The following is a 66175-nucleotide window of genomic DNA, read 5'->3' on the forward strand; positions in this document are numbered from 1 at the left end:
GGGGCGGGACTAAAATTATGCAAATGGAGTAATTTTAGCCCTGCCCTCTTCCTGCAGACCCGCAAATCATGGAGTTTGTGTAGATAAGGGGTAGGGCTTTGAAATTGTGCCGTCAGCCTTGTCCCCACCCCCCGATGTCCAGCATTGGCAGTGGTGGGATTCAAATAAATTAACAACCGGCTCTATGTCCTAATGACCATTTAAGCATACCAAAAGATATACCAAGGTAGTTTAATAATTTGCGCATTAAATACTCAAATAAGAACAAGAAAAGAGGCACACAAAACTATATTATGCCCTTTTTGGCAGCCACACCTCCTTCTTCATACTGCACCATTTTGATGCCCCCTCCCCCACCACTGCATGCTAATAATGGCTCCTCTGGCCAGCCCACAGCCAGCCCAGCAGCCAGAGTCCAGACTCCAGCCATGCCAGCTCCTGTTATCCTGCCACTCTCTCTCCCCAACAGCAGCATTGTGCAGCTACCTGGCACTGGCAGCCTGAGTGACTCAGAGTCTGACCAGTACATACCATGTCTGTCCGCTCCACAGCCTCCGCCTCAGATGCTGATGTCACGACCGCCGCAGGGCCGATAAGCATACCTCCCAAATGTCCCGCTAAACGCAGGAACGTCGTTTTTGGGGATGTTCCCGCATCCCTCCCGTGGCCGGCAGTGTCCCGCTGCAGGGGGGGGGTCAGTTGGGAGTCCCCCCCAATCTGACAGCATCTATTCAGCGGCGCAGTGGCCGAAAACGGGGACACGGCCTTCATTTGCATATGCAACGCGTGTATCCCTATTCTTCAATTGAAAAAGTTGTGAGATATGCGATAAGAAGTGCAGTGCCCGTGCGTCTGTCCCTGTGCCGTGTCCCCGCTGTGGCACTCCCGATTGATGACTACCCCAGTGACAGTCCCCAGGCTTCTGCGCTATCCAGCGGCAGCAGGAAGGGGAACAAGCAACGTCCGCGTGATGGCTGATGGTGACTCCTCTCTGCACTGCACAGAACACGTGTGCAGGGGGAGCCAATCCTTGCCAACAACAAGGGAGGCAGGGCAGGCCTGCCCAGCCCAAAAGAACAGAACACTGGTTGTATTCTAATCATTGTCCAGGGCAGCGTCCTCCCCTGTCCATGAATGGGATGAGTGTGTGGAACTGTCAGCAGTTATTGGTGGAATTCAGGCCAGCCTTTACCCGGCCAAACAGTTCTGCAGAAGAACCGATAGTACATTAGGTATCGGTTCTGTAGAACTGACGCAACCGGCTGAATCCCACCACTGATCATTGGGTCTCCTCTCTGGCCTTCTGTCGGGTACAGGCAAAAGTCACTAAGTATGTCATAGATCCATTTAAGCCAGGAACTTATGTTCCTCTGCAATCCTCATGTCACCATATTTTACTATTTACCACTTCTTAAAGGAGGTCCCTTATCTCTGGGATAGACCCCATCTCTTATTACATATACATATGTGCACAGCCAATCAAAGTACAGGTGGAGCCGCTCTCATTAGATCGTCTCCCGGCCCGCCATGCGTCATGTGCCGTCCATGCCGTCCACCATTCTTGGTAATGGGACGTGCAAGCGTGTGAGATGCATGCGCATCCCCGTCTGTTCCTGGCCGGATTGACAGAGAAAGGCTCTATCTGTAACACTTGAATTACTCCTTTGGGGCGCCATCTTGTGGCCGCTGATGCACACAGCATTAGAATTCCCTCCATCCTACTACAGATGGAGCGCCTCTCGTTCAGCGCCAGCTCTCGCCAGATCCCCTCCGCTGGCGAGAACTGGTGGAGAGGCACTCCATCTGACGGGGATGTGCGAGCGTCTCACACGGACTTGCGTCCCCGTCACTCGGTGCCGGGGAGCGGAGGGGGGTGCACGGATGCATGGGGGAGCCGCGGGGAAGCGACGTGAGGTGGTGATCGGCTCAGACGGAACAGGGCGCACAAGCTTCTTGTGAACCCTCTTCCGTCTGATGGTGGGTCCTGACGATTGGCATTAGAATCGCCAGGACCTGCACTAATGAGAGGCGATCCATCTGTATGTATATATACACTGTATATATATATATATATATATATATATATATATATATATATCTGATTCGCTACTACTGTGTCCAATCTGTAATTTTGATGTTCCCTGTTTTTGCATGTACAAATGTGTACGCAATTGAATGAGTTTGCGATGGCCGTGGTATGCATGCACCTGTGCATGCACCTCTTAAACATGCGGTCGCATTCTAGAAAATGCAACTGCAGCCTAAGGGCTGGTGGGGTGCTGCACCAACGCAGTGTTGAGAGGGTACGGTCCGGACAATAGACATGGGTGATCAGCGCCTGCCTTTGCAGGTAGGCTATACAGGGGGGGGGGCTACCCTAAAGATACAAGCACTTTGATGTACAGCAAAACGTTCACATCTATGCAATGCGATTGCAACATTTTGAAATCGAATTGCGTTAAGGGACCTGGCATGCGGGGTGGGGGGGGGATGCCTGAGGCTCTATTTCTTACATATAAATGGGATGAATGCAACTGCACTATTTGGGGAGTCCCTAATACAAAAAATACAGTGCACCACCATTTGTTTTGGGTGACGTGACAAAGAAGCAAAGACCTAGGCGTATCTATCATGGCTGCAGGGTGTACGGTGCACACTGGCCCCAAAGTTATGGATGACAGAACTATGCTGATTATATCTTTCATTCATTCCTTTAAATAAAAGCCTCAGAGATACCAAACACGCTGTAGATAAGCCATTGTTGAAATGTTATCTGGTGCTCGGATACTCGGGGTGGGGTATCCAATTAGATGCAATAAAAATGGCCTGATATCTCAATTTATGACTGATGATCATTATCGCGGTATCCAGTTAGTGGCCATTTTTATTGGCTGACAAAGGAGCCATGATCGCACGCTAGCACACGGGATCCCGGATAGGCTCACCAGGGCAATGGTGGTCCATCTCTTTGCAGATTATTATCTCTTATATATTTGGCTACATCTGTCACTCAAAGTGTGTCTGAAGCTGTAACGCTGGGTGGAGCCTCTGACTCACATGACTGACTCACATGACTGACTCACATGACTGACTCACATAACTGACTCACATGACAGAGAACCAGCCCAGTGAGCCCACAGTGCCAGAAACCCTCTGCCTCTCCATGTTACACAGCAAAGACACAGCTACTCACCAGACACACCAGGTGAGCGCCCCACACCTCCATACCTCCCAACATGACCCTCTCCAGGAGGGACAGAATGCTCTGTTTGTGGACTTCCATCTTAATATATGATTGTCATCACCTGTTTTAAACAGGGTAATTGATAAGAAAGGTGTTTAAGCACAGGTGATGGTAATCCATAAATTAAGAAGAAAGTCCAGAAACAGAGCAATGTGTCCCTCCTGGAGAGGGTCATGGTGGGAGGTATGCACCTCCCCCCCCCCCATTCACGGCAACCCCACGATTAAATGGCACATGAAAAACACTGACATGGCTATGGTCGACAATGAAAAAGGTTGACATGAGTTTTTGAAGATTTATTTTTCACTTTTTCAATGTTTTCATATTCATTCTCATGTGTCGACATGGACACCAATGAAGTGCCACACTTATGTCAACATTTACATGTGTTGACCTTTCTATGTTGATTTTTTCTTGTGGCGATTCGCGGCACCCCCCGGCGACCCCCCTCCCGCGATTCGCAGCACACCCCCCCGCAATTCACGGCGACTCCCGCGATTTGCGGCCCCACCCCGTGACACCCCGCGACCCCCCCTCCCACGATTTGCGCCGGCCCCCCCTCCCGCGGTTCGCGGTACCCCCCACCCCCCGCGACCCCCCCTACCGCGATTCCCCCCCCTGACTCCCCCTCCTATCATTGCGGCAAACCCCCCGCCCCCGCGACTCACCCTCCCACGATTCACTGCAACCCCCCGCGTCCCCCCCTCCCACGATTCGCGGCACCCACACCCCCCACGACCCCTCCTCCCGTGATTCGCGGACACCCCTCACCTCCTCCCTCCCCCCCACCCCCGCTCGCGATTCACGGCAACCCCAGGATTAAATGGCACATGCAAAACACTGACACGGCTATGGTCGACAATGAAAAAGGTTGACATGAGTTTTTGAAGATTTATTTTTCTTTTTTGAATGTTTTCATATTCATTCTCATGTGTTGACATGGACACCAATGAAGTGACACACTTATGTCAACATTTACATGTGTTGACCTTTCTGTGTTGATTTTTTCTTGTAGCAATTTTTTTCCAGTGACAACTATGTGCACGTCAACCTACACATCATCAACCAATTCTTTGTATAATATATAACACCTGTTCTGTTTTACTGTAGGTGTTTTAAGTCAGACCTTTTACTGCTACTATTACTGTTTATGTAAATGCATTCTGAATGACAGCAACATCCTACCATCCTTCTACAAGAATATATAACCAACTAGGTGATTCATCGCGCCCCGTGCCCCCCTCTCCCGCAATTCACGGACCCCCCGCGCTCCCCCCCTCTCCCGCAATTCACGGACCCCCCGCGCTCCCCCCCTCCCACGATTCACGCCCCCTCCCACGATTCACGTCACCCCCCGCACACCCCCCCTCCCGCAATTCGCAACCCCCCCCTCCCGCAATTCATGCCCCCTCCCACGCTTTGCAGACCTCCGCCCTCTCCCGCGATTCGCGGACACCTGCGCCCCCTCCCTCCCTTGATTCACGGCACCCCCCGCGCCCCTCCCACAATTCACGGCACCCCTAAGCCCCTCTTTAGTCCCCCGTATACTCACACACCCCTATCACTACCCAGCTTCCTGCTCTCCTGAACCGTAACTTCCACCACTGGGGAGTCGCTGACGCTGTTTTGCCCACATGCCCCTATCATGCCTCATAGCCCAGCCTCCTGCTCTCATGGACACTAACTCCCACCCAGTAGGAGGAGACACTGACTCAGGGCCACCATCCTGTACTCCTGTACTGCCACACTGGACCCTCACCCACTGGCAGAAGCTGCACAGTATCTCCCACCCTCCTCTTTAGTCCCCCTTATGCCCACACACCCCTATCACTACCCAGCCTCCTGTTTTCCTGTGTTGTGACCTCCGCCAGTGGGGAGCCGCTGACTCAAAAACACCCTACTATACTATTGCACACACACACACACACACACACACCTAAACAACATGCACACACAGCCCCCCCCCCACACCCACAAATGTCACTGTACCCTCCACACTATCAATGTACATCTTACTCTGTAACCGCTTTTTAATTAAACAAAACAATACACCCCCCCTTCCACATCATATGCTCTCTATTTAACACATTTCACCTATAACTCAAGTTGCAATACAGGGCATCTGTCATACAATTCTAACCATCTTTCTCATATACAAATGTTCACAAATTAAGGGGGCGCAGCCCCTTACGACGGTGTGAAGAGCGCCCGTAGGGCGCGATGAATCACCTAGTCCCCTATAAAAGCCAGCACAGGGTGAAGGCACGTGCCACCTTGGGGCTAATTGCATAGCCCCCCGTGAAGCTGTTAGAAGTGATTAATTAATGCTGCTAATTGGATACCCCCCAGCATGTATTCATTATGGGAGAAATTTACTAAAGGGAGTATTATAGAAGATGGGAAGTTGCCCATAGCAACCAATCAGATTTTTCTTATTATTTATTTTGCACCTTCTAGAAGATAATAGATAGAATAGAACAGAGCCACACCCCATCTTCAATAGAACTCCCATCTTAGTAAATTTACCCCCATGACTCCTGACTTCAGTACAATCTGTGCAACAATACTAGGGGCGGAATGTAATGCCAACCAAGTTTGGTGGCAGTGCGGGATGCCGAACCAAGCTCGGGCGTTTTTTTAAATGGATGATCACTTACAAGGCAAAAACCATGCCTTGCAAGTGATTGGCCATTTAAAAATAAGTCAGATTTTGGCCAGCATCCTGCACAGCCGCAGACAAACTAACTATATTATCTAAGATATTATCTACCATAACCGCCAGACCGGGGGACCGAATGCTCAGCGGGGGACCCTTTGCCAGCGTACAGTACATTGACTTGGTCAGAACACAGGTATTGAACAGGGTCTCGTGCACTACAGGTAGTCGGGACGCCAGTTCCCTGTAACACGATTCCCTGTATTTGTCCCACTCTGAGGGGTGTCCTCTGCCTAATCTGCACCCACCCACCAACTCGGACCGCAGCCCGTCCCCCCCCCCCCCCCCCGACCATTATCCCCTCTCATACCCAGTACCATTTGTTTTATAAGAGCACTGTCAATTTGGATATGTGATGTATTATCAATAAATCATTAACTCCACACATCTATCTACATCGCCTCTCACTTACAAGGAACCATACAACCCATACTAGGAGCGCTGTGCCGCAATACTTTTATCTGTTGCGTCTAGCATTGGGACTGATATTTTAGCAGCACCTTTTCTAGAATACCTGAGCGCAATACTTACTTGTTTCATTATATTATCTAGCAGGACATACGGACATATGTGTGATGTCATTATAAACGGTACCCGTCTGCTGGGTGGTCAGGGTTTAGATTGACCACCTTTACAGCAGTATTCAATCTTGCCCTATTCGACGCTCCCGGATCGCCGAAAAAAACCTCAGACAGCTTTGCCCTGTTCACCGCTTGGTCATCGCCATTATTCGCCGTTGCTGTCTTATGGGAAATTTATGGACGTGGCCATTTGTTTATGCATTAAAAAAATGGAGACCGCTGCTCACTGTTATTTTTTTGGGCTTGCCTCTCTGTTTTGCTCTCGGCATCTTTTTTAAGTGAACAAATATATTTTCTTTTTTTTTTTTTTTGGTGTCTGTAAGTCTATTTTTTGATTATTTGAAGGATCTAGATTATTTTTTTTTTTTGAAGAGCCACAATAATATATTTTTATTTTTTTGTGGTCATTTTATTCCAACCGTGATGCATTTTTTCTCACTGTATATTCTACCCATGATTCACCGCAGTTAGTACCCATGATTCACCTCTTCTTCCTCACTCCTTCATTTGAACACTGCGTACAAATGGAGCAAATAAATCCTCGGACGCCGCATTAGTCAATGCTCGCCGTCAGGATCGGCGAGCAGCTGACACGTTTAATAGGGTGAACAATAGGCATGGCCAGGGGTAGAAAAAACAGCGAACAAAAAATGGAGAACACTGTGCTGTGCCGTGCTCGCCGGAGCATTAAATACACCTATAATTCGACCTGGCTTAGTTTTCAGGATTTTTTGGTGCCGGTCCACTTGGATCATTCTTTACTATCCAAGTGGACATAGAGTTAGAATAGAATAGTGTGCCCAAGCGTACTGAGGCACCCAGGACCCCTGCACCAAAAAATCCATCCACCGTATGTCCATTGACCAGTCGCCGTTGTCTAACTAGCATTACTGCCGGTCGTCTAAGGGTGGTCGACCAAACCATGGTGGAGCTTAACCTGTTGACCCGCTATACCACAGCGATTATAAAGGTGTCATGTTCTCTTTAAGTTGTTTGAGTCATTTCAGAATTCACTTACCCCCGGACCGAATACTTGTAGGATCTATCGCCATCCCGGCAATTGTGTTATTGTCTGCGTTCACATATTTCTCCAACGCGTTTGCAATTTTCTTGTTAGATGGAGGAGTACTTGTAAAAAGCGGCAGTCCGTAGAACTCTACTGATCCTACAGACACAGCTCTGTCAAAATAAAATGAAAGTTAGTTTATTTTCCGAGCATGTTTTTTAAACGGCTTTTGCATCCATTTTCTTTTAAGGCCAACAGTGAAATGAGGAGAATGGAATTACTGTAAATCTTTTTCTGATGATACAATGGGGAACGCTGACTAACAACAGTCGTGTCAGAAGAATGACCAAATCTTTCCTCAGCCGTATGGACCATCTCAATTCCAGGGTGTTGAAATGTGCTGATGATCAGACCCCATGTTGATAATCCTTCAGGGAAGCTTCATTCCCTGTGGCAAGATGGCTGCTGGTGCTGTTACTGAGTGTAATGGTGTACTGCACAGGTCTTCAACCTGTGGCCCTCCAGATGTTGTAGAACTACATTTCCCAGCATGCCCTGACAGCTTTGGCATGCTCTTATAGGAAAAAATGTGGCAATGCATGTTGGGACATGTAGTTTCACAACATCTGGAGGGACATAGGTTGAAGACCCATGGTGTAATAGATAGCATTACTGCCTCACAACACTGTCATAGGTTCGATTCCCATCATGGCTCTAACTGTGCGGAGTTTAAATATTCACCCAATGTTTGAGTGGGTTTCCTCTGGGTAACTCCAGTTTCCTCACGCAATCCAAATATATACTGGTAGGTTAATTGGCTCCCAACAAATTAACCCTAGAATGTCTGTGTGTGTGTGTACATGTGGTAGGGTATATAGATTGTAGGCTCCGCTGGGGCAGGGACTGGGTGAATGTTAAAATATTCTCTGTAAAGCGCTGAGGAATATGTGTGCGCTATGTAAGAAACTGTTAATAAATAAATGTGAGGTCATCTTGGGACTGTGTAAGGGGAAGGCAGTAGTCTTCCACTTAGTTGAATAATATATTTTATTTTATTGAACCAGGTCGCTCACTGGGGATAGCTCTTTTTTATTATTGTAATATGGCAGCAAAGCTGACAACTGTGAATAAACAAGTTCAGTATAGGCTTGTGTTACTAGCTTCCTAGATCCAGCTGTTTACTTGCTTAGTCCCACTCAATTGTGCCGCTGTTCTTTCTCCTTGACCATGCATGTGTTTAAAACCAAGGGGGTGATTCAATTCAATGTGATGTGCCACACATCAATGCCATGATGCCTGACTGCGCACATACCAGCCATATACGGTAGGATATACATCGCAAATTGTGATGTAGCCTGGTGCCATGAGCCATTCCGGAATGTAACTAAGGCTTACAGTGGACAATTGTGTGGCCCAGAATGGGCACTGTTATCATGCAGTGAAGGGACCTCCACTATCAAAGACGACTTTCCGAGGCCTGGAGACTTTATCATCTCTGAAATACCTAATACTATGTTGGTTTTTAAAATTTAAGGGCATATGTATTTAGCCTGGAGAAAAGATAAATTGGAGATAAAGTGAAAGGAGATAAAGCACCAGCCAATGAATGCCCAACTGTCATTTTCAAGCACAGTTCATTGGCTGGTGCTTTATCTCCCAGGGCTGCCATCAGAAATTGTGAGTCCCGGGACTGTCAAAATAGGTAGCCCACTCCTCTATTTATTTACCAGGTGGACGGGCGGCCGCACCGACTAATCGCCAGTGCTCCTCAATCAGGATGATGGTACGGCGGCTCCTCGCGGTCTGCGTGACAATATTATGACATGTTGCGATCTTGCGGGGGGGGGGGGGGCTTTCTCTGGGAGCTCTTGGCTCCTGCTGTCCACTGCACTGTTTGTGTGAATGGCAGCTGCCAGTAGGGCCAGCGCTGAATCCGCAATGATTTGGTGATGGTAGGACGTGGGAGGGGCTGTGTGTGTGCGGCAGGCTGTGGATGGTGGTGGTGGTGGCTCCCAGAGACCACTTGGAGCGGCAGAGTGGTACTTGAAGGGGGTTGCTGGCGGCTGTGTGGGCTGCATGGATAGATCGTCCCGGGCCCTACCCTCTGTCAGAGCGGCTGGGACAGTTGTCCCCATAGCACCCCCTCCCTTTCAGCACCTGAGGGGTACTATTTTCCAGTACTTAACCTCCAAACTAACAAAGCATTGGGCGCAGTACCTGTGCTTCGAACGGAGATAGAACACAGTACCAGAGCTATAATTATCTAGATTAAACTTTGCACACAAAGGGGATGTAGGTGTCCGATTTTGGCTGGTACCCCACCTACCCTTCAACAAAGTACACACAGTGCCATTAAAGAGGCTATTAAGAGGCACAACTCAGTGAGTTGCCAATAACCGTTTTCAGGCCTTACTTTAACAATCAGACAAGGGTCCAACTCAATACTCTACAAGTGCACCAATGTATCCATGGCGGCCATAACGTATTGACTTTATTGTGCACCTAATAGCGTTCTGAACTACAGTATACAATTTTAAATTTGGTTAACATCTCCATAGAGTGTCTTAGTTTTGTGTGCACCTTCCAAATCATTTGAAGGTCGTCGTCCATTGAATAATTTGTCCCCTGCACCCAAGGCTGCGAATGGATGTTTATGGAACTCTCTGAGCGAGGGGGAGGGCAGGCGGCCGTGCGAGCGGCGGGCGTTGTTACATCCACACGCAAAGCTGCGAATTTCACAGCATTGCACGTGGACCAGAATAAGGTCCGTACTGTATTCAGAAGAATGTTTTTCCATTTCAATCAAGTCACATAAGAAATGCATGTTCCTCTATCAAAACAACAGCTTAAATACATTGAATGAAGTATATCTGATGTATGCCTGGTGGTTATAATATGGAGTTCAGAAACTAACCTGAAGTAGTCAAGATGTACCCCCGCAAAGTTTGGAAGATCCGATAATGCAAATGCAAGCTGCCAGGATAATAAAAATAATAATTATATACAGAACACAATATAATAAGTATATACAGAACAAAAAAATAATAATTATATACAGAACAAAAATAATAATAATTATATACAGAACAAAATATAAATTTAATAGGATGAGAGATCCAAATCTCTTACGTTCTGATTTTCTCATCCTATTAAATTTCACCCTATAATTCAATACAGAATTTCAGCATGGAACAACTCGCTAACAAGGGTATCCGAACAATATGTCGACAGTGCCTAGATAGCCTGTCAATTGGTCGAGACCAAAAGGTCGACATGCAGGCGGTCCTCACTGACGAAATGTTGACATGAGTTTTTCATAATTTTTTTCAATTTTTTTTGACTTGCACATACTTTACCATCGACGTGGCCTCTGAGTGGGCTGAGCGCAGCGGTATCAGAGCAAGGTACCTGGCCGGAGCATGGTCAGCAATGCGAGGGTATGCAATGCACAATTTGGGGTCCACGAGCTCTTGTGTCAACACTGAAACTAAAAATCCTGAAAAACTCATGTCAAGCTTTCGTGTGTCGTCCATTTCCAGGCATTGTGTCCAGGCATTTTCAGTGAAGGCGTGTGACATTCGCACCGACCCTGAACAGCCTGTTTCTATTGCAGCCGCCGAGTAAGTCCCAGTGATGCCGAGACCTGGGAGCATGAAGCAGGGAGCTGGGCGGGTGATCAGTCAGGGTGGGAGGACATATTTTTTATATATTTTATAGGTACTTGTTTAGTTTCATGGCGGCAGTTACGTAGTGCTGTATTGAGAATACCAATACAGCACTATGCTGCCTACGTAAACTACGTAAGTGCTTCTGGAGCCCTGAAACTACACAATGGTTAATATCCCCCCTATCCACGTCATACCCCCAGTATCCACATCATACCCCCAGTATCCACGTCATACCCCCAGTATCCACGTCGGCGTGGAGTTGATTTTATAAAGTGTGGCGAGCCCGGAGCGTGGTGAGCACATCGAGGGGACACAGATACGCGTGCGCTCGCCACACTTCGGGCTCGGTGGCTCGCTGCGCTCGCCACACTTTATAAAATTAACTCCACGCCGACATGGATACTGGAGGTATGATGTGGATAGTGGGGATATGACGTGGATAATGGGGGAAATGTATGTGTGTCTTGTACTTTATACTTACCCTCCTCTGGCCCCTTCCACCGCGTCCATCAAGTCCACCGATGGGCAGCGTTCAGTCCCCCTCCTCCGGCAGTCACCCCCCGGCGCCATCGTTCAGTCCCCCTCCTCCAGCACTGGCAGCGGACAATGTACGCAATTAGTGTAGTGCCACTGGGGGAGCAAGGAAACCATGTGACGCTCCCCCAGCAGCAATACTCTGAATTACGTACATTGCTGGCGCCGGGGAGTGACTGCCGGAGGAGGGAGACTAAAAGCTGCCGCCGGGGAGTGACCATCGCCCGTGGGGATCGCCAACCGGAGGACGGTAAGTATATAACAAAGCACTCACCACCCTACTCCCGCTGCCACTCACCACCCTGCTCTGAGTGTAGTTTTACGGCAGTGGCGGCTACGCTGACAACGTAGCTTAGGCTTAGGAAAATGTGAAACTAAACAAGTACCATTTTATATCAATCATCCAGTTAATTAATATTTGATACTTATTATATATAAGCTAGTAAATCAACTTAGTGCGCCCGATTTTTTCTTTATTTTTCTGTATAGGGTGGGAGGGCAGGCTGATGAGACGGTAGAAGCCAGGCAGTCTAATTCCAAAATCCCAGCATTGAAAACTCCAATCCTGGGATTGAAATCCTGGCGTTTTAGGGGCCACATCCCGGGATCCCGCCGATTCCAATCCTGGGATTGGCCACCCTAGATCCGATGTGCGGTCGCGTTCAAAAGCGGGTAGATTATTTTGAATATATCATTGTGCAGACAGTTTGTTCAAAGAGTACTGCTTACCTCTCTTTCAAGATTTGATCTGATGTTACCTCTAATGTCAGTGATGCTTCGATCTGTTATTGTGCCCTGAATTAACGAACCATATAGTAGTCCTTTTGCTGGAATTATTATAGCTGGTGGCGTTTGGGATGCTGTCGTAAATCTGGCTGCACTTGTTGTTGTTGCGGGTCGAGCTGTTGTAGTGGATATGCAAGGACCAGAAGTTGTGTTTTGTCTAGCTGTTGTTCCCTGTCTTGTTGTGCTAGGTCTAGCTGTTGTCCCCGGTCTTGTTGTGCTAAGTCTAGCTGTTGTCGCAGGTCTTGTTGTGCTAGGTCTAGCTGTTGTTGCCGGTCTTGTTGTGCTAAGTCTAGCTGTTGTCCCGGGTCTAGCTGTTGTAGCAGGTCTTGTTGTGCTAGGTCTAGCTGTTGTCACCGGTTTTGTTGTGCTAGGTCTAGCTGTTGTCACCGGTCTTGTTGTGCTAGGTCTAGCTGTTGTCCCCGGTCTTGTTGTGCTAGGTCTAGCTGTTGTCACTGGTCTTGTTGAGCTAGGTCTAGCTGTTGTCCCCGGTCTTGGTGTGCTAGGTCTTGCTGTTGTCCCCGGTCTTGGTGTGCTAGGTCTAGCTGTTGTCCCCGGTCTTGTTGTGCTAGGTCTAGCTGTGGTCACCGGTCTTTTTGTGCTAGGTCTAGCTGTTGTCCCCGGTCTTGTTGTGCTAGGCCTAGCTGTTGTCCCCGGTCTTGTTGTGCTAGGCCTAGCTGTAGGCTTGAGTGTTGTACCATTTACAGTTCTTGGGTTCATAGATAGAGCTGTGTTTGGAGACATAATATCATGTTAATTAACACTCTTACATTATTTAATTTATAACATATCTAAAAACATTATGTCCATAAGAAAAGTGACCAGTGTTGCCGAGAGGCAGAGGGTTGGCACAATTTACCCAGGCGTGGTAATTTGTACTTTTTCCTAGTGATACCGATGTGAAACACTGACCATGTAATGGGCAACTGGGAGGTTCTTCTGGTTCAAAGGATGCAATTGCAGGTAATCACACTAGGGTCGACATATGATAGGATGAGATATTTTGACTTTTTGCAATTTTTTGTAAAAAAATGGCAAAATTTACCAAGTTCCGCTCTGCTCTCAGAGCGGTGAGGAGTGGCAGGCAGCGCGGCAGTGTGACTGCGACTGAGCGTGCAGAGGGGAAGAAGGAGCCACAATCCCCTCTCCGCTCCGCTCCTGATTGCTTCCTGATGGTATCCAGGAAGAGGCTGTTGTTCTTGGCAGTGGGGATCTTGTGAAGCCCCATACACTGGAACAGCTTTCCCATCACTGCAGTACAGGACCAAGGTATGATAATGAAATAGTAATACTTGTCTCCAGCTGCCTGTCACCCTCACGCACTGCCCCTCACCCTCATCCATGGCCCATCACCCTCATCCACTGCCCGTCACCTTCACCCACTGCCCAATACCCTCATGCTGCTCTACCCCACTGACCGTCGCCCTCACCTTCTCACCCACCATACTCATGACTGTAAGCCTCACACTACTGTCACCCACTGCCCATCACCCTCACACTACTGTCACCCACTGCCCATCACCCTCATGCTGCTGTCACCCACTGCTTGTCACCCTCACGCTGCTGTCACCCACTGCCCATCATCCTCACACTACTGTCACCCACTGCCCATCACCCTCATGCTGCTGTCACCCACTGCCCATCACCCTCATGCTGCTGTCACCCACTGCCCATCACCCTCATGCTGCTGTCACCCACTGACCGTCACCCTCACGGTCTCACCCACCACCCTCATGCCCATCACCTTCATGCTGCTGTTACCCACTGCTCGTCACCTTCATGCTGCTGTCACCCACTGCTCGTCACCCTCACCCATCACCCTAATGCTGCTGTACCCCATGGACCGTCACCCTCAAGGTCTCACCCACCACCCTCACACTACTGTCAACCACTGTCCATCACCCTCACGCTGCTTTCACCCTTTGCCTGTCACCCTCACCCATCACCCTCATGCTGCTGTCAATCAGTGCACATCACCCTCATGCTGATGTCACCCACTGCTTGTCACCCTCACCCATCACCCTCATGTTGCTGTCACCCACTGCTTGTCACCCTCACCCATCACCCTCATGTTGCTGTCACCCACTGCTTGTCACCCCTACATGTCATCCTCACTCATTGCCCATTACTCTCATACTGCTGTCATCCACTACCAGTCACCCTCACCCACTGCCCATCCCCCTCATGCTGCTGTCACCACCTCTATAGATATATATCAGGTAGGGGCCCCACTGCACTGCTTTGCCTGGGGGCCCATACTGCTGTTAAGATGGCTCTGGTTTTTCCCATTATAAAGTATACTACTCACTTTACCAAAAATCACAAAACAAATAGTCCAAGTTCAGTTTGGTGAGTTTGACAGAACCATGCACAGATCAGTGAGATCTGTGCATGGTTCTGTCCCAAAAAATGTGTTAAAGAAAAAAAAACTGTGTGGGGTCCGCCCTCCTGAGCATAACCAGCCCCAGGCTCATTGAACTGGTCCTGGTTTTAAAAAATACAGGTGACAACATATGTAAGTGTCCCCATGTTTGAGAAACCGTCACCAGGTCTTTGACCTGTTCTGTATTTTGGAACCAGCACCGGGCTCAACAGCCAGCAGTGTCATGCTACAGCCGTGGGACACTTTTTAATACAAGGTCAGCCCTCATCCAGGGAACTGCCTGCGATATCACAGGGATGCCTGTCTCTGCTATTAAACATACTGCTCCCTCTGCAGCCATGGGCGGATACAGGGAGGGCACCGGAGCACACACCACTGTGAGAGGCCACACCGCCTTTCCCAGAGCGTGCCTTTGGCGCGTGTACAACTATATCCTTCACTTTTGTCGCCAAGGTGGGTATGTGTAATTTAAATGCCAGGGCCTATTTTTAATCCCATTCCTGCCCTCACTCTGTTCTCCTCTCTCTCGCCGCTCTCTTAGCATGTACAGTGGCACCACTTACATCTCCCCTTCCCATCCCCTATCATATCATGATGCCCCCAGTCATTTTGTCCTGGATCCGCCCCTGTCGGCAACTGTCATCGCAGAGTGAGCAGCCCAGAGGCAAGAAGCACAGCACTGGAGCAGGTATGTATGTGCGATTTCATGGTGTAAAATGTGTGTTAATAAACTTCTATTATTCTGGGTGTCTTTGTTGTTATTTTCACATTCTTTTTACAGTTAAACTATGAGAGCCAGCAGGCATAGTAATGCCCCGCATGCTGAGTCTTGCAGTTCACCTGTATTAAGCAATGTATTTGAATCTATTTTTCCACTCATGAACCCGGCCTGCACTGGTCTGGGACACCGGAGACAGCGCCAGGCTTCAGCCATGGTGGTAAGGGTATGGCCGTAGGACCATGTTTAAATAGTGTCTTCCGGCTGTGGCATGACCCCACTGGCTGTTGGAACCCTAAGCTGGTTCCAAAAATACAGGGGACCCCCATATATTTGGAACCAGGATGGTCCAAGAACCTGGTGATGGTTTCTTAAATACTGGGGCCCCCAACACATTTTTTCCCCTGTCGTTTGTAAACCAGGACCGGTTCATTGAACCTGGGGGGGGGGGGGGGGCAACGCCAATTTTTAAAAAAAAAAACGAAATACAGCCCACTTCCATGTCTAACAAATCGCACATGTGCATTCATTTTCACATTTTTATGACTAAAATTACAGTCGTATTTTTCCCAAGACGGTCGTATTTTTCCCAAGATACGAATCGTAAATAGGCCAGATTTACCAATCGGCTGTATTTACTGATTTGTATTTGGCCGATGGCGTAGGCAGGCGTATTCCACCGGATTCATGTTCGGATTTAGCGGCCATATACGGTTAGATAATATGCTTGGTTGAATTTCAGCAAGGGGTACGTTGTTGGTAAGGACTGAGGAAATTCTGGAATGTTCCACTCTCTTTACATTTGGTCATTAAACACCCTCCCACCCTATTCTGGTGGTTTTTAGTTGACTCTTCTGTTGTCAGCTCTTGGTAGTGTCCGGTTTCAGAGCGATTCGCTGTAGTTTGTATTATAGTTACTTATTTTCCCTGGGGTACGGCTCCTTTGGAGAAAGTGGTAAGGCATGAGAACAGTTATCATCTTGGGGCATCACTGGTCCGGTTGGGGCCCTCACGCCACTTTATTTTGAGCAGTAGCCCCAAGTTGTGCTGAGATGGACACGTGGCCCTCTTTGGATTTATGTTAAGTCCCCGTAAGGGTGGGGTCATGAGCTCTACCCTTGTGAGTTGAGTCTTGGTCAAGGATAGCGGCAGCAGGTGATTTTTTCATTTTAACTTTTATTTTTCCAAAATGTGTGTATTTTTATAATGAACCGTTATTCTCCCCGCCACCATAGTTTAGAGGAGGGAAATTTTAATCAGAGTTATTTCAAATAGGCCTTCCTCCTTAAATATAAAGCTGACATCTTTCACGCCAATTCAGTTGTCCCAGTTGTTATTTTAGGTTGGCATGATTGATGTGTGGTTGCTTCTGGCTGTGTGAGGCGTAATGCTGCTTGTGCCTTATTGTGCCTTACGATACCTTCTGAAATGCAGCTTTTAATCTTCTGGTATGGGCAAGGTTTAGCTTCTGACGATCTGTGCTGTCTAACCTACGCGTTTCACCCAACTCGCTGACTTCATCAGGGTAATATGACTTTGGAATTCACTACAAAACCTTGTTATCCTGATGTCTAGATATTTTTAATGTGCGTCTGTTCCCTCCAAATGTTCTGACTCTGATAGGACATAATATTGCATTAATTACACATTGTTCTCTAGTTCAATCCAATCATTTCAATATCTGTATTGTTTTAAGATTTGGTGAATCATCCTGATGTGTAAATCAATGGCAATGTTCACCATCCCTTATAATTGGACTATTGACATTGTGTCGCTTCTACTCACCTCTAGATGTGGTTTGGCCATTTGTAATCACAATGAGCCCTGAGTCGAAATACAAGAAAAAATAAATTATAATTATTGTCATTCATTTATTACCAGCTTATATATAACACTGCACATTAGTACCGGAATGAAGAATATTTCCATAAAATGTATATAACTTTTATGGCAAGCCAATAATGTAACTGCAGAATTCAAATACTGTCATAATAGGACTGAAGGATACCTGCCAACTGTGATTTTCAAGGGACCGTCCCAGGTTTTTGCCGGGGCCGGCAGTGTCCTGCAGTGTGTGTGTGTGTGTGTGTTTGTGTGTGTGTGGTGTGTGTGTGTGTGTGTGTGTGTGTGTGTGTGTGGGGGGTGTTGGCAGTTTGAAATTCCCCCCACCTCAACAGAGCAGCGGGGAATAGATGCTGTGAGCATTTTTCACTTTCTTGAACTCTTGCCACCAAGCCGCCATTTTTACTTTCCTAACACATCAATACTTTACTTTTATTTTTATACTAACACTCTGATACCTTACTGCTTTCTCACTTTTCTTTTAACACTAACACCTTATCTTTTTTATTTGTGTGGTGCCCTGGGGTGGTGTCAGGGGTGGATTGGGATGGAAAACCAGCCCTGGAAATTGATGGATGCAGTCCCATAAGGGGCGGGGTCAGTTGAGGGGATAGGGTCAGTCAAGGGTGGCAGAATCCTTCCTTATACTGTAGATCCTGATTCTGTGTTGAACGCAGTTGCAGCCTTCCTTACACTTTCATCAGCCCTATGCTACAGTAGGTGCAGATCATCCGAGTATGGCCTCCAATGTGAGTGATTCAATGTTTCTGTGCACAACTATCCGCAACACACCCATACTGCATTACCTCTGAATCTGGTTAGCCAACCCCCTGTGGTTACCTTGAGAAGCCCAAAATCTCCTAATCCATACTGTAACTCTATGAAGAGCATCAGGAGGCATGCGCAGTGTATATGCATGCACAGATGCACAGACTAAGACTAACACTTTGGCCCCAACAGGAAAAAACACACAGCTTGTGCCAGGGAGAGTCACTTATACACATTAGGCCAAGTAGAGCTCATAACACACATTATACCAGGTAGCGTCGCATATACACATTATGCCAGGTAGAGTCACTTATACATATTATGCCAGGTAGAACTCATGACACACATTATACTAGGCCCAGGCTGACCGGTCAAGGGGTAAATGCTTTGGCCAGGGGGACGTGTATAAAAAGTCTCCCCCCGGCACTGGCTGAATGGGCCCAGTGCTTGTTCTTGAAATACGGGGGACCCTTACTCGTTTTGTTCCCGTATTTTGGGAACCAGGACTGGCCCTTGAGTCTGGTGCTGGTTTAAGAAAATCCAGGGGACCCCTAGTCTGTTTGCCCTGTGATTTTTTGAAACCATGAGCAGCTCTTTGAGCCCAGGATTGATTATGCTCAGGAGGGGGGGACCTTTTTTTTTTACAAAAATGCATATTACCATATCTCCAAAATCACACGTCTGGAAAATCACACATATTCATGAGTAAAATTCGCACATTTTCATGGCTTAAAATTGCATCCATATCGCATTTTTTTGCCAAATTCTTTTCCCAAAAATTTGATTTTGAAAAATGCGATAAGGTGTGATTTCGGAACCTTACTAAAAATTGCATCCCATTAAATCATACCCCAGGAGTGATACATAAGATTGAAGGGGAAGGTGGTGGTGCTAATAAAAAGTGACACTCGGAAAATGGCTGCCCCCATACAGCAGACCATTTTTAAGGTTGCTAGAGGAGGCCGCGGCCTCCTCTATCATCCTCAAAAACTTTCTGCATTATGGGGGCAGCCGTTTTCCGAGTGCCACTTTGTATTAGCAGCAAGATCCGGGAGAGCTGGGGTCCGGGACCTGACAGAAGCGCCGGCGGCAGGAGCAGACGGCAGCGGCTAACAATAGCCCTGCAGACCCCCCCAGTGCCCACACCTTCTCAGCGCCTCCCCGCCACCATGGGGGCTGCGGGGCTATAGTTACGCCACTGGGACAAAGGCAAGCGAAGAGGAAGGAGGGGAGGAGCTTTTTAAGTGGGAAATGAGCAGGGGACTGTGTCTCCCCCAGATTGTGGGAGAGTAAGCACAACTATGTGCCCCTGGACAAATCATGTTACACCAATACCTGCCCCAGCCATGCTTGAGAGCTGAAAGTGAGTGCTGCAGGTAAATTTGTGGGTTGTTATTAGTATTCTGATTAGTTTAGTCTTAACTACAGTATAATGATTTGCACCTTTGGATGGGTAGGGAATATACACATATTGTCCAATTATGGCAGGTTCCCATGAGGGGGTTTGGCCTAATGACATAATGAACCTAGCCATGCCTCCATCACAGCCCACCTGCTTCTCCTCTGCATACAACTCACAGGGAGAAAGATGTCAGTGTAAGCAACTATGGCGTAAAGTCACAAACCAGACACTAATCAGCTCCTCATATTAAGGAACACGGTAATAACAAAATACTCTTACCTGTCAAGACCACAAAACAAATCCACAGGGGCATCACTCTGTTCATTGTGACACCAACTTTCAGTACCAGCCACAACTCCTGCAATACAATAATAAATAACATATTCATTTTATTCCGGTTCTCTCCTGACAATTTTTTTTTAAATACAAATTTTTTTTTGCTTAGTACAAGTTGAGTATCCCTTATCCAAATATCAATTATCCAAATAATTCCCAAAACCATAGTCTCCAAAATGTACATACACAAGACAAGTGAAAAAGTTCCCAACCATTGTGGGTACGAAACACGTTGACGTCAGATCCTACTTCCAAACGTGTCTCCAAGATTTTAGGAGTCCCTCTACAACCCTGCAGCACGGCTTATTATTAGCCGCGATACCGGCGTCTACCTCTTAGCCGGCACCCACCGTCAGCAGCGTCACCGGCTTTTGGCATACAAGCGACGGCTCACTGTCAACTGTGAGACCTACCTCCACCTTACAGCTACCGCTCACTGTGAGCCGCACTGTCGGCTTATACCTCACAGCCGCAGTCCATCATCAGCCGTGATACCGGTTCCTACTGAAATCTACAGCCGCTGCACAACTTCATATTTGCCAGCTCTCTAATCTAACAGCACGGGCTTCTTCTACACTGCCCCGGTGAATCTACAATCTCAGATGTACACTCCTGGCGATTTGACATCAGGGTTGAGCTACAAATGAATAACGCTCCCCGCCTTCACCACCATCTATAGGTGAGAAACTTTACAATCTAATTATCTACTGTCTGCTGTTGAACTGCCTCCTACATCTAGTGCATGTACCGTATACATGCTAATTGGCAACAACTCTATTTCTGCGGGCAAATTAAAGGGGACTTACAATTAATTCTATATACATTTTGGATATACTTAGATCCTGATTCGGATATTGATATATCAATTAATTCTTGGAGACACACCTGCAATTGACGCTTTATTCTATATGTTTTTAGATTCTTTTTAGGTGCTATATATTAATTGTACTGTATATTACTTATGCTTTTCTTTTTATATTTCTATAAAAATCAATAACCTTTTAAGCGTGTCCAGTGAGCTTTTTTTGGTCAACAGGCTATTACTCAGAGTGTCCTCTAAATACTCAGCAGCGTAATTGTGTTAATACCCTTCCAATTTTCCCATTGTATATGAGCCAGGCTAGCTCATTTAACACGTGCAGCAGCTGAGTATATAATCAATTATTGGTGCATACTATAGGCACCTCAAAATTATATATTTATATTTACCTATTCTTAGAGCGCCGGGATTGTGAATTGATTGGTCCCAATTGGCACCAACCTATATTCACATTTTTGTCCTATGATATGTAACTGGCACTACTGAGTAAATAATATGTAACTGACACTACTGGGGACATGATATGTAACTGGCACTACTGGGGAAATGATATGTAACTGGCACTACTGTGTACATCTGTAATTGGCACTACTGGGGACATGATATGTAACTGGCACTAGTGAGGACATGATATCTAACTGGCACTACTGAGTAAATAATATGTAACTGGCACTACTGGGGACATGATGTGTAACTGGCACTACTGGGGACATGATATGTAACTGGCACTACTGGGGACATATGTAACTGGCACTACTGGGGACATGATTTGTAACTGGCACTACTGGGGACATGATATGTAACTGGCAGTAAATATGTGCAAGAACATGATTGCTTGGCATTCAAATTCAGTGCCTGAGATCTTACACAAACTTTGTTTTATGTTTTAAAATCGTGTTTCATGCACAAATACTGTACAATATATTTGTGTGTATTTCATGTGTTTGATGTGTTTGTACAACATAAATGCAAGATACCACTTCTTTCAAAGATAACATTTTCTAAAATACGGAATAATCCGTTGTCCAAAATTCTTCTGGTCCCAAGCATTTAGGATAAGGGATAGTCAACCTGTACCTAGTTACATCTCTCTGACACTATTCCGCTGCACCTAAGACATGATCGCTGCTGTGTGAAGTTGCAGAGTCTTCCGTTCAGATAGCCATCGCCCAGACAGACTGAACACCCGCCCTGTGCAAGTCTGTGAAAGGCTTGCAAAACTATCGCTGATCGCAGGCCAGCTGCAAATCCAGATGCAACTCAATCACCATCGAGTGACAGAGACAGGCTGATTGACGCGACACAGACTCCCTGAAAATGCCTGGGAATGTGTGCGTATTTGTCCTGACACTCACACAGAAAACAACTGGTTTCCACCCACTTCCTGTCAGTCAAATTGCAAGGGGATTTAAAAAAAGTAAAATGCTAAATGTTGTCGCTGTTTGGCCTACAAGCAGCTTCTGTTAATAAAAATGATATACAGCATGCCTATATTCCGCATGTAATTGCAAATGTATCTGCACAGTGTAACAATTATTTGTTATGCACATGCAGTCGCAATTACACACAAAATATAGACCAGCCGCATATTATTGTCTAAAAAAATGGGATGCTTTCTGCTCTAAAATACCATCAGTGGAAAATGCGTGCCATAACCTTGGGCAAGTTTCAGGGAAAACGTCGGACTTCCAGAAACTTTTTATCGCCCACTAAAATCGTCTCTCATTAAATCCCGGCATGTATGTCCTTCTACATCTTTGCTACAGTTGCATCAGACAGCCCCTCTTAACACACCAGGTCATGTTAGAATATTGTAGCATTATAATAATATTGATAATAATATAAATGTTATTTATATAGCACTTTTCTCCTTATAGGACTCAAAGCACTTGCATTAGCCTTTTACAGCACAAAATACAAAACAAACTTAACAAGGGACACTATATAAGAAACTGTAAATAAATAATAAAATAAATTAGTGAAATGCTTGGGAAAACAGGAAAGTCTCGAGTCTATTTTTGAATGTTTCCAGAGTGGAAGCTTCTCGAACTGTGCTGGGAAGTGAGTTCTATAGAGTTGGAGCCACAACGCTGAAAGCTCGACCCCCAGATGAATTCAGGGAGATTTTGGGTGCTATTAGTAGTCCTTCATCAACCAATCACAGTAATCGAGTGGGACAATAAGGGAAGCTGCTTCAGGTACCTTGTGCCCTGGTCATGTAGAGCTTTGAGCATTAGGTGTATTTTGTCCTAAAAATGCATTTTATTATTCATTTATTAGCAGTTATTTATATAGCGCACACATATTCCACAGCGCTGTACAGAGATTATTATTACCAGTTATTTATATAGCGCACACATATTCCGCAGCGGTGTACAAAGAATATTTGAACAGTCACATTAGTCCCTGCCCCAGTGGAGCTTACAATTTATATTCCCTACCGCATGTACACACAGACAGTCTAGGGTTAATTTGTTGGGAACCCTCACCCTACCAGTATATGTTTGGATTGTGTGAGGAAACCCACGCAAGTATGGGGAGAATATACAAACTCCACACAGTTAGGGTTATGGTGGGAACCGAACCCATGACCTCAGCACTGTGAGGCAGTAATGCTAACCATTACACCGTCCGTGCTGCCATGAATTGAAATGCAAATACCTGTAGTATGCACAATGAGACTAGGTTGAGTTATTTGCTATATCTGTGTGTGACTGAGTCTCTGAATCTTTACACAAAGGGCCCAATTCAGACCTGATCGCAGGGCTGCAAATTCACACTAGTGCATACAGTACCTCCCAACATGCCTGATTCCAAGAGGGCCAAAATGCTCTCTATACACACTTACCTGCTTAGTAAGTTTCCTCCCCTGGAGAAGCTTGGCCCCACCCCCAGCTTGTTTCCATACATGGAATGGCTGTCAGAACTCTGATTGGTGGACAGCTCCAGCCATCCACCAATCAGTATGCCGACTGCCATTCACTGTCTGGCTGTCAGCTGGGAAGCAGGAAGAGAACGCTGCCTGGTCGGTCTGTTTGTGTGAGATTCACAATCATGGTGACCAGGCAGTATTCTCTACTGCGAGAAGCTAAGGAGGCAGATGCCCACAACCCAAACTGCCCCAGCTCAAAGTGTCCTAGAATTGGGGAGCCCTTGGGCAGCTGCCCCTTGAGCCCATATGATAAGATGGCCCTGGAGATTGAGAGGGTCTGGAGGAGGCTGCGGGAGTCGTACCCACCTGTCCTGTGGGCCGGAAAGTGACATCTGATTCTCCTGAGCCTCGTGGCTGTCTCTGGAGGGTAGTCAAGTATGCTCATAATGTAAATAACTGGCTCTACCTGTGAATCCTGCACCAGGGGAAGATGATAAGTGCGCGGGAGCAGCCCCAGCAATTCAAGTGTTGCTCTGCTCGGGCGCTCACTGCTGCCTGCGCTGACATTAGTATTATCTCCTTGCAGGCGGGTGGGTTGGGATAATTGGGTAGACAGCATGTTGGTCGACAAACATTAAGGTCGACGTGACTGAAGGTTGACATGGGTTAGGTCGACAGACTCATTAGATTGACACAAGCATTTGGTCGACATGGGGATTTTCAAATTTTTTTTGGTCCCGAAGTTCGACACAGTCGACATCGACACTGAAACGTAGCATCGCGGCCCCTCGCATGGCACACTGCACTCGCCATGCTTCGGGCACACTTTTTTATTATTCCACCACGCCCTAGTGGATGGTAGGGCATGAAATACCACCTGACGGCACATGTCCGCTCACAAAAATTGTGAAAAACCCCATGTCGACCTTTTGACTGTCGACTTTCCCCATGTTGACATAATGCTTGTGTCAACCTAATGACCCTGTTGACCTAACACATGTCAACCTTCAGTCATGTCGACCTTAATGCATATTGACATAATTATGTCGACCTAATTTTTGTCGACCCAATGCTTGTAGACCTAGTGACCGTATCCCAGGCGGGTAACTAATGTTGGAGAATAAGTACTGACCATTTTTGTTTCAGATTATACAATGGTTCGACTCCAACTGTCAGATAGACGTCAGATGACACCTCGGATCCTATCATTTAGATGTGACTCCTCTGGTAAGCGGAAAGAATGTCGACATTGCTGATTGGCAGCATGCCTACATGATAATCAGCAGCACATTGATGATCCGGTTCTATTTTCAGAAGGTAATATATAACCTCTATATTAGGAGGTGATAATATTCCATTTACCAATAAACAAAAGAGAGAAACTGAGCAAGCCAACCACATGGCTCAAAAAGGTCAGATAACCCTGTATAATGCTCTACCCACTATGACGCACGCGGCAGAAATGGCATCATCATCTTACCTCATATTTTACTTTAGGCCCATCAGTGCAGTGTTCCACCTGTGGTCAGGATATTTAATGTATGCAACATTTTATGATAAACACCATAAAAACCTGGGCTGTTTATTTGGAAAAAAGTTACAAGCTTACAAGCACTCCCTACTGCATACTTACCTACTTTTGAAAACGAGTTTCAGGGAGATTATAGTTGGTAATAGAATTGTGCAAAGCACCCCCTATTGAGGCGGCGTGTTATGCTCCCCCCCAAAGGGCGTGTCTAGTTCCATATATAGAAAAGTAGTGAAAAGAGATTGTCAATGAGGCATCTAGAATCATGGGTGTGTACTGCTATATCTGCATGGAATCTTTTAAAATGACATATCCAAATGTAGATGAGCCCCAAAGCAGTTAGTAAGAGCTACTATACTTGGTAAAGTGCTAGGAAATGGTGCTGATGATTCAATGTAACTGTATCTATCTCTCATTCCTTTTTTCCCCAAAATGTAACAGTGTAATGTGGGCTAGGTGACATGAGGGAGATTGCTGGACTAATGAGGGAGAGAGGGAGATTGGTGCTATTTCAGGGAGTCTCCTGCAGAATGCAGGAGGGGAGGTAACTATGGTGTAACAGTGTAATGTGGGCTAGGTGACATGAGGGTAGGCAACTATGCCCTACTGTCATGTTTTATTTAGGGGGAGCCACAAAATGCCCACAGCACTGCATAGACCACACATAAACACCATTTTAGCTCTTAACCCTTCGAGTGCCAACATCTCTGTGGGAGATGTTCAAATTATCCGCTAAAAATCCCAGCGTCGCACTTATTTGTTATATTATTATTATCAGTTTCTTATATAGCGCACACATATTCCGCAGCGCTGTACAGAGAATATTTAAACATTCACATCAGTCCCTGCCCCAGTGGAGCTTACAATCTATATTCCCTACCACATGTACACGTACACACAGACATTCTAGGGTTAATTTTTGTTGGGAGCCAATTAACCTACCAGTATATGTTTGGATTGTGTGAGGAAACCGGAGTACCCGGAGGAAACCCACGCAAACACTGGGAGAATGTACAAACTGCACACAGTAAAGGCCATGGTGGGAGTGGAACCCATAACAAATAAAGACTGTTATGTACAAAAAGATGATATTTCCTATATAACATTACTGGTCATTATGATGAATGCGAATGTTTGTTTGGCAATCTTCACACCTATTTGGACAGATTCACTTCACGAAGGGTAAAATAAAAATAAAAAGAATACAGTAAAATATGGGATGCAATCATTGGGTTGACAGTCAAAAGGTCGACACCTAAAAAGCCAGACATGCATTAGGTCAACGTGGTCAAAAGTTCGACACAACCAAAAGGTGGACATAAAAAGGCCTATAGGGAAAACGGTTGCCACAGAGTTTTTCATGATTTTTTTTTAATCGACTTTTTCATAATTTACCATCCCAGTGGGCATAGAGGGAGAATATAATTGTGTGCCGAGGGAAGCAAGACACCGTGCGAGCGCAGCAAGCCATGTGGGGAGATGCGGTACACTTAAGTCAACCTATGTCTCCGGGGCTTAACCAATTAGAACTGAATACCAGCGCTTATTGAGATGATGCTTCCTGTGCCTCAGACATAGGGCCTAATTCAGACCTATATTCAGGGCAAATTTGTGCTCACAATGGGCAAAACCATGCTGCGCTGCAGGTGGGGTAGATGTAAGATGCAGAGAGAATTTGATTTGGGTGAAGTGTGATCGAACTGAAATCTAAGCAGTGTACAAATAAAGCAGTATTTACCCTGCACAGGAATAAAATAACTCTGCTAAATCTAACTCTCTCTGCACTCTTTACATCTGCCCCACCTGCATTGCAGCATGGTTTTGCCCATTTTGAGAACAAATTTGGCCTGCGATCAGGTCGGAATTAGGCCCATAATCAGCCCTCTGAGCCACGATAACACACGGTTCCGGGAATTCATCCTGTATTCCATGTGTTATCACACAGTGGGGGTATTCAGTCCGGGATTCCGACTGTCACAAAGTCCCGAAAATAACTCCACATCGGAATTCAACGTTCTAACAGTCGAATTTCGAATTGTCGAAAAACGGCTGTGAATTCAACAATCCGCGGCCATTTCCAACAAACAGCAGCATTGAATAGGTAAATGCCGATATCACCCCTGTCTGGAATTATTGGCACAGTTTGAATACCTCCAATAAACGGGCCTTTTTTTGGCCAATAAAATGCCTATAATTGAATAGACCAATAATGACCGTTAGCTAGAAATCAGCCCATTTCTATTGGCCAAAAAACTATCGCAGTTAATTGGATACCCCTCAAAGGGTCCCATTCACAATTGTATGCTACTGCTTGTGCAGTTTACCGATAATTGATCAACTCGGTAAATATCACCATGGTGTACGTCACCGAATCAGGCTCTAAGTGTAATGCTAACATTAGATAGGGGGCCAGATTTAGAAACCGCGCCTCTTTCCCCAACTTGGCCCTGCCGAAATCCTCACTGCTACGACTGTAGAATCTGATAGAAGAGCTGGCGGAGTTCTCTTCCCCATAGAGGAGCATGTGCAGCCAGAATCTATATCGCTCATTCTGCATGCCATGGGATGATATGTAGTTCTGCCGCGCCCTGTCAGCAAGGTTGGAATAATAATCAGCGGTGAGCAGAAGTCAGAGCATGTTATGGATCCACTAATTCCACAGCAGATTTACATGTATTTATTGTAATGTAATGCAAAACTAACTATCACCTGTCACTGGAGTATGCGGTTATACCGCACTGATTTTACATTTCATCAATTCCATTTTATCACCGTCACATTTCCACTTTCTTCAGTGGGGGAAGAACATTGTGTCTGCCGCCGGGATGCAGTCAAAATCCCGACAGGGTCAAAATCCTGACATTTAAAATCCCGACAAGGTCAAAATACCAACATATAGATTGTACAGGTGAAACAGTCAACATGACTATCGGTTGACAGGTCGCGAGGTCAACATGGGTTTCACTGTTTTTTGACCCGACATGTGCCCACAGGCGGTATTTCATGCCCTACCATCCACTAGGGCATGGTGGGAGAATAAAAAAGTGTGCCCGAAGCATCGCGAGCAAAGCGAGGGGCTGCGGTTCACTTCCAACTGTGTCCATGTCGACTGTGTCGACATTCGGGTAAAAAAAAAAGTGGAAAAAAACTAATGTTGACCTGTCGACCGAAAGTCATGTTGACTTTTTCACCTGTACATTCTATGTCGGTATTTTGACCTTGTCGGGGTTTTAAATGTCGGGATTTTGTCCTTGTCGGGGTTTTACATGTCGGGATTTTGACCATGTCAGTATTTTGACCCTGTCGGGATTTCATACCGAATCCCTGCTGCCGGTTAGGCAGACCCTTTTTTTTTTTTTTTAAACGGGTTCCACTGTGTTATCATTGGAAGCTCTGTGTCACCTAATGGGTGTTAAGTATAATGGTACTGTTTACCTAGCACGGCGCCCATCGCGTTGATCGCATGTACAATCGTGCGATTGTAGCGATTTTACATAGGGAACAATGTTAAATTCCCTTCCAATCAACCAGATCAACCCAATGGACCCGATTTTACATAGGGAACAATGTTAAATTCACTTCCAATCAACCAGATCAACCCAATGGACACGATTTTACATAGGGAACAATGTTAAATAGCCCCCAGACCACAAATTGAATAGAATAAGCACCCTGAAGTGTGAAATGCCCCCCCCCCCCCACATTGTTAACGTCACCCCACGGTCAACGTCATCCCGAAGCGTAGCGAGCCCGCGAGGGGCGGCGGTACGCGTCCTCCGACCTTTTCATACCCCCACTATCCACGTCAGCGTGGAGTTAAGAATAGAAAGTGTGGCCAGCGCAGCGAGCCCGAAGCGTGGCGAGCGGACGCGGATACCTTCACAGGTATCCGCGTCCCCTCGCGGGCTTCACAGGTATCCGCGTCCCCTCACGGGGCTCGCTGCGCTCGCCACGCTTCGGGCTCGGTGGATCGCTGCGCTCGCCACACTTTCTATTCTCAACTCTACACCGACGTGGATAGTAGGGGTATGAAAAGGTCGGAGGACGCGTACCGCCACTGCTCGCCACGCTTCGGGATGACGTTGACCGCGGAATGACGTTAACAATGGGGGGGGGGCATTTCACACTTCAGGGTGGTTATTCAATTCAATTTGTGGTCTGGGGGCTATTTAACATGATCTGGTTGATTGGAAGTTAATTTAACATTACAAACACATAACATGCATGTGATGCCTGCGATTTGCGGCAAGATACCCGCGATATAGATCGTGGGCGCCGTTCTAGGTAAACAGTACCAGTATAATTACTTCATAGTAATTACTGAGCACTAAACATCATTACAGTGGGCGTGATTCTAGTGTGCTTGGTAACCTGCAAAGCTCGATACCCCTCAGTACCATGTGAGGGGATATGTAACGAAGACACACCCCCTTGCAGGCCTCTACTGCAGGTCCCGACCATTGAATGATTTCTCCTGCCTTCGCAAATAAAAGTCAGCCTGAACTGGCTTATATTTGTGTGTGGCTGCCCGAAGACAGGGCGGGCATCAGCTCACCCGTGTAGCCATGGGGGGATACGGTCTACAGCAACTAGGTTGACATGGGCAAGGTTGACAGTCAAAAGGTCAACATGTGGTTCTTTGTGCCGACAGGCGGTACTTCATGTCCTACCATCCACTAGGGCGTGGTGGGAGAATAAAATAGATGCGCGAGTGATGCAAGGGATGCGGTGCACTTGAAACTGTCCATGTCGACAGTGTTGGCATTCGGGTCAAAAAAAAAATTAAAAACCCCATGTCGACATACTGCTTGTGTCAACATAATGCCCCGTCGACCTACACCCACGTCGACCTAAACCCATGTCGACCTTGACCCATGTCGACATAGACCCATGTCGACCTAGCTGCCTGTCGACCTAGTGGTGTCGACCCAATGCTTGTCGACCTAGTTGCTGTAGACCAAACGATCCACACCCGCCATGGAAAATCCGTCCGTTTTCATGGGGACGCCAATAAAACGCTGGGTGATCCCATGAGCGACCCCCGTCTCTGCCGCCATCCGTCCCCAGCCTTCTGTACAGTATGCAATTGGCTATGCAAGTCGCCGAAGCCATTCACTAACAAGGCCTGCACGTGCGCATGTGTAGTCCGGACCCCGTCAGGATGGGGCCAAACTCACAGGATTGCGAGACAATCAAAGTCACCCCCAGTATACAATAGTTATTCAGTTATTTCAGAAATCTTGTGCTTTTAATCATTCCGTTGTATGTCCATGGCCGGAAGCCCTATATAGATGAATTAATTAGGTCTAAACGTCTTTTATCTGAGCATTTTCCAATAGTATAAAATTCTAGATTCGATTTTAATTACTCAATTTTAAAGGTGACCAAGGTCACTGTATATAGAGGTAATAGTATAACAGTATTACAGCTATTGGGATATACAAGCAAGTACTAAAACAGGTGATACAGTACATCACCATATATACAATAAAACGAAAGGTTACGATGTATACATTGGTTTTACAAGGTTCAGAATCTGCGATTCATTTAGTGTTAAACAAAGGAGTCAGCCTAGTGAGTTGACAGAGTCAATGGGTAATACAGTATACTGTTCACCCAGTGTAGACTAGAGTAGTTGCTAAATAATATACAGCGTCCACTACTCACCTGCCCCCTCTGCCTCTCACCCAGTGTATATAGTCCTCACAGTAGGTACAGCCAAGTGACAGACATTGTAGGTGAGAAGGACTTTTATAAAGGAGGTTGGGCCTGTGGTTAGATGCCACTAGCACATTCTCCTTCTATGATAGTACAGGTACAATGCACCTAGAAATACCATCTTTCACATTAGTTAATTGCTCAATTTACATCAATTCTCCGAGCAGCATAGAAGAACACACGCAGGAATGCAAAGCATGACAGACTGGTTCAATCAGTCTTTAATTAGGGACAATTAAATAATTTCCTTTGCGTATGATGTCATAAATTAAGATGCAAAAGGATCAACAGTTACATTGTTTGTAGTCATTGTAACAGATTCACTATTGGTTTAATTTTCTCGGACATGCCTTTGGCCAGGGTAAGAGCACCTGTTGTATTGATTACTCATCTCCGGCTTGGCCGTATTGAAGTGGGAGTCGCTGAAGCAACCGCTGGCCAACTGGAAGATCATCAGAATGTTCCCAGGGCAGCGAATATTTCAGGAGATGAATGTACTGATGTCATTGGATGCACTGCCAGTCCACACGTGATTGCGGTGTGTGAGGACCGGGCTACAAGTGGCCCAATTATAAGGGGATGGGTACTTGGGAAGCCACAGTGTGATGCACCTGACATATTGGCTGCCCTGGCATATATATATATATATATATACATACAGTGAGGCTTTTTTGCAGCTGGGTTTGGAAAGGGGGTTATTCGGACCTGATCGCACAGTGGCGAATTTGCAGGACGGACGATTATCTATAGCACACATACGCAAGCTCGTCCTGGGATATAATCCTGCCTCTTTTAAAATTGCTGGCCATATGCAAGTTGATTGACAGGAAGCCAGCATTTAGGGGCTGTAACCGGACTTTTTCTGGGAGTGTCGGGGAACACGCAGGCATACCCAGGTGTGTGAGGGGAAGTCAGCAGTGTCCCAAGGAGGGGGGGCAGTGGGGAGTCCCCACTGCCACCCACTTGTCAGGCATAAGGGCAGCAGCGGCAAGCAGAGGGGCAGGGGGCTTGGCAGGCAGAGGGACAGCAGCAGCAAAACGGGGGCGAGTGATGCGTTTGAAGGCCACACCCCCTTGCCGCAAGGCCACGCCTCCAAATTTTGGAAGCATGGCTTCACCGCGCACGAAGGTTCCACTAGACCACCAATGGATGTTAGGAGGTATGTTATAGCCCATTACACACCCACTTGCCTGTTGCTTCAGAGGACAGTACCCCTACATCCCCGGCGGCTCTCTCCCACAGCTACACGTCGCTCTGCCTGGGAGGAGCTGGCTGCACGCTGTCTCTGCAGCTCCCCCTACCTTCCAACAGGAGGCAGCTGAGGCCTCGATTAGGGATGGCCCTTTGGTGCAGACGCCATCGATGGTTGCCATCAATGACAATTCTGCACCCAGCCATCAATAGTGGCAAACTATTTGATGGATAACCATGGATAGTTTTAGCTATCGATGGTCATCCATTATATTTTACTGAATCAGAACACGGGGGCGGGACTTCCGGGTGTCTGGGGGCGGAGCTATGCTCTGTGTCCCAGCACCTTGAAAAAAAAAAAAAGGAAACATCGCTTCTCCTTTGCCACCGATGTAGTGAAACCATCTGGCACTCCCACATCGATGGCAAAAGTATTCGACATCGGCCACAAACCATCAATGATTTGCCATCCCTAGCCTCGATTAATATAAATAAATAAAACACATTCAGCGGCACTGATAGTTTGGTGGGCGGAGGGGGGGGGGGGGGGAGTTTCTAGGTACTCAGAAAAAAACCCTGCTGCATGGGAGAGCAGTGCTCGTTTTAGTGATATCCAAGGGGGATTAAAGGGTCCACAATATTTTTGAATTGAGCACTGGGCTCAATCATCACATTCTGTCTGTGCTGCTTCTATCTTCAGTATGTACTGTTCCTGTTTTTTTTTTTCCTTATACCTTACACATTTAGTTTGTGTTATTCAGAGCTTAATTGGGGAATCCAATTCCTCGCGATAGTTTTGAGTGCCTCTGGAGTGGACAGTTGGAGGCACTTCATAACCGGTATCTTTGTTCATTTATGCTCACACCCTATAGAGGTAAACAACAAGATTAGTGATGTTTGCCTAATATAAAATATGGCAATGAGTGCAGATGGGCATTGCGGTGATATCCATCACCCCAAACTAATTTCACCCTTTTGAGTCTGTCTTGCTCATTCTCGAACTATGCAAAGTCTTCATTTCATAATTACAGATTTTCCAATTAGAACCTTCGAGAAGGCACCAGTGGGGGGCAAGCCCTAGGTGTGCTAGAAGCCTCAATCTTGTAAATTTGGTCCTGCGCATCACTTTATGCATTTTACAGTGGCATTGTGTCGAGACACCTTTATGGCCCTGTTCCCGACTGTCAGAGGTAGAAGAAGCGAGTTGTGGACCCAGGTGCAAAAATATGGTTTGGACCCCCCAAATTCACAAAAAAAAATGCATAGTGTCTTTTTGTTTTGTTTACTTCAAATTTAAAACCCATTACACATTATGCCACACACTGCATTGTCCATTATACATTATGCCGCACACTGTAATGTCCATTACACGTTATGCCAAACACAGCAATGCCCATTACACATTATGGCATACACCAAAATACATATTATGCCACATAAGTGCACTTACCTACCTGCTCGTTGCCAGCATTTACAATCTCGATGCCTGGGTTTACATGCTCCTTGTCAGGGGTTTACATGCTCCTTGTCAAAGGGGGTTACATGCTCATTGCCTGGGGGGATTACATGCTCATTGCCCGGAGGTGTCACATACTTGTTGCCTGGGGGATTACATGCTCATTGCCTGGGGGGGATTACATGCTGGTTGCCCAGGAGGGATAACATGCTCATTGCCTGGGGATGCAGGCACACATCGTGCAGCGGTTCCAGAATCCGCACTTACGGTAGTGCTGGGTGCCCGACAGATGCTATAGGTGCAGGAAGGCCTCTAGCATCTGCCTCCTCTATGTTGGCAGCCATTTTATCAGGGGTGCAGGGTCTCTACATGGACAGAGACTCTGAGCCCCTGGGGCACCACTACCTGCCTTCGTGCTTATCCCGGCTCCTGGTTCATTTGTTTAAATTAAATGTCAGGCACTGGATGGCCAGGGATCCAGCAGGGGATAGCTGGCAGAGGTGGAGCGCCGTCCTGGCTTGGCAACACCCCACCACACTTTCCGAGTTTCACCGGCTCTGTACACGTATAAAGCCCCCACTAAGCAGCACCACATACACATAATGCATGCACTAGAAGCGCTGCTTCCATGCCTAATGCCCCCTGTAGTGCCACACGCATAATGCCTCCTGCAGTGCCAAATCCATAATGCCCCTGTAGTGCAAAATCCATAATGCCCTCCATAGTGCCAAATCCATAATGCCCTCCGTAGGGACACACACATAATGCCCCCATAGAGCCACACACATAATGCCTCCCATAGTGCCACACACATAATGCCCCCGTAGTGCCACACACATAACACCCCCTTAGTGCCAAATCCAAAATGCCCCCCCACCCCATAGTGCAACTTTCATAATGCCCCTGTAGCGGCTGGGTGGAGTGGGGATGGAGCTCCCGCAGCCTGGCTGAAGGAGGGCAGCCACAGAGCTCCTGCAGCCGGGCAGAGGGGGAGGCGCAGCTCCTGCGGCTGGGTAGGGGGGTGGAGCTCATGCGGCCGGGCAGATGGGGGATGATCACAGAGCTCCCATGGCCGAGCAGAGGGGGGATGGAGCTTCCTCTGCTGAAAGCCGGGCAGAGGCTGGGATGATGCTACTGGTGGTAAGCAGCAAGCACTCTCCACCTTTGAAGGCACCAGAGGAGCAGCTGCAGCTAGGTCCAAAATTCAAATAGGGGAACCACACCCAATGCCACCAACTGCCATTCCAAATGGACTCACTGGCAATGGGTGTGGCTCCCCTACTTGAATTTTGAATTGTGCTGCACAACACTCCCCCTCCCTTCCCCTATAGCCACCACTGCTATCCAACAATTATCTCACCTGGTATTGCCAACATTTCGGGGCGCTGGCACTTTCTCTGGACATGTTTCATCTGCTCTATTCCATATTAAGTCATCTTCAGTTTTCCGCAAAATACATACATACATACATACATACATACATACAGTACATACATACATACATACATACATACATACAGTACATACATACATACAGTACATACATACATACATACATACAATACATACATACATACATACAGTACATACATACATACATACATACATACATACAGTCATACATACATACATACATACAGTACATACATACATACATACATACATACAGTACATACATACATACATACATACAGTACATACATACATACATACATACATACATACAATACATACATACATACATACAGTACATACATACATACATACATACAGTACATACATACATACAGTACATACATACATACATACATACATACAGTACATACATACATACATACATACATACATACAATACATACATACATACATACATACAGTACATACATACATACATACATACATACAGTCATACATACATACATACATACAGTACATACATACATACATACATACATACATACAGTACATACATACATACATACATACAGTACATACATACATACATACATACATACATACATACAGTACATACATACATACATACATACAGTACATACATACATACATACATACAGTACATACATACATACAGTACATACATACATACATACATACAGTACATACATACATACATACATACACTGTCTCCCTAATACATACATACAGTACATACATACATACATACATACAGTACATACATACATACATACATACATACATACATACAGTACATACATACATACATACATACGTACAGTACATACATACATACATACAGTACATACATACATACATACATACATACATACATACAGTCATACATACATACATACATACATACATACATACAGTCATACATACATACATACATACATACATACATACAGTACATACATACATACGTACATACATACATACATACATACATACAGTACATACATACATACATACATACATACAGTACATACATACATACAGTACATACATACATACATACATACATACACTGTCTCCCTAATACATACATACAGTACATACATACATACATACATACATACAGTACATACATACATACATACATACATACATACAGTACATACATACATACATACAGTACATACATACATACATACAGTACATACATACATACATACATACATACATACATACACTGTCTCCCTAATACATACATACAGTACATACATACATACATACATACAGTACATACATACATACATACATACATACATACATACATACATACATACTTAAACTCCCTCTTTTTACACAACAAATACGCCTTCGGTGTTGTTTGTTTCTATGCTTTAGACAGCATTTAGCTTATATATTCCTCTTTAATTACAGAACACTCATAATTAAATAGTGCTGATGATTATATGTGCCATTAAGATACCCTGTTAATCATTAATTTAAATATGCAAATTGTGCAGTGGTGTGGATGTTAATCTGTTTACTCTTATTGGATTCCATACAATATTCCTGTAAATAATTCTAATTCTCTTCATTGTTAATATACTGTATTAGGGTATTAGATATAAGGGTTTCCAGGGCAGAGTCACCTTGCTCTTGATGGTGGAATTGCTACCCAATTGATAGGCCGGGGGTGTTTTAACATAGGGACCACTGGAGCCTTTCAAGAGCCTGCTATGCTGAGAGTCTGCCTGTATGCTACTGCCTATAATACTGACTGCATATGGATTTAACCTGCTATGCTGTGACCTGCTGTTGAAAATAAACACCAAAGTCCTAATCTGAGTCCCCGTGTTTGTGATGCTTGTCACAATATATAAACGATGCATATATATGTGCCCTACCTCCCATACTTTATAAAATGACATTAATCTCATAAAAAAGAGGTACAGTCACACAATAGTACCCACAATTCAAATTCCACCGCACAGTAGCACATTCATTCACATACCACACCAGATAGTAGTGCCCCTTATTCATGTTATGACACAAAGAAGTGCCCCTTATTCACATTACGTTAATCAGTAGTTCCCCTTATTCATGTTATGCTACACAGTGCTACTGTACTCCTGATACATGTATGGCACACAGTAGTGTCGCTCATACACAATGCTCACAGTAGAAGTGCCACTTATACGTACTTCACAAAGTATAAGGACCATGCAAGAAAACTAAGCTGCTGACACAAGCTTTTCTGGTGGAATTACTGTGCAGGGCTGGGGTGGAGGTTGAACTAGTTAACCAGGAGTGCCAGGTCCGCAGTTCCAGCACTACAAAACCATATGGAAAATGGCCACCGTGCCATTATCCCGGAGACCAGCACACGTGCAGTAGACTCTAGTACAGCGATTGTCTCCTAGCGTTCACATAGACTGCCTGCGAGAGAAGAGGGGGGCAGATGGAAACTACACATGGCCCCATCTTATTTTAATATGTCTCTGATCCCAAGGTAAATAGATTCTTCCTGTCCCAACAAACAATTTTTTGAGACCAGACACGCACGTACTTCCTCCCTAGGTGATGTGCAGTGGAAATGCAGGATTTTTAAAAGGGGGTTTACAAATGGAATATAAACTCTCCCACTCTGCAGCATATTGGAGTAAGTACGGGAGTCTGGGGAGCATTAACATTAATTTTTTTATACACTTGATACTGCATGGAATACAGTATTAATATTTCACTATATATATATATATATATATATATATATATATATATATATATATATATATATATATATATATATATATATATATATAGTAGTGGTAGCCAACTCCAATCCTTAAGAGCAACCAACTGTTCACATTTTCCAGCTCACCTCATAGGTACACATGTGCACTCATTACTGACTAACACATTTTAAAAGATCAACAGGTGGAGCTAATTACTTCACTTGTGATTCTGTGAGGAGACCTGGAAAATGTTAACTGTTGGTAGCTTTCGAGGACTGGAGTTGGCTACCCCTGGTCTATAGTATAGGCTGCTTCAAACATTTAAATAAGATAAGTGGTCAGGAAAAGGTTAAACATACCATAATAAATAAATACACAAACATAATATAACAGTACTGCACTTTCTAAGCTCACAATCTCCCACTTCATTGTAAGGCTCCTGTCTCTTCCTCCTGGCAGCTGCTCTCTGGTCCTTTGCGATGTATGAGGGCTCAGATCCACACTAACAGTAAATGTGGTAAAAGCTGGTACACTGGGCATGTGCAGCAGCTCTGCTCTGTCCCTTACACTGTGTGTTGTGGGGGCAGCTCTATTTATCATACTAGTGCTATTGTTGTCATAATTTAAGGCACTTGCCAAGTGGAGGTTTCCCGGCAACCAGAACCCCCCTTTCTGCATTTGCCTATGATGTGATCAGACGTAGGTCAGGCTAGCAGAGAGAAGGCTTAGAGAAAACATTGAGCTGTGGCTCAATGAGATATTGGTAATACTCTGTTTGCTCATTGTATCAATGTAATAAGGGGCCAGATACATGACAATAGTGACTGAATAGTGTTATGTGAAAGTCGCATTTATCATATAAAATGTAATTATATGCACACATGTTGTGTAATGGGAATTTATCCAGAGGGCTTCATATGATTTGCCACTTGATTTGCCATTTTGTAATACGAAAGGGTCAGGTGTGTGACACTGGCACACACCTGGGCCTGATCGGATGCTATACATTGCAGATGATAAAAAGCACCTGTCATGTGCACTGATGCATCCGATCCTGATTTATCTTATGTGTTGCACATAAGATCTCCAGGCTCCGATCCTCAAAGGCACAGAGACGGGCATTGGATTGGACCGGAGGTCAAACACCTCAGAATTGGCCAATTTTCATCCGATCCATCGGTATTGGATGAAAATAGGCCAAATCGGAGCAGTGTATGGGCACCTTTTAGAACATGACCAGGATGGGAAAATGCTCTCTGTCTGGTGTCTGTGACCTGTGTTGAACTTTTTAATTGATATAAAATATTTTTCAACAGCATTGCAAGGTGATGGCAATCATAATTTAAAAAGGAAGTCCAGGTAGAAAGCATTTTATCTCTCCTGAAATGGATGGATTGTGTATAATAAATTGAAATTGTGTATATTACAGTATATTTTAACTAATATGTAGTGTAATAATACACAGGCACCCATGTAGGAATTAGGAAAAGCTAAGATCCCTGTGTCACTTACAGCTCTCTCTACCCTCCCATCTCTCCTCTGGCCGAGAAGCTCCACCTCTTCCTAATGAAACCTGAAACTTCTGATTCTCTGCCCGCACCGCATTCTTTCAGGAGCTCCTTAGCCTGCTAAGGGAGGGTGGATGGCGTCACATGACTTTGCCACCTTCCTCCAATTTGTACAACATTGTTCAGCCGAAAAGTAAGTCCTGGGCTACTCTTCGGCTGCAAACAGACGAAAAGTCATTCGATGGTACATAGGAACGGATCCAGGAGAAAATGACAGGGGAGGCACCATGATAGGATAGGAGAGGGTTTGGGAGGGAAGGGGGGGGGGTTATTAGTGATGTCAATGTACATGCTAAGAGAGTGGCGAGAGAGAGAGGAGAGCAGAGAAAGGGTGGGAATGGGATTAAAAATAGGCCCTGGCGTTTAAAGTACAGAGGCCCACCTTGGTGACTAAAGTGAAGGATGTAGTTGTGCACGCGCCGAAGTGGTGCTCCAGAAAAGGGGGCATGTCCTTGAGTGTAGTGTACCACACCATATACAAGTTCTACACATTATGCAACAAAATACTAGACCCTATTATACTTCCCCTTACACATGATGCCATATGGATTGAGCCAAAATTCACATAACGCCACACGGATTGAGCCAAAATTCACATAATGCCACACGGATTTAGCCAACATTCACATAATGCCACACGGATTGAGCCAACGTTCACATAATGCCACACGGATTGAGCCAACATTCACATAATGCCACACGGATTGAGCCAAAATTAAAAGATAGAGCCAAAATTCACATAATGCCATACAGATTAAGCCAAAATGCACAATATGCTTCATAAACTGGGACAAATTGACACCATATTGGCCATTACATGTTAAGCCACACATCATAATGTCCATTATGTATTATGCCAAACACTGTAATGCCAGGGGCGGATCCAGGATAAAATGACAGGGGGGGCACCATGATAAAAAAGGGTTTGGGTGGGGGAGGGGCGGTGTTAGTGGTGCCAGTGTACATGCTAAGAGAGCGGCAGGAGAGGGTGGGAATGGAATAAAAAATAGGCCCTGGCATTTAAAGTACGCAGTCCCACCATGGCGACAAAAGTGAAGGATGTAGTTGTGCGCGCGCCAAAGGTGCGCTCCAGAAAAGGGGGTGTGGCCACTCAACAGGGGGCGTGTCAACACCATATACAACTTCTACACATTATGCAACAAAATACTAGACCCCATTATACTTGCCCCTTACACATGATGCCAAATGGAATGAGCCAAAATTGACATAATGCCACATGGATTGAGCCAAAATTCAAATAATGAAACATGGATTGTGTCAAAATTCACATAATGCCACATGGATTGAGCCAAAATTTACATAATAACACACACGGATTGAGCCAAAATCCACATAATGCCAAATGGATTGTGTCAAAATTCACATAATGCCACACGGATTGAGCCAAATGCATAAAATGCTATACTGATTGAGCCAAAATTCACATAATGCCACACGGATTGAGCCAAAATTCACATAATGCCACACAGAATGGGAAAAAATTCACATAATGCCACACGGATTGAGCCAAAATTCCCATAATGCCACATGGATTGGGCCAAAATTCACATAATGCCACACAGATTAAGACAAAATTCACAATACACTTCATAAACAGGGACATTGTCCACCAAAGGCTCGCATTAAACATTTACACTAGAATGTCCATTACACGTTAAATTACATACCATTATGTCCATTATGTGTTATGCCAAACACCATAATGCCTATTAAAAATTATGCTACATAAGTGCTGCTTCTCTACATGCTCATTGCCAAGGGTTCCATGCTCATTGCCAGAGGTTCCATGCTCGTTGCCATGTGGGATTACATGCTCATTGCCAAGGGGGAATACATGCTCGTGGTAAATGGGGGACAGCTGCCGCCAGGCAGAAGTGATAGCCACTGACAGTGTCAGAGCCTGGCTGTATTCAGAGCACTGCAGGTCCCTGCTATTTGAAATAATACCCCTTTCACACCAGAAAATGCATTCCCAGGTTGGCCCCTTTTACACCAGCCTAGTCCCTGCATTTTCTGGTGTGAGGGGGAGTGAAAACCACCTGTCCCCCTTTAACCAGTTATCTAATTTAACCGGCTATATCTTCGTAACCAACTGATCCATTTACATGAGACAAGTATTATATTGAAGAACTTTTGAGTGGGCTTTGAATGATTTTGGTCCAGTGAAACTGGAACGTTTGGTTCCAGAGTAATCTGCCCTCAAAGAACATGAACAGCTATGAAATTACATTTAAAAAAAAAAAAAAAAAAATCGGTTTACACGCAATATCTCTGGAACCGATTAACCGATTTGGACCAGCCTGTTATCATATTGAAGGCCCAGCGATTTGGAATTGAATTAAATAAACCACAAGCTTCTGTGATGCCAGGGCGGGAACTGGCAGCCATCGGAACCGGGTGGGGGTCGGAATTGACGGGTCCCATATTATCCTATGGGGAAAAAACGTTACAGGTTTGGCAGGCGATATCTCCGGTTCCCGGGGGGCTAGAGACACGGGGCTGGGCTCGTCGGAAAGCCCTGGTCCTCTGCTACAAAATAAATGATAGGGGGGCACGTGCCCGGGTGCCCCCCCCCTGAATCCGCCACTGTGTAATGCCTATTAAAAATTATGCTACATAAGTGCTGGTTACCTACATGCTCATTGCCAGGGGTTCCATGGTTGTTGCCATGTGGGATTACATGCTCATTGCCAAGGGGGAATACATACTTACAGTAACAGGGGGACAGCCACCGCCGGGCAGAAGTGACAGCAATTGACAGCCGGGCAGAGAGTGGGAGGCTGCCCCCTGTATTCAGAGCACTGCAGGTCCCGGCTATTTGAAATAATACCCCATTCACACCATAAATTGCAGGGACTTACCTGGGAATTTGGTCCTAGGATCATGCAGGGACATTCTCGGGTTGGCCCCTTTTACACCAGCCTAGACCCTTAATTTTCTGGTGTGAGGGGGAGAGAAAATCACCCATCCCCTCCCCCCTTTACCAGCTATAAAGTTTAATCGGCTATATCTTCGGACCCAACTAACCCATTTACATGAGTATCATATTGAAGAACTTTTGAGTGGGCTTTAAATGATTTTGGTCCTGTGAAACTGGGCTGTTTGGTTCCAGAGTAATCTGCCCTCAAAGAACACGAACAGCCATGAAATTACATTTCAGAAATAAAAAAATCGGTTTAGCCTGGTATCAGATTGAAGGCCCAGCGATTTGGGAAGTGTGGGGGGGGGGGGGGGGGGGGGCATGGCAGCCGTCGGAACCAGGTGGGGGTCAGAATTAGTGGGTTCCATGTTATCCTATGGGGAAAACGTTCCAGCTTTGCCCGGCTGTATCTCCGGTTCCCCATGATGGTACAGTAAGTAACCATCTAATGATTTTTCCTCTGTGCGGGTGCTTTCTAGCAGATGTGTAAGCGTACATATCCAATCACTGTGTAGCAAGGGGATATGCGCGGCGGGAGGCGGGGTTCGTTTGCCGGGGCAGTCGATAGGCTCCGAATATATGCAGCCTAACGAACAGGTCTGAATGCGCCCCATTGTGTGTAGGAAGAATTGTTACTATTTATAACCAGGAAATGTTACCGGGTAAACGCCATAAACATCGATATAATTATTCACTGTTGCCGTATTTGGCTGCTTAAGCCTCAGGCCACTACAGTATTCCTGTGTACATCATCTTATTAATTATACACTGCCCCCTGGTGTCCGCTATAGCAAAGCGAGTAAGCATTAATTAGATTGTTTTGTTTATTTATACATGAAGATAAACGAGTCTTGCCAATTACAAATTAATTGTGCACCTAAACGTTTCAGACATTTTCTATAAACAGCAGTTTAAAACAATATAAACTGACAAATTTATCTTTTCAGCGGTATATTATTTAAGTGTCATTATATTTTATTATGTCATTATGTGTATGTTATTATACTGTATGTGTTATTATATATTGTGTTATAAGCTTTGGAACAATGTTTTTAATTAATATATATTTAGGGCACTGGCTGGCTGACAGTCTCTCATCTTCCCACTGCATTGATACACAGATCTGTCCTCTGCTTCCTGCCAGCACCTAAAGACAGCACACATGCAGATGAATTGCTATCTCTGCTAGATATACCTTCACCAGGCCCGAAAAGGGGGCGGGGCGTATGCAAATGAGGGTGTGGCTTATGCTAATTAGCCGCGGCCTCATTTTCATACGAGAATAGACGCTGTGCGCATGCGCACAGCGTCTATTCTACTAGATTGGGGGGTCTCCCAACTGCCACCCCCCGCAGCGGGACAATGCCTGCCGCGGGTGGGACAGCGGGACAGGACCCGAAAATCGGGACTGTCCCTCTAAAATCGTGACAGTTGGGAGGTATGTAGTATGCCTGATCAGACATATCTAACATCAGGCAGGAGTCGACCCTTGCGTGCTTGGTGAAATTTGGAGGCGTGGACTAGCATGCAGGGGGCGTGGCCTACAAATAGCAACACTCACATGAGGTCACACCCTCAGCTTCACTGCTGTGGGTGTGGGGGCATGCATGGTCAGTGCTCTGTAAGCTGCTGGCTATGCCCCCAGCCCCTATGTCTTCGGGAATAGACACTGTACACATGTGCACAGCAGCTATTCACCGCTGCTCTGCTCAGCAGATCAGCGCTGGGCAGGGCGGAATACCAACTGCCCGCTAAGTGGGACGTGGGACCATCACAATAAAAAAACAGGACCGTGCAGTGAACATCAGGACAGTTGGGAGGTATGGTATATAATTTGTCAGCCTAATGGAATATATAATGGACTGGGTTTGGCTACACAACATACCAAGGTGGGACTGGCTATGCAGGATACCAGTCTGGGACTTGCTACACATCGGCTGGATCCGATGGTACTTGCGACTGTTTATTACTAGGTTCAGAGGGGCTGCAAAGCAGGTTAAATCTGGGTTTGGACTAGTAATGTAGTTGACTCCTCAGGACACTTGAGAGAGCACCTGAGTATCTATTGCTTTAAATTCACCATCGGTACCTTCATGCTTAAACCCTTAACACTTAACTTAAACTACACTTATCTATAAATAACGACACGGACACAAGTGCTGGCGTTTCAAAATAACGAATGTCAAATTTATTTTGACAACAAACTAAAGACTATAATATTGGTGGCGGCACTAAAGAACGGTCAGATCAAAGAAAAGGGGGTGGGTAGGGTCACCATAACATTCACACACCGCTGGTGACCAACTCTCCCAGCCAACCACCGGTGTCGGTGGAGGCAGCCATCTTCCGTGCATAGAAGTATGGCTCGTGACAATCGATGCCTGGAGAGCGCACCCACTAATGTACACACATTCCATCAACACAGTTGACCGTTCTTTACCGCCGCCCAAAGAAGAAATAGAGACAGAAAATAGGGATGGGTGGGTGGGGAAAATTCCCAGAGAGGAAGTCACTCTCTGGTCAGCAGACCCTTCTCTCCCCTCTAAGTCCTCCCACTGCACCCATTGGCTGCCAGACGCAGCCCTTCCCCTCTCTGTTCCTCAAGCCAGCATGAAAAGCCCCTTCGGTGATTTATGTCACCTCTAGCTTAATCAGCCATCGGTGTTCCTTAAATTCACCATCGGTACCTTCATGCTTAAACCCTTAACACTTAACTTAAACTACACTTATCTATAAATAACAACACGGACACAAGTGCTGGCGTTTCAAAATAACGAATGTCAAATTTATTTTGACAACAAACTAAAGACTATAATATTGGTGGCGGCACTAAAGAACGGTCAGATCAAAGAAAAGGGGGTGGGTAGGGTCACCATAACATTGACACACCGCTGGTGACCAACTCTCCCAGCCAACCACCGGTGTCGGTGGAGGCAGCCATCTTCCGTGCATAGAAGTATGGCTCGTGACAATCGATGCCTGGAGAGCGCACCCACTAATGTACACACATTCCATCAACACAGTTGACCGTTCTTTACCGCCAAGCTAGGCCCTAAGCCGCAGCACCGCCACCAACAATAACAACGCTCAGCACTGATTCCTCAAAAACAAAAACAGATCCTCCAAAAACATTGCCATGCCCTCCGTGCTCAGGTGCACGCCATCCTCCCTATACAGCTCTGCTCTCTGGAAAACGATGCCATCATGTCGGATGACACCCCCCCCCCCCCACTCGCCAACACGTATCGCTCCACCGCTGTATTTACTTTCTTACGAGAGCTATCCACCCGCGGGCAAGATCGAGCCGATCTCCAGACACGCCTGGGAATCATATTTGACCAGACCAGTTTACAAGCCGGCCATGCCTGCGCAACAATATGAAAATCCCTGATGATGAGGGACCGTAACTCCAGGGTCGTGCATTGCCCCACATCATTGCCGCCTAAATGTATGATCAGCACCCTGGGAGTGCCGTAGCTCTGCATGGCCCTCAACAGCTGTTCCTGCAAGGCACACCAGCGCATGCCTCTCACACCCAACCATCGCACAATGCTTGCTTCCGGATACATGCACACATCCGAGGCCACCGGCGACCTTGAGGCCCAATACACGAAAGAATGGCCTATGACCCACACGCTCCTGACATCCTGCCGACCTGCAACAGGGTACAATACATTAAGACCATTCCGAACAATGCAAACTGAAAAACACGCATACAAGAGGGGGGGAGAAAAGATAAAGTTTTTGGACCATGGCACCAGATCTTGAGGCACAAAACACACAAACCCCTGGAGTAAACTATCAGTTACGCCATGACAAATTAGGGATCAGCCAAATTGTGCCCCCGGGGGAAATGTGAACACACCTCAAGACCCCCACAGTAGGTTGACGAGTGCTTATGCATCCAGTGAACCATGATCCGGCAAAGTGACAGAGAGAGTTGGCCGAATGTACCTGCGAAAGACTGCGGAGCGCCATCGGCCCAGAGACTGAATCTCTGCATCGGAGCGGCCCCCCGCAGCTGCAGACGTAGCAGCCCCGATCCTAAAGGAATGAGACCCAAACTCCTTTGGATCGAGGCCCAAGGCCCCCAGCGCCCGGCCCAGGACATGGCAGAACTGGTACCTAGTGAGCGGTGACCCGTCCTCATGCATCAACCATGCACCCGGGCGGTCGGGGCGCACCTGTTGGAAGGCCAAGGCCATCTCCACCGGGCACACCCCTTCCGCCGTACCTGGGAGCAACGACAGCCACCGCCCCTTCCCAGTCTGGTCCGTCTTGGACCGTCGCATGTGACACAATACAGAATCCCTTTGGACCACCACATCGGTCACGTCCAAAGGCGACGGGGCATTCCTGGACGGCGCCACCAGCTCCCCAATCCTAAAGGCCCCATGATATGCCATTGCGTATGCCAACCGGAACAGTAGGACCTCGTAGCGGGGGTAGCAGACATCCCGGAGGGCACCCAGCAGCGGTGGGAGCAGTGCAATATCAATAGGCCGCCTTCGGTCGGAGACTGCCGGAGTGGCCCGTTGCCAACCCCTCAATGCTCTAGAAACTAGAAAAGACTTAGATGGGTCAGCACGACCATACAAGGATGAGAAAAAGGAGACCCCGGACAACACCCGCCTAACCGCGGCAACAGAGAAATTCAAAGAATACAGGTGCCAAACAAAGGCCACCATAGCCGCCCTGGGCGCCTTACCTGCCTGCTCGGAGGAGAGCCTGAATTGCTCCCACTCCTGCCACCCTTCTTGGTAGCATCTCAGAGTCCTTGGTGCGATGGCCCGCATGGCTAAGCCCTCCATGCCGGCCTGATCATCTGCCAAACATAAGGGGGACATGACTCACCAACGATGTCTGCATCGGGGGCCAAGGTGTGAAACCGGGCCCAATCCCCCCTAGATAAAGCATCCGCGATCGAATTCTCCACCCCCGGCACATGCTTGGCAGTGAATTGGATGTTTAACAGCAAGCACCGCAGGACTAAGCGTGACAACAACCTCAATACAGGGAGCGAGGAGGAGCCCTGACGGTTTATCGCCTGAACCACCCCCAGGTTATCGCACCAAAAAACTATGCAGGAATTCCTTAGTCTATCCCCCCATAGCTCAAGGGCCACCACAATGGGAAATAATTCAAGCAACAGCAAATTGCGCGTAAGGCCCTCTGCGACCCACTCCACGGGCCATGGCGCCGCGCACCATGACCCGTGCAGGTAGGCCCCAAAACCAATCCCTCCAGCAGCATCCGTGAACAATTCCAATTGGGCACTGCTACGCCGAGGAGCCGGCCATATCAATACCCCATTGAACCGTTCTAAGAAGGAACTCCATATTTTGAGATCCCACTTTAGCTCCGCAGATAAACGCACGAAATGCAACGGATGCCGAATCCCTGCCATGGCGCGTTCGAGTTTTCTGCAGAAAACCCGACCCATCGGGATCACTCTGCAAGCAAAATGCAGCAAGCCAAGTAGCGACTGAAGCTGGCGCAACTGAAGCTTACCCGCGCACAAAGCCACTGAGACCACCCCTTGCAGCCGTTCAAGCTTATCAAGTGGAAGCCTGCAGCAGCCGGCCAGCGTATCGATTTCTATCCCAAGGAATGAGAGGCAGGTGACTGGCCCCTCCGTCTTTTCCACTGCTATGGGCACCCCAAAAAACTCAAACAGCCGCTGTACAACGCCCAACAGTGCCGCGCAACGTGAGGACCCGGCCGGGCCCACGCATAGAAAGTCGTCTAGGTAATGTGCCAGGCCCCACTCCCCCGACTCCTTCTGCGCGCACCAGTGCAAGAAAGTGCTAAAACGCTCGAAATAAGCGCAAGATATCGAGCAGCCCATGGGCAGGCACCTATCCACGTAGAAACCCGTGGGTAGCCGGAAGCCCATGAACCGGAACGAGTCCGGATGCAATGGAAGCAGGCGGAAGGCCGACTCAACATCAATCTTCGCCAGCAACGCCCCCGCGCCAAAATTTCGCACGATAGCCAAAGCCTGCTCGAAAGACTGATAAGTGACCCGGCACAACTCCTCAGGAATTGCGTCGTTCACCGATGAGCCTGGCGGGTGAGACAAATGCTGAATAAGCCGAAACTTACCCGCCTCCTTTTTTGGGACCACCCCCACCGGGGAGAGCACCAAATCCCCGATCGGAGGAGTCCCAAAAGGCCCTACCATTCGCCCTAACCTCACTTCCTTAGCAACCTTTTCCAGCACTACGAGGGGCATGTCTATGGCTGACTTGAGGTTCCTGGGGGATTTCGTGTTAACTACGCCTCGAATGGGGAGGCGAAAGCCAAAACGAAATCCGTCTGTCAAGAAAATCGCGCAAGGTCTGTCCGGGTAATCGTTCAGCCATTGGGCCATGTGATCCACCCGAACCGGGGAGGGGGCCTTACTGAGGAGCGACTCCGGCGGCTGGCCTAGGCGGAGCGCCCCCCTGCCTGCCACGGTTGCAATCCCTGACGGGGTGAGGTCCCCAACACCGAGCGCAGGAATGCTGAAATCTACAGCGGTTTCCCAGGTTGCAGCCGGCCCCATTAAAGCCAAAACATCTGCCCGTGGGTGCTCCACCCACGCTACTCCGAAAGGGGGGGAGGGGTCGCCTAGCAACAGCGCCCGCAGCCGTAGGGGCGGGAGGAGCCGGAGAGGGAGGGGCAGGGGGCGTAACGGATGACGCTGGCTTCTTGCCTACCCAAAGCTCTACGTCTTTGCATCCGAAATCTATGATGGCCGACCCCGACTGTTTGTGCCGGAAGTCCTCATCATACGATTTCCATGCTGTGCCGCCATCCGACATGAACATTTCATGAATCATGTGCATATAACGCACCATATTCATGTGTTCCTGCGGCCTGGTCTCTAGATAGCATGCGGCAAACATAAAGAGCCCCGCCTGCCATCTATGGTAAGTGCAATACGCTGCCTCCCCTATACCCCCCTTTTTCTTCGCAGCGCGATAGTCCTTCTCAGCCTGCGCAGTCATAGTGAAGAAACTCACAAATTTTCCTTCATTGATTCGCTCCTGAACGCTCCTGCGCAAACCCCTGCATACTGCTGTATAATCGCAGCGCACCACGTTTCCTTTTGGGAAAAGTGGTGAACCCGAGCTCCCGCTGTTGGAACGGGAGTACCTACGGCGTCGTCTAGAATGCCGATGCCTCCGCCGCGACCTATGACCGCCCTCCTCCTCCGATGTCACGGAATTGGACCCGGAGGAGGACGAGGAGGTACGCGACTTGCGCCTGCGCCGCTTCGCCTTACGCGCTGACCCACCTGATGTTCCTGCCACCGCTACTGCCATCGTCTGGGTCGCTGGGATGGACGTGCCCCCGGAACCGATCATCGGGCTGGATGTTGACGCCTCCTCGGTTGGGGTAGCCACGGGAACAGCCGGCATTGGAGTAGGCATAGCATTTTGTGAAAGAGACACACTGGGGAGCAGCGCAGTGGAACTACTTGCTTGCGGCCCCCTGGAAGGAGAGCTCGGCGCAGTCTGGCTGAGTAGCGGGACCAACACAGACACTAACTGCCGCCACCTGTCTTCTGCCTGCACAGTCCCCCCTGCTTGCTGCGCCTGCTGGGCTGCCACCCCCGACCCTGTAGCCCCTGAGGTGCCTCCCCCGACCGCGCGCCGAGGCAATAGCCTGGCTCTCCGCAGCCACTGCCTCCTGGCTAAATGTAAGGGGGACATACCCAATGTAGCCGGGGATGGGGGGGGATTCACCACCTCCCCAGTGTCCCCAAATTGTGCCCCCGCTGGTACCCATGCCTGACTAGCCCTGCGCCCACCCCCAGCCAACCTACTGGCCAGCCTCGGTATATTGGAGGGGCGGGCGGCAGGTAGCACCTCCACATTACTCCTGGCCAGCCTGCTGGCCAGGATGGGGATGCCAGATGGGCGCCCTGCAGCCTGGGCAGGGCTCCCACCATGTGCGCCTCTCCCCCTTGCCAAATTATGTCCCCCTTGCCTGCGTGGCCTTGTGTCCGGCACCGCCGCCGGCCTAGCGCCCGCAGCAGCGCCTCTCCCGGCACCAGGCACTCTTTGATTGCCCCGCGCAGCGTTGCTGCGAGCCCCCCTGCCTCCTCTCCCCCCTCCTGTCGCTCGCGCTGCGGCCGGGCGGCCGATGGCGCGCCTCGCGCCGGGATCGCCGGCCGCGTCATCAGTGTGGGACCCGCGCCCACGTGATGCACTCGCCGCTGACCGCTGGACGCCCGCCGGACTCCTCTGACTGCCCCGCCGCGGGCCTGGGGAGGCCCCAGCGGCAGCACCAGCTATGGGTGAGTCCAGCGCGTCAGCCAGGCGGGCGGGGGGGGCGCACACTCCTGGATGGACGGGGCATGTTAAGTCCCCGAGGCACTTTTGCGCGCTGCCCACTAACTCACTATATTGCTAGATAGAGAGAGAGGGATAGTACAGTTAGGTAGACAGGAAAGCTAAGGGAAAGAAAGATAGTTAGAATAAAGAATCTATAAGGGACAGTACAGGAGCTGGCAAGGCAGAGGTCTTACCAGTTCCAGAAAATTCCCAGAGAGGAAGTCACTCTCTGGTCAGCAGACCCTTCTCTCCCCTCTAAGTCCTCCCACTGCACCCATTGGCTGCCAGACGCAGCCCTTCCCCTCTCTGTTCCTCAAGCCAGCATGAAAAGCCCCTTCGGTGATTTATGTCACCTCTAGCTTAATCAGCCATCGGTGTTCCTATACCAGTGTTTTTCAACCAGTGTGCCTTGAGCTGTTCTCAAGTGTGCCCCCAGATCTAGAGATGCCCAAACCAGTTTACAGCCACCACCAGTTCAAATGTTATTTACTAGTCTCTTCTTTTCATGTAAAGGGCCAATGTATTTTATTTTTGTTTCCTGTGGGGATTAGTGTGATTGTTTTTAATGTGGGGGCCAATAGGTTTGTTTTTTTCCTGTGGTGGCCAATGTGTTTTACCCTGTGGGGATCTTAGGGTGTGCCTTGGCAATTTTAAAGTCTTATTTAGTGTGCCGCGAGGTAAAAAGGTTGAAAATCACTGGCTTATACTGTGGTAGGAAGCTGAGGAAATTGATACACACACTAATACTGTACTGTATATACTTGCTGAGGGTGAATGCTGGAGATATCAGGAAAACAGAACTGAGATAATAATGTCCTTTAGAATGATAGTTGAAAACCTTGCAAACAAAGCAAATCTTTCATGTGCAGGAGATTCAAGAGAACTGAACTGTGTGAAGGATGCATTGTTCCAGTGGTAGAAAGCAGCAGATTTGGCAGAGTACTTGAAAACAGCAGGCAAGATACTGTAGACTGGAGTTGGTTAGATGAATCTCCAGATGGAAGTACAATCTGAAGAGAGAGTCACAGCAAAACTAATAAGGCCTACACACATGCCGATATTAAGGCATTTTCTAAGCGATTTTGCTTCGGTGTATGTGTGGGGGCTATATCGGCAGCAGTGCGCGTCCCCGCGCGTCTTTGTCGCTGGCCAAGATTGATGAACACTGTCCATCAATCTCGGCATCGGCAGGGTTCTCCCACCGGAGAACACTGGCGCTGTCTGCTCGCTTAGCACACAGAGCTGACAGCTCGCTCTGTGTGTGGGCTGTCAGCTCTGTGTGCTATGCGATAGCGGCGCAGCACAGCCCAACCTAGCATAGCTAGGTCGCCCTACACACATCGCTATGTGTGTAGGGCCCATAAGATGCAGGCATATAAACATGGCTGTTGAGTCAGGAGCAGAATTGAAGCACTAGGAACACAGAAGAAAAGCGTTGGTTCGAAGGATTAAAGCAATGCTGATGCTTGCAGAAAGGTAACCCAGCAGTACATAGGAGCTGCAGGTCACACATTGACTGCCAGAGTCTGCTGAGGCAAGAAGCACTCTGAATTGAGGAGGCTGTCAGCTGACAAGATCCAACATTGAGATGTCCATAAGTGCAACAAGAAAACCTGACCTGCAGGACAGGTGTAAACACTTTTAGTTAGAATAGTCTTTCTTTCAGCAGGTAAGTATGATTCGTGTAACACTTACGACTGGACTTTCTTTTCCTTTCATAGGTAAGTATAGGTGAATCACTATAGCGTTCCAGTTTAATAAAAAGGAACATTTTACTGTTCGGTTGTAAATTATTATTGTGTTCATCATATGTTGTTAAGTACAATAATAATTTACAACCGAACAGTAAAATGTTCCTTTTTATTAAACTGGAACGCTTCATTGTTACTGGCTAATAAGAATTAAGGTTAGTGGCATATGCGATAAACAATAAATGAATATAATCATCCAAAACACTTTAGCATAACAATTCTCAAATATTTCACAGTTTTAACAGACTTACAACTAATTATCACTGTAATGAAAGGATGACCTCTCTAGAGGTGACTTAATGATTAAGTACTTTTGCTGCAGCTTATAAACTCACTAAAGGAATTGCTTCAATTCTGTCTTTATAGGTTCAACTCATATTCAAGTCCTTGAAGCTGCTCCTGGAGTTTACCTTGAACAGATCAGGGGTAAGTCAATATGAAGGCGACAAGTAGGGGGAAATTTACCAAAATGGATTCGTAGAAAAAAGGTGTATTCGTAGGGAGAAATACACCTTTTTTTACGAATTTGTATTTTCGGGATTTTCTATCCCCAAAATACAACAATTCGTAGTCCTAGGGATGGAACATTTGTATTTGTATTTACAAATACGAATGTCTACACCATCGATAGATTACGACAGAAATCACCATTTAAAAGAATGGTGGTTCCTGATTTACTAAGCAGCTGTATAGAAAATACGGCTGCTTTTGTCCACGAAAATACGGCAGAAAAATAGAACACCATTTTCCTGTCGTATTCTCGTTTTAGCCTGCACGGATCAGTCAGATCCGTGCAGGCTGCGGTGTAAAAATAAATAAAATAAAATAAATAAATAATGAAAAATAAAAAAACGGCGTGGGGTCCCCCCCACAGCCGAAATCAGCACCAGGCTGACAGAGCCTGGAGCCGGTAATTAAAAATCAGGGAACCCGACAAATAGGGGTTCCCTGATTTTTAACAACCAGCCCCAGGCTCCTGCTCTGGGGCTGGTTCCCAAAATACGGGGGGACAAAATGAGTAGGGGTCTCCCGTATTTTAAAAACCAGTCCCAGGCAAAACCAGCCAGCAGGGTAATGCCACAGCCGGGGGGAGACTTTTTATGCAAGTCCCCCAGGCCAAAACATTAACCCTCTGTCAGTCAGCCTGGCCAGGGACCCTGGGGGAGTGGGGACCCCCCCAATAAAGGGGTCCCCCCCTCCAGGACTTACCTGACCAGGCTGAAGCCTGGTGCTGTCCCCGATGCCCCTGGGCGGTGGGCATCGGGCTGATTCAAGTGTAAAAAAAGATTAAACTATTGTTTTTTACTGTGGCACTACAAGTGCCAGCAAGCCTCCCCAGCAAGCTGGGACTTGGAGAACCACAAGTCCCAGCCTGCTGGGCATTAAAGGGCCCGCTGGCACTTGTAGTTCCACAGTTAAAAAAACAGTACACAAAACACACTGACACAAATTTTAAATAAAAGTTTAATACACACATCACACACACACTGATACTTACCTATCTTGATCCCGTCGATAGGTCGCTGGCTCTGGTGTCGGCGGCTCCGGTGTCGGCTCAGGTATATGTAACCAATATCTCCGAATTCTATTATCATGTAGTGTTCAAGATTGGTTGCTAAAACTATTCAGTGTGCCGGGGGAACCAATGTCTTGTTACATACCTCCCAACTTTGCCAGTTCAGCAGAATTTTAGGGGACGTGGCCTAATGTGGGGGTGTGGCCTATACTCGCGGCTCTCCCGCGAGGCCACGCCCCCATTTTGCCGCTATGGGGGCATGACCCAGAGGCTCTGTGAGCCTCTAGCCATGCCCCCAGCCCCCTGGCTGCAGGAATAGATGCTTGTGCACAGCGTTTATTCCCCGCTACTTAGCAGCTGACAGGGGGGACTCCCAACAGCCCCCCCCCCACACACCGCGGGACACTGCTGCCCGCGGGTGGGACAGCGGGACAGGCCCTGATAATCGGGACTGTTAGGAGGTATGGCTTTGTAACACTGTAGAATTATAATATTAGAAGATTGACAAATAAGCACTTGACCACTTTTTTTCTTTAAGCACTAAACAGATGAATCACTAAGAAAATTACTAACCGTAATGGCACTAAAAGGGAAAAGAAGGGGCAGTTTAGTAGCTACCTATGGGACGCACGAGGATCAAATCGGATAAACCAGAATATGAACAACATTGTAAAAAGAGCTGAAATAAATCATGCAAGGAATAAATATGCAAACTCCTACATTTAAATATCGGGCGGAAGAAATCTATTGGATATAAAAATAAAGTTATAAGTAAGGTGCACACATGAAGAAATCCCCATATACACCCTACTAGACAGGATAACAATGGAATGTATTGTGTTACCCCACTGTCTTCTGGTATTAGCCAGCACGGGCTGGATAACTCTGTCTTCTTGTAAATTAATGCACTTTATATCACGTATTGTATGGATATGGTTGTAAATGTGTATATGTTATCCAGTCTGCATGATTGTATAATTTGTATTGTATCCTGCCGGATAAATGAAGGAATTGCAAACTGGATTTTAAATGTTATATAAATAATAAAAATTCAAGATGAAAAAAAAAAAGAACAATTCCAGTTTAAAGGCACAATAATTAGCATCATTCCTTTCAGTGTTCTTGAGACTCTTGCTTGCAAAAGCTATGACGCGCTCATGTCCATGTTGTTGTTGTGACAATACAGCTCCTAAGCCTAGATAGCTTGCGTCCGTATACAATTGGAATGGCTGACTGAAATCGGGATAAGCTAACACTGGAATTTCGGTCATTAACTTCTTTAGTTGCTCGAAAGCACTTTGCTGCCACTCTGTCCACTGAATTTGTAGGTTCTTACTGGTAAGTTTCTTGCTGATTCTGCGCAGTAACTCATGAATAAGGTTTACTGGTACTTGTGTAGTTTCACGGCGCGAGCATGGCGCCGTGCTACTTCCGGGTTCTACGCTCGCCACAAACTATGTTAAAAAAAGTAACTTAACTCCAGTTAACTTAACTCCATGCCAACATGGATAGTTCATACCCCCACTATCCATGTTAGCATGGAGTTGATTTTAAATAGCATGGCGATCGTAGCGAGCCACCGAGCCCGCAGCGTGGGTGAGCGAAGCGAGCCCCACAAGGGGACTCATACTGGTGTTGTGAAACTACACGAGTACCGGTTTACTTACTTTACTTGAGCGAAGTTTTTTACAAATCTGCGATAGTATCCCACATATCCAAGGAAGCTGCGTACTTCCCTAACATTTGTGGGGACAGGCCAATTTTTTATGATTTAAATTTTCTCCAGATCAGGGATAACTCCAGCAGCACTAACAACATTCCCTAAGTACTTCACATTTTCTTTTAAAAGATTCAATTTTGAAGGCTTGACCTTTAAGCCATCTAGATGTTTCAAGCGATAGTGATAAGTCTCTGAAAATATGATTATGTCATTGAGGTAATGTAGCACCATATCAAAGTTCCGATACCCCAGGCAATGTTCCATAGCTCGCTCAAAAGTTCCAGGAGCATTACATAAACGAAACAGCATAGGATCAAACTCATATAGCCCCATAGACGTTGTGAAAGCCGTTTTCTCTTGGTCTTCTTCAGCCATCTGGATTTGCCAGAAACCGGAAGTGAGATCCAGGGTCGAAAAGTAAGTAGCCTACTTTAAGGCTGTGAGAAACTCTTCAATGCGTGGTAACGGATAGGCATCTTTGTGTTTGACTTGATTTAATTTGCGGTAATCAACGCAAAATCGTAAATTCCCATCTTTTTTCTCACTATTACAATTGGAGCTGCCCAAGGACTGTGGCTTTCGTGTACTACGCCAGAGGCATTTAACTTCCTGACGGGCTGGTAAAGGGCAGGAGCTATCGGACGATATCTCTCTTTGATCTGAGGAGCGCTCTGTTTTGGTATATGATGATGGACAGATTCTACTTTCCCAAAATCAGCCGCATGTTTGCTGAAAGTAGACGCATTCTCTTTAACTAGCCTCCATATACCTTCCTTGAGCTCTATGGGAGTTTGTTCTTCTCCGATGTGAATTTCTTCCCACCATTTCTAATTTCCTGGATCTGTAGATGGTTCTTCCTCAGCTTGTATCATGCTCAACGTCAATGAATCGTAAATGTCTTGAAAGGTTAGCCAAGATAATTTTGGTGCAGTCGAACAACATAGTCATGGGGGTTTAATATCCGGACTGGGACTCGGCCATTATTTACAGTCACCAAGGCTCACGTGATAATGATGTCAGTTCTGCTGGGGATGGAGCAGGGTTCCACGATGGCATCATAGGATTGTCCCGAGGGGACACATCTCGCTTTACCTCAAACTATCATCTCTGAATTCGGCTGAAGGAAAATAGCTTTCTGATCTGTTGTCTTAATCCTTCCAACTTCTCCTTCTGTATTTAAAAAGCATCGTTGAGCCTGAAGAATACTTATTACTTTGTGTAGGGGTTTTCTCAGCTTCAAACTTTAAAGCTTCAATTAATGCTTCAGGGCTATGCAATAAGATGTTCATGCCGATGATGATAGTCGGGACTGTTGAATCAGTAACGTCCATGATGATAAACCCTTGATTGGACAAAGTAGCCGGTCCTACTTGAAACTCAAGCTCACAATAACCGGTACACTTAATATCGAAGCAGTTACCTGCCATTAATCTCAACCAAGTTGGAGGAGGGGTTAGGGGGTTTTTCATACTCCAGAATTGTTGATACATGTTACTCTGAATGGTGGACACGGGAACCTTTATCTAGGGTGGCAAAGAGTTCCACTCCACCAATCTTGACTGGTATGATTGGACATGACCCTACGTATTTCTCACACCAGCCTTCTGGCTTGTGACCAGGGTCGGTCTCCGTCCTCGGGGTCTTTACATTTAAAGGCTCTTCTTCCCTGCAGAATCTTTCAATGTGTCCGGCACACCCACATCTCCGACATATAGGTCGTCCCTGGGAATCAAACTGATCGGATGACCTTCTTCCTTGTCCTTCAGTAGTACCCCGCCATTCATTTCTGGGCCTACGGGGTCCTGAGCGCCTACCACCTTCAGGTCTCCCCGATGTCCCTTGATTCGCCAGTCTCTGGATATCTCTTCTCATGTTGGCCATTTCAGATAATAACTCTTCTATCCGACCTTTTGGTAAAAACGGTAGATCAGGAGTGGAGGTTTGTGCATGTTGGTTAGCAGTAGGTATTTTTCGGGAGCTCCCTATTGCCCCCAAATACTCCTCTTCATCTTTAAGGGTTCATTCTTGATAGACGGGCAACTCTGGGAAAGACACGTCTGCAGTCTGCATAGACCCGATTAATTTAATTGCTTCCTCTTTAAAGTCTAGAAATGAGTTTTCTGTTTTTTTTTACAATAGTAGTAGTTTTAACTGAGATTTAACCTTACTGCAATGGACTCCTTCAATGAGCCAGCTTATAAGAGTATTATCCGAATCTACAGTCTCTGTACTGTTGATTGGTTTGATGTCTTGAAATGCTTCCTGTAGACTTAAAGCGAAATCTCTTAATGTTTCTGTAGGTTTCTGTTTCCTCGCATAAAACCTTGATTTCAACTCAGACAAAGTGGTGATTGCCAGATACACAATGCCTCCCAGCAGTGTCAGATAAACAATGCACCCAGGCCAGTGGTGCAAGTCTAAAAAAATACCTAATGGTACTGTGTACGCATGCTATAGGAAAGAAATTGGGTTTGGCCAATGAAAATGGTGGCGTGATACACATACATATAGTGCAGTTCTAGATACACATATGCCCCCACAGTGCCACATACACATATGCCCCCACAGTGCCAGATATGCCCCATAGTGCCAGATATGTCCCCACAGTGCAAGATACACATATGCCCCCACAATGCCAGATATGCCTCCATAGTTCCAGATGCGCCTCCGCACAGTGCCAGATACACTGCTCCCCACACCACAACTCACCATTGCTGCTGCTGCTACCACCATCTGCTGCAGTACGCGCCTCTCCTGCCCTCACCCCAGTCCGGTGTGCCCCTGCTGTCTGTCGAGAGGGGAGGGGAGCGCTCAGCCCTTAGCGTGTCTCTTCTTCAACTCACTGTGTCCCTGTGACTAAGCCATCAGCCAATCACACCTCGCAGGCCGGCTCCTGATTGGCTGTCGGCCACAAGCTCTGATTGGCTTGCGGGCTGGAAGCCAATCAGGAGCTGGCCCACAAGCTCTGATTGGCTGACGACCCAGTCACAGGGACACAGTGATGGGAAGGAGAGACACATGATGCTCTCTCCTCCCCTCTGAAGGGAAGCGGTGGCGGGGTCAGTGGCGATGGAGGAGACAGACAGCCGGGAAGGCCACTGAGGTCCTGATTATGTAATTTTGCAAAAAAGCTTCAGGAATGGGGCGTTCCGGCCCAAAAATAGCCCGGAGTGCGCTATTTAAATAACTGGTAATAAATAAAAATAATAGGTGGGTAACGATGACTAGGGCAGTAATTTCTAAACTCAGTTCTCAAGCCACCTCAACAGCCAGGCTTTCAGGATATCTATGCTTGTAAACATTTGGCTTAATTAGTATCTCAGACAGTTTAATTTAACATTCTGTGCTCAATCATGGATATCCTTTAAACCTGTGCTGTTAGGGTGACCTGAAAACCAAGTTCCGGGACTATTGGAGTTTGGAGTAAAGTCTGCTCCTGCAGTTCCCTCTGCTGTCTGTGTGTGACATTATCCTGCTTTCACCTGTCCAAGGAGCTGCGGTGAAGTCAGCAGATAATGACGACGTGCCAGTGAGGCTTCAGTCTCTTCTCGGCAATCTTGTTTTTCAAGTTATCTATTTATCACGTTACACAGGATTTCGGCTGGGTGACTTACATCTGGAATAACATTGCATGTTTATACTATTTCTATGACAATATACCTCTGTGTTATGGACTTGTAATAACAGCTCCTGAACATCTACTTACCTGCTGACAAGTTTTCTTACATGATTTTCTGGTTCTTATTTAAACAAAAGTAATTTATACAAGTAAATCCGCCATATGACATTAATGGATGTAAAGGCAGCTCGTTATAAGACTTATGCTGTAGTTATACTTTACTAATTATTTATATCCACCACGTTCTCTGTACCTCCTTTAATGATGCACTTTACAATTTGTGGCTCGTAGGGCTTGCTGGGACCAGTAGTGCAATAAATGTAAGTGTTTTTAACCTCACAAAACCTTTAAAAGTGCTGGTGCTTGGGTCTGATATGTTTTCCTTGGTGGTCCTGCAGGTCATGCTTCAGCCAATTTGCAGATAAAGGGAAGGAAGTACAGTGTCCGGCTCTTCCCCTTGCTACAGCCAATCAGAGAAAAGAGAGGCGAGTGCACTGTCTGGCTCTTCCCCTTGCTTCAGCCAATCAGAGAAAAGAGAGGCAAGTACACTGTCCGGCTCTTCCCTTTGCTACAGCCAATCAGAGAAAAGAGAGGCAAGTGCACTGTCTGGCTCTTCCCCTTGCTTCAGCCAATCAGAGAAAAGAGAGGAGAGTGCACTGTCCGGCTCTTCCCTTGCTACAGCCAATCAGAGAAAAGATAGGAGAGTGCACTGTCCGGCTCTTCCCCTTGCTTCAGGACATGATCCAGCCAATCAGTAGAGCAAGGGGTGGAGAATGCATGTTCAGCTCTTCCCCTTGCTCTAATACATGTTCCAGCCAATCAGCGGAGCAAGAGGAGGAGAATGCACTTCCCTGCAACACTGGATACTGGATGTTATGCAGCCAAGCATCTGCACTAGAAAATGCAAAGCGGTCACACGTGGGGGCAGACCCCACAGCAGCACTACATCCTGACCACAATGAGTGAATTACAATGGTTAAAGAGAACAGTGGAAAATAGGAGTAGAGTGTGCGGTGCGGACTTCCCTGAGCTCAGGGGCCGGAATGACCCATACACACCGCATCCAATCTAAATATGCCAATGTGTCTGGGTATGTCTCAGTCTATTGCTGTGTGCCTTCTGCTGCCCGGCTGAAGGCACCTGGAAGTCCCTGCTAGTCAAAGCAGTTGACATCATCTGAGTTGAGTTCCAGTAAATGAAAAGCAAATACCGGAAGCACAATGACCAAAGGTGGCAGCCAGTGCAGTGCCAGTCAGCCCACAAAGGGAGCATGGTACCAACCTAATAGGGACTGAAACATTTGTTCTTGTCAAACACAAGAACTTCAGAAACAAGTAAAGCTGGATACACACAGAGCCGGCTCCACCACTAGGCAGGACTAGGCATTCGCCTAGGGCGCCGGCCACTGGAGGGCGGTACTGAGCCACCGAGGTACCATAGAGAGGTACCAGAAAGCAGGGTGCGGGGAGCAGGTGAGTCTGTAATCCTCCCTCTCCTCTCCCTGACGCCCATTAATCAATGCTGCCCCCCACGCTGCCCGTTTCCTGCTGGGGGGATTTCAGCGCGGCAGTATCACCCGCACACCCCCCCATGCCGCATCGCAGTAACGCACCCCCCCCCCCCCCCCCTGTGGGCCTGGTGCGTGCCCTGGATACACACCAGAAGATGGGTCAAATATAATAGTTTGTGATAAACAGAAAGTGAGAGATTTTGGGAGATTTTTTTTATGTGCCAATTATTTACAATGCAAAAGAAGATTGATTCTGCCATGTAATTGAATGGCACTTAAAAAATATTGGGAAAACTCTCCCAAATTCTCTCACTTTCTGATTCTCACACCTATTACATTTGGCCCAATATCTTGTCCAGCCCTGCGGTGTTGACAGACATATCGTGTACGTTGTCCAGTGTGTACGGACCTCTGCGTGTTCCCACAGGTCATTGCGTCTTCTGGTCTCCTCTGAAGGTATCTATAACAACAATGTTCCGTGGTGTGATCACTGAATGATATAGCACATGATCGTATTGTTCAGTGTGTACTGCTCAGCAACATATCGTTCCGTCAGTCCTGCCATCAGAACCCGGCATAAGACCCTTTCCAGGTAGTCTGAGATCATGATTCATATAAACCATGATTACATTATGCTGCACTGATAATTACTGTACTGCATGCACTGAGGTATGGATAAACAAATGCCGGTCCATAGGAAGAGACATGGAATGTTTGGAGTGGATATAATATACACATTAATGAGATTCCGGGAACTGGGAGAATGCATCTGATAAGTGATCTAACAATAAGCACTGGGAGGAAATCGGGGAGTACTGGATGTCTTCTAGGTAATAATTCAGGAGCAGTAATAGTGGCGCTGCCGAGGAGTTTCTACCGTCAAATTCTATGTTTCATATGTATAAAAAAGGGGCAGACTAGATGGGCCAAGTGGTTCTTCTCTGCCGTCAAATTCTATGTTTCTATGTCAAATTCTATGAGTACACATGCTCAATCTTATCAGTATATCCAATTGCAGAGAATTTCTGGGTAATACCGCTTTTACACCAAATTACACCAACACTGTTCCAATCTGGGTCAGATCTGTGATTTTGCCCATTTACACCGCGGTTCCGACCTGGAATATTCCCGGGCCGGCACTATTTACACTGCTCACGGGTGCAGGGTGCGGCGATTGGAGATTACATAATCTCCAAGTGCCGGGACCGCCGATCGTTAGCACCAAGGTAAGCTGCTGGGCTGCCCCCAGCCTCCGTGCACCCCTAGCCCCCAAGGTGAATGGATGCCGCACACAGGCATCCATTCACCTCCTCCCTGGCTCCGCTGCTGTCTGCACAGTACAGCAGACAGTAGCAAATGCTGTGTGTGCCCCCCCGCCCAACCGCTGCGGTCAGGAGTTTGGGCTCCCCATTGCTTTAAACCGGAGCCAGGTTGGATGAACCGGCTTACCCGTTTACATTGTTCCACCTTGGTCAGGACCAGGGTAGGATCCATGGGAAAATGGACCAGTGTTTTTTTTTCAGCTACCCCTTTTACACTAATGCTTACCTCAGGTCCACCTTGGGTTTTTGTTTCGGTAAAAAGGGTTTTTTAATGACAATCAAATACACCCTAAACTTTATAAAGAACCTAAAAGACAGGAAGGAAATTTACTAAGATGGGAGTTCTACAGTATATCACAGGTTATGTTGCTATGGGCAACAAATCAGAATCTGTTGGGCAATTCTGATTGGTTGCCCATAGCAACATCCTATCTGTAATACAACTCCCATATTAGTAAATTTCCCGAAATGGTCAGGATGTGGACATCGGTATATGGAACGCTGGACTGCGGGGAGTGGGAGTTAGGTTAAGGCACTTTCAAGGGGGTAGGGCATATATTTATGTCAAGTTTACTATAGAATGTGAGCTTGCAGCAGGGCCCTCCTACCTCTAAGTCTGTCTGTTGTTACCCAGTTTGATTTATCTCTGTCTACAATTGTAAAGTGCAACGGAATCTGCTGCGCAATATAATAGACTGTACATAAAGAAATAATAAATAAGGGTTAGGCTGCGGATGTGGGTGATTAGGTGGTGGGGTATGGGGGTTAAGTTTAGGCACTAGCAGGGAGGGTTAGGGTCAGGCTGTGGAGAGGGTTAGGTTGTTGCAAGGAAAGGTAAGGGGTTAGATTACTAATGGTGACCCTGCCGGGAGTCCCCACATCGGGAAGCTGGGTTGGTCTTTCGATCACCGGCTTACTGGCCACCAGGATTTCGCATGTATCCTATCTAAAAGACCTTAACACATTCCTGAATGTAAATTTAGAGAAATAAGTAAAATAATGAGGAACTGCCTACCTTGATGTTATCCATTCCATTGCAGTATAAATACCTCTTAATAAAATAAGTAGAATCAATACCCAGTGCCAAAGGTAGAATGGGGAGTATATACTGCAATAACTGCCATTATTCATCCACTACTGGCCTAGTGAGTACAGCTCATGGTCCACTTACTGCTACATTTCTAATGTAAAACGACTTGGATGACTTCTGTTTCTTTATGCCGTACTGTAATAGAGCACACTGGTGTCATCTTGTGGACACTTTACATTTTGCAGGCAACAGAAATGTAAAGCAAATGCTATTGTCATGGTGTCATGGGTGGAACCAGAAAAAAAATGGCAGGCCGGGAGGTGGGGGTGTTGAGACCACTTACCTGGCTATTCCAAAGCTAGCCTTAAATATATTAAAATTGATTAATTATTTTCTACAGGTAAATTTTTTATTATTTTTTTATGTTTCAAGGTTTCTAGGTTTTAAAAAGTTTGCTTTTAGAACGCTTGTCACCAGCCCATGGAGGACCAATAATTAACATATAAAAAGTTATAGTCTGCTGCAAACAAAGTGTAGTTTATATCAGTGGTCGAAGTGGGGCGGTATACGGGGGTATGCCATACCGCCACTTTAATCTGAAGATAAAAAAAAAAAGTTTTTTTTCCCCCTCAGGATGCTTTCTGATCACTCAGCAGCGCATATTGGGCCTTATTCTGGTTGGAGCGGCCGGGCCGTACGCGTACGTCCCGGGGTTTTTCATGATCTGCGCATGCGTATATTCGCTAATGCGCAGGCGCGACCACTCCACAACGCTTACGGACGGGTCTCTACGTGCGAAAAAACCTGTACGCGAGTGTACGGGCATTGGGGGCGGCATAGGGGCGTGAAAAGGGGAGCGGCCGAAATAATGAGGGAAAATGGGCGTAAATATGGGCGTACACGGGGGTGTGCACCAAAAATGAGCGGTGCTACTACCGCACGATCGACTAAGGCACCGTTCATTTCGGACACAAAACAGGCGGCTGCCAACCGCCATCTCAAACCACCCCTACAGATACCGCATGCCAGCGTGCGCCTGGGTTTGCTAATTTACGCTGATTACTACCAAACACATACACCTGAATGTAATAAGCAATGCTGTAGTCTATTAAGTCCAAAGCATGATTTCACTACCTGCAAGCCACACACAGCACTCAAACACATTGGAAGCTTATCTTTCTATACTTCTCTACATTTAAAGGTTTGTTTAATTTAAGGTAAGAATCTTTGTAAGACCTGCTTATATATGCTAAGGTAGGTATTTGTTAAACAGTTAGACACATTCACTACGTGCTTTCATAGACTTTACACAGTAGCACACTCAATCGACACAAGTCGACATGTGTCAACGTGTTCACTCTAATACAAACATAGGTTTTGTATTTATGATACAATAACATAAACCACATCTAACACCTACAAAGGATGTTTCAGCAATGTTTTAATCCCATGGCCACTATTTTGCACATTAATTAATTCAATCAATTAATTAATTTTCATAATTATAGTTGAAAGGGACGATATGCTGGTCCATATATGTGAAGGGTATGTCAGCGTACACGGACGTACGCTCACTCTCACGAGCGGTGCCATAAGCTGACTTTTCTATTGAAAACAATAGGGACCCGTCCGTGCAAGCTGGCGTACGCTCAGATAGCCGCAAGAAGTCGGTGGGAAGACGGCTGAGACGTCCGTAAACGGTGGTGTACGCTCAATTGTACGCCAGTTGTCGGAGTGTAAGGGCTGGCCCGTCCGTGTACGTTGGCGTACGCTCATTTGTACGCCACTCCCCTTCTGCGTTGTTTATGCCCGTACGTATGCGGCAGAGTTGTGGGTGGACTTAACCCCAACGGCCGCGTACGGCTAGCGTACGTTAATGGCGAACGTACGCACGTTTGGCCGCTCCGATCAGAATAAGGCCCATTGTGCTTTTGTAATACCCCTGTACAATGGGGCAGTCTGGCAGGGGATGTTGATGGACAGGGGGGTGTCCGAAGGTGCGCACTATATACTTTACTTTTCCATACCCCCACTTCAAAATTTCCATACCCCCACTTCAAAATTTCCACTTCGACCACTGGTTTATATAATACAGACATATGCCACTGCAACCCTTATTAGTGTTGGTCAACCAACACTAGATTCTCTCTCCGGGGAAATGAATTAGCTATTTTACCATCCACGTGGACCAGTGGCGTAACTATAAATTAGGCCCCTCCGCCAGAAATTTCACTCCTGTTGCGAGCGGATGTGTACGCTTACACATCACCTCGCAAGCACCCGCACAGAGGAAAAATCCTTCGAAGGTTACTTACATCGAAGGATTTTTCCTCTGCTCGCAGCCTGAAGGAAGCCCAGCACTTACTTTTCAGCTGCACGGTTTCTCTGAATTGGGTGTGGGTGTTGACATCATGTGATGTCATCCACCCGCCCCACCCAGTGTATCTATGGGCGTGCCCATGAAGCGCCAGGCTTCCAACCTGGAACGTCCCCTGCCTGTCAATCATTGTACTAGCGCCACAGCGATTGAAAATATTGCTGGAGGTGCTCGCAGTTGGAATCTGCATATGCGCATCAGCGCCTATGCCCATGCGCACACCTCCATCATCGTCAGAGGGATCAAATTCGCTGCTCTACGAGCAGGTCTGAATCGGCCCCTTGGTGAGGAGGATGAGCCGAGCTGCATTATTGAGGACAGATTGGAGTAAAGACAGACATTTGTCAGGGATTCCACATAGAAGGAGATTGCAGTAGTCCAGTCTGGATGTGACTAGTGAGTGGCTGAGGGACGTGGTAGCATCCTGGGTGAGAAGGAGTCTGATCCTCGCAATATTTTCTAGGCGAAACCCACAGGTCTGTGAGAGGTGCTGAATTTGTGTTTTTATTGAGAGGGAGGAGCCAAGGATCACTCCAAGGCAGCACACTTGGGGGCTACAGGAGATCAATAGATAATGGTTATATCAGGGCTGTAACTAGGTCTGTGCCAGCGGTACCCTGCCCATAGCGCATCTGCCCTGTGAGTGCACCGCTGGCACACACCTAGGGCATACTTGCCGACTTTTCACCTGCCCTCTCCGGTTTGCTTTTGCTGCTGCACTTGAGCAGGGTGCACTATTACCCAATTTTTCATCTATGTTGACCCCCA

The 66175-nt window shown here is 46.8% G+C and overlaps 1 long non-coding RNA gene across 3 annotated transcripts; it reads left to right on the forward strand.

The window, feature by feature from the left end:
* The first annotated feature begins 24811 nt into the window (after window positions 1-24811).
* On the forward strand, window positions 24812-60742 carry LOC146026700 (uncharacterized). 3 transcript variants are annotated; one of them, XR_014454525.1, is made up of 3 exons: window positions 24812-24900; window positions 52680-52739; window positions 54368-54760. It is a non-coding gene; the product is annotated as an uncharacterized LOC146026700 (long non-coding RNA). The 3 variants fall into 3 exon arrangements; XR_014454526.1 differs by lacking the exon at window positions 54368-54760 and adding an exon at window positions 59567-60742 and having other exon boundaries at window positions 24828-24990; XR_014454527.1 differs by having other exon boundaries at window positions 24828-24990.
* Window positions 60743-66175: the final 5433 nt, after the last annotated feature.

This window comes from Crinia signifera, chromosome 8 (genome assembly GCF_055691185.1).
Source record: "Crinia signifera chromosome 8, ASM5569118v1, whole genome shotgun sequence".
Lineage (NCBI taxonomy): Eukaryota > Metazoa > Chordata > Amphibia > Anura > Myobatrachidae > Crinia > Crinia signifera.